The sequence below is a fragment of the Lycium ferocissimum genome, chromosome 9 (genome assembly GCF_029784015.1).
Source record: "Lycium ferocissimum isolate CSIRO_LF1 chromosome 9, AGI_CSIRO_Lferr_CH_V1, whole genome shotgun sequence".
Classification (NCBI taxonomy): domain Eukaryota; kingdom Viridiplantae; phylum Streptophyta; class Magnoliopsida; order Solanales; family Solanaceae; genus Lycium; species Lycium ferocissimum.
In genome coordinates, this window is record NC_081350.1 from 18,529,466 (window position 1) to 18,596,771 (window position 67,306).

Consider the following 67,306-nt stretch of genomic DNA (forward strand, 5'->3'; position numbering starts at 1 on the left):
TACCCCTCACACAAGTATGACTTGGCATATCTCCGACAAAGTAAAGATTTTCATATAGACAAGCATATAAACATGCTCTTTTATCACCCAAATCCTCATACTATAATTACTCTTACCTAATAGCCTCTAAATTTACCAAAGGATTTTGTCTAAGTGTTTACTTTCAAAGAAAAGTGATAATAGTTTAAAGGTGGAGGAAAATCCTGCCATTCGAAGAAGAGTGAAACATTTTCTAAATGAAATTCTTTGTAAAAGATAACCCTAACTACTTCTGCGGTTAATTAAGTGAACAATGACAATAGTTCATCTTTCCTGATGCATAAAAAGAAAACAAAAGAGGAATAAAACAAGCTAGCAAACAAAAAGACTTCAAAATTAAAGCATAAACACTGATGATCCCAATACACGTTGCAGAACGATCTAGACAGCAATTGATGTTGTACAGTTTGCTTCCTTAACACAATTTGTAGAACCCCTAGAATTCACTTCTTCCCCCCACTGCTAGTGAAAGGGATAAAGCACATACTACCCTTAAAGCAGAACTCGTGTATCAATTAACTTATTGAGGCACTAGCATCTTCATTATTTAGTACCCTCAAGCCCCTTCATCTTTTCTTCATATCCTGGTTGAAGCTCTTCGACAATGAATATCACCCCTCATCCCCTATAAGAACAAAAAATTTACGTACTGCAAAGGATGAAGCTATAAAATGGATCGACGGCTTATAACTTGTAGAAATTCCTCCAATTGAAGGATATGAAACTCCAAATTCAAGAGAAAAGACAGTATTAACCAATTTATGTAGAAAATCAGAGGAAACACTCCTCTATGGAGTGCAAATAAAAGGTTCAACTTCTACTTACCTGAAAATTCATATAGTCCTTTGGTGTGCACAGAATTTTACTGCTTTTGGCCGCTAGTATCCTGAGCGGATAAATCATTTGTGAAAGCGAATTCCGAAACCAGAGCAATATGATCACTTCCCCACTTCTGGATAGTCGGAAAACAAAGAAAGAAAGAAAAAAAAAAAAAAACTGTTCAATACATTAAGTACATGGCTAGAAGACAAGTCGCTAATGAAAAGTGCATCTAGATAAATGTAAGAGTTGTAACAGAACGAGCTAATTCAATACATTACGTCTATCTATTAATGTAAAGTTTGTATGAATATCCGGCTCAATAAAAGAGGATGGGGCATTTGCAGATGTCATTCATGTTATAACTGAAACTACTGGGAACCCATATCCTTAGAAGATGCATGTCTACCATGAACCTGCATGGTTCATAGCAAACTGAACTGAGTCCAATATTACTTTTTTCCCAACAAACAATCGAGTCATATGCCACGTGCTCATCCTTGCCAAGAGCTACATAAACAGCTTTTAGATCATGTGTTTTCATTCCCACTCTGTATCTCATATTATATCCCATAGCTACCATTGTAAACAAGGTTGGCACTTCAACCCAGAAATGTTTGGTGTGTCGACTATGCATTTTTTTCAATTGCTTTGTTGGTTGCTTGATAGCTCTTATGGTTTTCAAAAGAGCGAACAAAAGATGACCACCAACAATCATTAGAAGATCTAAAAACGACAGCTTTTGCAGGATGTGCAGAAAATACTTACCAATGCAATAAAAAAATGCTTCCTATAATACTTCAAAGGAGGTAGCTTTTACTGACTATGGGGATGAACACATCTCCAGACATTTCATCTCAGACATTATTACTGGTTGCTACGATTCTTCTTATGCTTTAAGTGACACATGCTTTAAGGCAATGTGTCATTAACAAAGGTGAAACTATCTTGACCTGGAAACTGTCACTGAACTTCTCGTAAGTATGACAGTAAGCCGATGCAGATGATTTAATGTTCAGAAGGCAGCAGGTACATAAGTGATTTAGAATTTCAGGAAGTTAAGTCGCATTTCATCCCTATTGCAAATTAAAATCTAAATGTGGTATCCGTAGCACTAAAATCTGAAGACCACTATATGAAAGGAGATCAAACAAATATTCCACCATGCATGACAAAACCAAATTTCTGCGCAGCAAGGATGAATCAGAACAGTTGTTCTGTAAAGAAACTACTCGTAGTTTCTTTTACCAACATACCTTAGTAGGGAAACCTCTCACAAATTGCATGGCGTTTTTTGGAATCGGAGCTAGCACCCTTGCAGTTTGAAGCCCTTCAGAACGCCTGAGTGTAATTTGAACAATTAGCTTTTCATGATATTCTTGAGTTCTAACTGATGGAATACCAAAACCATCAACCACAGAGATGCATATGCATCTGACATATATAAAAAAAAAACACATCACGGTCAGGTTCTTTAGGAACCCTAATATCAAGAGCATTTCAAATAAGTCGTGAATAACTATGGTAGTGTTATAAATCAATCTGGGATCGTATATTTGTTCAACAATGTTTGAATTAAACAAAAAAGGAAGCAGAAGCTAAGGGAGAATTTAAAGATGCTCACCATATATAATCAACTGTACCCATGAAAAGCCTGTGATAGTTGGTCACTTCAGGTTCTCCTGTTGAATCTCTTGTTCCAGCAAAATCCTGCAACTGCCAATATGTGAATTGCAGTGTTAAAAAATGAGCAAGTAGCCAGCCAGATTACCAGCCAAGTGAAGAATATATCGTAAATACTTACAATATGATTGGGAATTGGGAAAAGCACATAGAGACTAAAAGCCTAGTATAATAAGAGCTACCTCTACTGGCCCTGGAAACGCATATGGAAAGTTAAAATTCCATACAAAGTGGCATGTTTTGTGTGGTTAGTAGTGAAAGAAGCATGTCTAACAGAAGATAAACTAATATAGAGGCATACAATTGTGCTCTAGATGTCATCTTTGTGGCAAGACAGCAGAGACTAACAAGCATTTATTTGTGAAGTAACTAGACAAATATGGACATCCTTCTGTGTATGCGAGGTATCAGTTGGGCAATGCCAAAAAGCTCCTTAGAATTGTTGAAATGCTGGAACAGGGGTGGAGGTCTTCCCAGACAGAAGCAGATGGAAGATGATACCAGGTTGCATCTGGTGGACTGTTTGGAGGGAGAGAAATCTGAGATGCTTGGAAGGAAAGGGCAGTCCAATCCAGAATATTAAAATGAACTCTCTTTTGTTATTTCATTTTTGGTGTAAAGAAGAACCTCTTGTGAATAGTGGTCACTCAACTATGAGCTATAAGGATATTTTTCCTGAGTGAAGTTGCCATAAGGATATTTTTCGTGTAAACTCTCTTTTTGTATATATGGCTTGTGCTTAGCCTTAGTGCATTTATATATAAATATGTTACCAATTTCAACAAAATAAGAGCTACCTCTACTTCCCTATATGCACTTGTCAACTTCAGATTATGTTCCATCACTGTGCAATCTGCATTGCCTGTAGCAGTTTCTATATCCATCGGAGTCCATGCTGATGGATCATAACTAAACCTCTCCCCGTCAACAACCTCAGTTTCCAAATCAGGAGCATCATCTGCAATCTCCTCACTTAAAGGGCGCAACTCTAAGGAACCGTCATCCTTCTTTAATGACTCATCCATTTCCTCAAGAGCAGTAGTTTGAAATTGGTTAGAGTCTGATGGAAAGGAACCAGCTTCACCATGTAACTGGGACAAAAATGTGTCACGACTTTCGCCTAAAAGTTCATCTTCTTTTGTGCCTTCAGAGACCACATTAAGTGACAAGTTGTCCATCTTTTCGTCCAACAAAACGTCAAAACAAGACTCTGTGTATGAGTTTTTAAGTTCAAGTGATGCTTTAGGGGAACTCTCTTTACCAATTGACAACACACTTCCAGAGCTTTCCAGAAGAGAAACTTCATGTGCATTTGAAGAATCAGAAAATTGCCCCGTCGATGACACATCTGAACAATGGGCTATTGTAGGTCTCTGAATGCTCACCACATTTTCAGAACCAAAATCACCTACTTTAGACTGTCCATCCTTTTCTCCATATGAGTCGGTTCTTGTACGCACTTCTGCTTCAAAATTCTGGTGGGAAGAGCTTGTTGTAGCGTTAGGGCTGGCATTGTTATATCCACTCTCAGAGTCCTTATCATATTCATCTTCTTGACAAGATTCTAATGAACTGGCTTCATCACTCGTACCTTCAACTGGAGAAAATGAGCTTTCACCATTAGAACTACTTGAACTTTCTCTAAAGACACCAACAGACAGAAAGAGTTCGACTGAAACTGTCAGATACATTACCATGGATTTCTCTAGGTAAATCATTTGTACTGTCGGAGCATGAGGTAACCATACAAGAACTTCCCGGCTCATATACAACAGAACTCTGAGGCTGAGACAAGGTACATGCAGAAGATCCAGTTCCTGAATCTTTTTCTGGAGTATCGAGCTTCTGTTCATCTAATGCCATCTTGCTGTCTTTCACCCCTCTCTCACTAGCCACTGTGGAACTTTGAGAAGAGTTAACTGCATCCTGGTGTCTGTGGTATCAAAAGAGAATTCTAGTTTTAGAAACATCAAGAGTGGATCCAGAAAGCAATCAAGGGTCTGAAGTAAATGTGATTTCAGCTTCCGTCACATTTACTGAAAGAACACAAGATTCTTAATTAAAAAAATAGAAACCCAATTGCAATTTTGAATAGACTTGTGGCTCAAAATCAATATGTGATCAACAAATCCAAAGAAATGATAGATCCGTAATGATCTTGCATTTTATTATCTTTTTTACTGCAATTCCTACAAGCCAAATCAAATCCTCAGAAACAATGGGCACCACATTTAGTCAGATATTTATTAATAGACAAGATTGGAATGATAAGATCAGACAGAGAAGTAAATGTGATTTCAGCTTCCTTCAAATCCAAATTAGCAATACCAACTATTGGGATTAATGCCTAGTTGTTGTTACACTTATACCAAGTATAGTGTTTGTCAAGAGTCTTTCTAGTTTGATTAGAAACTTGTATGCCAGTGTAGCGATAAGTGTGAATTTTAAAGAACCTCTAGTTTTAGAAAGCCACAGATTTACCTTAAAAGATACATTTATATACAAGTATTGGAATGTACTGAACCCTAATAAAATGGAATGCTATACAGGATGTATTAACCCACCCCAACTAGCTTGGAATTGGGGTCTAGTTGAGCGATGATACTGAAGTAGAAAACTTAAAGGATTATACATAAGCTGTTTCAAGGAAATCAGAAGCAAAGGCCGAGGACGAACCACTGTACTACAAAGTCTCCGTGAACTTACCGTAATTTATTTTAATAAGGTAAGAATCAATACCTAGCACTAGCATTGAGGCTACTACGCTTCACTGTATTAATTGTAGCTGATTCCTGTCCTGACACTTTATCCCGAGGCACTTCTGATAAGTCCAGCTGCAAGAAAAAGTGCCCAAAATGCATCCCAAAGCACAGAATCATCATATCTCAATAATAGGCACAGAAGAAAAAGGGGTGGGGCGCAGAAGCAAGAAACAAAATATCGTTTAAAGCTTACTCTTTCCTCGGCAATATAGTTGTATAATGGACTCTGGAAAAGGAGAAAAATAATAAGGAATTATTGCATGGATTCTGGTAAAGAGTAAAAAGGTGAACATATTATTGCACTACAACATAACATTCTCACGAGAAAGTAAGAGTAAAAAATATGCACTGTTGGAAAACATGGCATAAGCGCTTCAATGGGAATTAGTGAACCCACCTTTGGTGTACTGTTAAAATCTCCACAAATCACAATAGGAGCATTGTCCCAAAGTTTTGAAACACCATAAGCCTTATCCAGAAGCACCCTAACCTGGTTGCAGAAAAATTTACTTACACTAGACAGAATAAGAGTTGAATCCAATCAAGTGGAATCTTCTTTGCATCTACAAATGCTAAACTGAAAAAGGTGCATTAATCATGAAGTGAAAAGACTAAAAGCAAACCAAATTTATGAGTAAACAAGCAAGACAGATCTGCCAAGTATGCTAATCCTAAAGGAGGGAAGTAGGGATGGAAACGGGACGGGACGGGGAGGGGGCGGGGCAGGTTAAGCCTTAACCCCCAAGTATTTTACCCACCCCGCATAAATTCTCCTTTTTACTCTTTTTCTTCTACTTTGTTATTTACATGTTTCAGTAAAATCTGTGCCTATAATCCTTCTTTGACCTCAGAAGTACCCTTGAATACTTTCAGGTTTTGCATCAGTCCTGTAAAAGTTTACAACACAGTACTCACCGTGTTCTAATGGACCTTCATTATTCAATTTATAAGTGTTGCCTTGCCAAATTAAAGAATTTGGATGTTTAAGTTATTAAGAGCCCGTTTGGATTGGCTTATAAGTTGCCTATAAGCTGTTTTCAGCTTTTTTGAGTGTTTGGCTGGCCAGCTTAAAGCCATTTTGTGCTTAAAATAAGCCCAAAAAATTAATTGGGTTTGTTTGGCTTAACTTATCTAAAGCAGCTTATAAGCTGAAAATAACTTATAAGCCAAAAAAAATAAGTTGGACTACACCAACTTATTTTTTTGGCTTATAAGCTGTTTCCAGCTTATAAGCTGCTTTTTTTAAGCCCATCCAAACAGGCTCTAAGTACCTACTAGGTTGAAGATGGAGTAACGCAATTGCTTGAGATTGGCGTCTCCAAGTTTCAGACTTAGTTGCCCAGCCAGCAATGTCAAACACCAGATTTTAAAAAAAAAAAATGGTAATTCTTGAAAAAATAACCACTAAATACTGTCACGCAACACATTTTTAAATTCAAATAGCATTCAAATGCAGCAAGTACACCCAGTAGCTCTTCATCCGCAAAGAACCCACCCCTCCACCTTCTAATTTTCAGATTGTTTTAACCCACACCCCGCATAAAATCTCCCCACCGGCCCACCCCGTTGCCATCTCTTTACGGGAACAACCAACTTTATGAGTAACAAGAAGACAGTTCTACCAAATATATCTTAGAGGATAACAATGTATGAGCATCAGCAAACAGATTTAGTGGAAAGAGAAGGAAATTTTACCAATCCCTATAGCAATTGTTTAAATGTTGTCTTTGGGATAAATATAGTTTTGTTTTTGCTGTTGGATATCTGCAGAATTTGGAGACATTTACAAAAACAACTCCTTCTGAAGCTTTGAAGTAAGGAACGGATCAAGTAAAACAGTTTAGGTGCAGTGCTAATGCTTTTCTTGACAAATGTCTGCTTCTTCCCAAGATGGAAACCCTTTTTGAGGAAAATAGGCCCTCATATCAGAATACTCAAATCCTTCCAGATTATATTTCCCATCAAGTTTGGGGGACACAGCTATTTCTATGCCTTTCTAAGCATCAACTGATTTCCCTAGATTGGAGCTGTTTTAATGTTTTATCTCTGCACGAAATATTAACTTATCCAACTTTCAGGTTAAGAAAGTTCTATATTTTTTATAGGTTAAGCTGGAAGAGTGTACGGAAGAGAGGTGGAGAAGAAGACTGATGGCAGATAATCCCAGCTTGTGTTTGGTGGACAATATGACAGGAAAGGAACGCTAGAATTTTTGAGAACACTAGAAGCTCTATCCAGGAAGTTAGGATGAATTGTCTAAATCTCTTCTATTTTTGGAGTAAGCAAAATTTGTGGGGGGAGATAGGAGACCTAGGAGATTTAATAGGAAAAGTGTAAGTGTAAGTTTTTGTTGGGTGCTCCTTATACTTTTGCTCTAAAGATTACAATTCAGCATCAATTGAAGCTGAATTTTACTGTGAATACAAGTCGTTACCAATTTCAAAAGAAAATCTATATTTTTTATTTATAAACATAAAAGATAAAGAAAAAGTCAAACATGGAAGTCCTCATGTCCTCATATAAAAGAATGACGGGGAAGCAAAATTAAGATAAAGCAGTTGAGAGACACCATAACTCAAGAATACAAAATACACTTCAGAACTTCGTGTTTAACCTTACCATGCCATTACAGAGAGAACAGCATACCAAATACAACGATAGGATGCTATAAAAAACTTCAGTGAATTAACAAGTTAACAACTTAAAATATAGCACGAGCGAAGAAAGAACAACAGCCTTGGGCATTCATTTTCTAAATTCATGTCAATTTATTCTATTTAGCACTTCCCAGTTCCCTCTGATAAACACAGAGGGTTGTATTCACTTAATCACAGAAACATGACGAATGCTAGTTTCTCTTTACTACTACCTTCTCTGTAAATGGATTTTAGTACAGAACCAACAAGCGGGGACAAGCAGTAAGGATACATACATGAGCATTGACTACAATCTAGCAGGTCACTAATGTGTGAAGTAGAGTAACGTATGACTAGATAACTGCCAAGTATAGGATATAAAAATACTGGATAGCTGATCTCCAAATAAATTCATGCACACATCGATCGGGTGAAAAGACAGTATTTATTGACAATAAGTACCTGTCCGAGCTTAATCTCTCCCCTTCTAGGATTGAAAAGCACATGAGTATTACAAATTACAACCTTATTGGAGTCACCGGGGCTGCAAGTGTAAGATACATCAACTTAGCAAATAAAGAATAATGACAACAAGTTTGGCTCATACAAGGAACTCGAGAGAAATGCTCCAAATAGCATCTGAACTTGTAAAATCATAGCAACAATGAATATCAAACACACAATCAACTGCTATCATTGGCTAATCTATGTAGAAACATCTGATTGAAAGGGCCTCGAAAAAGAATTATGAGAATACACTCTCTAAACCAGCTTCTTTTGCAGTTACAAAAAAAAAAAGAAAAAAATTGGAAAACACAGTTGTAAATGATATAACACTGGTTCCGACAAAAAATAAAATATGTACCCCATCAAAAAACGACGAGATTTAGAGTTCTTGGACAATCCACATCTTTACATTCAGAAACTACAATTGGGCACTTCTCTTTAGACAAAGTGCAATTACGTGAAGGAACATTCACATGAAAGCTATCACCTTCCATGTACGAGAGAGAGAGAGAGAGACTTCTTGAATGCTGCTGAAGAGAAAGAAGAATATGATAGACAATCCGGAATCTAATTACTTCACAAGCAGTTTAGTGATGAAGAACAGAGAAACAGAATTATAGTTTACCTATCCATAGCCAGAAGCGTAACATATCTAGGTTGCCTGGGGTGCAGTGGTTCTACCTTATGTACTCTAGCCACTGGGAATTGCAATAATTATTATTTTATTTTTTTGGATGAAGAATAATTATTATTTTTTTAGTTAAGGTGGATTATCTAGAAGAGATATTTAAAATAAATAAATATGCATTATCTAGAAGACATCTCCTCTCGTCCGATGAAACTAAGCACGCTTCTCTTCTAGCTTAGGAATTACCTTAACCTTACCTCTAATAGATATGTCATTACTATGACCACACCTGCCATCAAGTACCATCACTAGCAATTGAATAGCAGATATGTCCGCCAAAAGATATACTTTACTTCCAATTTTGTCCTACAATCTAGCTATGTCAAACTAAACAATTGCAAGTAAAGATCGACTACCTTTAGGAGATATCAAGCTGAACCAACCTTCTCCTCTTTTCTCCCTCACTACGCCACTAACTTCCACCACCCCTTATCCATTCCTCATTGTAGCCCCCCACCTGTCCCTATGCCAACCTACTGGTCCTCCTCTTCCCCAATCTTAACCAGCCACCCCTTTCCTTGTCCTAGCTGTGCCACCCCTCCCAGCACCAAATCCACCCCTCTGCTTGGTTCTTCCTTCCACACCTTCCCACTTTCCTAAATCGCAACTCCGCCAGTCCTTTCTCCTTCTCAGTCCCACCTTATGCCCACCAGTACATTATCCCAGCCACCCTCTCTCACCCATCACAGGCCCATCCCTTCTTCTCCACCCTCCAACCCCCTATCTCGGTCCCTCCCAAGAGGGAAATCACAAATAGGAAGAAAGTGAAAGAGGGCAATAATATAAATGTAAAAAATAAAGAAGAGGAGGCTTGGATGACATATCACCTTCTTTCTTGAACATAAGGAACCCATTACTAAAAAAGGAACTATGTTTTTCAAGAAATGGTAAATATTTTATCATAGTGACACTAAGGAAGTGTTGTAAAAACCGTACACGTGAGCCAAAATAGAAGTATATCCCTTTCTTGTCCTTTAGGGATTCTAGGAGGTCAAGTACTAATCATTAACCATTTACAAAATCCTCAACACCGAAAAGAAAATACAACAATATGATTAAACTCGATTTTTTAAATAGAATTGGCTGTCTTCACAACACCTCAAAAATCCTGGTTGATGTTTCTGTATGGCATTCATCTTCCCCTTGTCTATAAATCTTTGAATTTATTGGCTAGATCCTTCAAACTAGAGTTGAACGAAATCTCCGGCAGATAGCTACAGTCCTTCTTTCTCCTTGTATTGCTACAATGCTGAGATACAATGCCATAGTTGAATAGATAATTCTCAAACTAGTGGAGAAGCATGTTTGTTTCGGCGAATTATAGTGGGGTGTGTTCAACCTTGTACCAAGTGAAAAGAACCTCAATGAGCCAATATATGCATTTCTTCTCGATTTTGTCCTCTCTCACACACACAGTAAGGGGGAGAAAGCGTTAGAAAAGAAAACTATTTGTAGAGCTTAACTTTGTTTCTTAAAGGCCTTTTAATTTAATCATTATCTGATTCAGAACTTTGTTTTTCGATCTCACACTGCTCATTAGTTAATAATCCTGCTACATTGGTTTCTGTATTTAGTTTGAAAGGAAATAAGATATTCAAACAAATAATTCAAGAGCAAATGCATATCCACCTAATGTATTATCACGCAAATATGGGACAAGGAAATTCTACAAAGAGAAGGTTGTTTAATTCTGTGTTGTTTACGAATGAGTTTGAATTAAAAAACAAAATAAAAACAAGTCAATGTTTACAAAATTTTAGAATCATTATACTACGTCCGGTCTCAATGAGCATTTTAGTTCTAGACCAAGGGTATAGCCTCATAAATCACAATTGTGGTTTGTCATACTAAGTATCTAATCTGAAAGAACCTGCATTTCCACTCATACAAAAAGCTTTTGCGACTCAAGGTTCAATGTTCTGGCATGCTCTTTCCCCATTCCTATTCATATATGTTCTCAACTTGCAATACTGTGCAACTGCCCTAATAGTTGAATACTTCCTATATAATATTCTATATAATATTCTCATCTTTGTATTTATTAATCTTTCTGGTCATTTTCTGATTCCGTATCATGACAATTCTCAGTAGCAGCAGTGGAGACATTTTGAATTCTGAATCTCATATAGACAAACTGTGAGCAAAACTTTCCCCTGCTTAATTTTCCTCGTCTATCAAAATGTTTCGCAGCTGAAGCGAAGCTCTAAAAGCGCTGCCATTACTTGGGAGTAGGGAGCAGAGCAGAATCTTTCCATCCTATTAAATGATGTCTAACTAATACTGGTATTTCACAACCATCTCATTGAACTCTATCTTGCTGAAATCATCAAAATATTTTCAGCTCAAAGATCATAGTTTGCATCAAATGGATACATCTAATATCACTTGTAATTACTTCTTCCGTCTAACAGGTTTGTGGTTGAAGCATGAATTTCACGAAGATTAGTTCTCATTATCTGGGAGACATAGCAGGCTTTTGCCTTGCATAGTGTAAGTCAAACTAAGATTTGTAAGTCCTCGCTATCTCATTTGACTTTTTTAATAGTTCAAATCAGCAAAAAATACTGTGTGCTCAAAGATTACAGTTTGCAATTAAAACTAAAAAAGAGTTAACAACTGAAGATGTATAATTCCAAAGAAAAAGAAAAAACAATATCAGAAGAAAAGGAAAGATACAAAGTGGCCACTTTAAGGAAAAAAATGAGAAACAGGTATCAACACAACCAAGTGATCACAGGGATACTTTTTACCCTTGCATTCCTGGTTTGAAACTATTTCATTAAGGTTTGCGCTGTTTCACAAAACTTCCTCTTTTAAATTCAAAAATAACTATAAACACATCTAACACAGACAATGTAACCAGTGGATAGATTAAATTGATTAGGATCCTCAATTGGACAAAAAAAAAATTTTAATTTCAATAATGATATGCTGGAGGTTTCTCACTCCCCAGGGCTTCACTCTTTGATAAATTCCTTCAACCCTTTCTTATCAGCTTAATAATCTCATGCCAAATAATTGAAAGAAGTGAAAAAGAAAATATAACTTTCTTTTGATGTATACATTGACAGAAATCACCCAAGTTGCATAATATTTAGTTGGGGATAAGGAAAAAAATAAAAAAATAAATGAGAAAAAGGCTGAGGATGCAAGAATTTCCAGCAGAAATGAGGCCTCAACAGATATTTGATCTAAAAGGTACGAATCAAACTTTCAAGAGATTAGTTGTTTTACAGTGCAATTGTCAAAACAGAGAAGACCCTAGTACCCTACCTTGCTGAGGGAGCTGGTGAACTCTTACTTTGCTGACCTAGAGACTGATAGAAAGAGATAAACACAATATCAGAAAGAAAGTTTTGCACTTGAAGATTCACACTAAAGCAATGGAAATAATACTTTAGAAGAATTTACGCAGTTTTACACTTGAAGATTCACACTAAAGCAATGGAAATGATACTTTAGAAGAATTTACGCACCTCAAATACACATATCTGGGCAACATTATCCCGAAGCCCAAACTTTTTAAATTCAATAAATTCTTCATGCACCAACTTGAATCTAACATAAAAAATTTAAATAAAATTCAAACAAGATAATATCATGGACTAGTAGTTTAGATGCCATTACACGTACTGCATTTGCCAAAAATAAACACAACAAGGTTAATATTAAGATGATAAAGCAAATCATTGAATAGTACATTAATTAAGGAGCTGAGACTAGTCAAGCAAAAGTAAGACTTAATACCCCGGAACCGCGAATCTCTAAAAATACACTCAGATTATATTTGGCAACAGTCTAAAAACGACTACCAGCATGCTTAAAAGACCTCGAGCATATCTAGCAAGTTCCAAACTTAGCTGGAGTACAGCATCCTGACACATAGACATGCACATTTCCAATGATACTATAAAGTTGGCAAAGACGTGATATAAGACTGGATTCTATGACACCAATGTTATAACTAAACAGACACGTAGTTACTAATCACTGAGCTACTAAGCACATCAAATTACCTCTTTACTGTACACAACAGTACAACAAATTCTACACATCAGTGTTACAAATTCTACACATCAGTACAACAAATTCAATAGCTTATATACAAGCTTTTGGAAAAGCTGAAATCAGTGACTGTGTGTTTACTGAAAGAGATATACAGACCCAGCAGTTGCGATAACAAAACAACCATATCCGGCAATGAAGTACAATAAGAGTTTAACATTTATCAATATAATTTTAGGTTCAAAACTGCCAAAAGATACAAATCTGTGGAAATCAGGAAGCAAAAGTAGTAACAATATAAGAAACATAGGGACAAAATTTTAATATCCATGGGAGTTCAAACGAAGATGATCATACCATGCGGCAAGTAAAATCTGACTAGCTCATCAAGGAAGCAATATGCACTAAAATGTGATAGACTGATTGGTTGATTATGTTTGCCAGTGCGAAACGAATCAAGATGATCATAGCATTAGGTAGTTATATGTGACTAGCTAATCAAGGAAACAACACACACTAAAACATGATAGACTGGTTGGCTGATTATGTTTGCCAGTGCAGAAAGAAGTATTATGCTGTTAACACTTCTCCATAAAGAACACTTTTTATCAACTAATTCATTTATTATATGTGCAAACAAGTGCTATTGGATTGCCAAAGAAGAAGTAAAACAAAATTAGAGGACTAACTACTAGAAATCACAGCTGCATAGAGCCTGTAAGAACAACGTAAAATCCAGAAAGACAAGCTAAATATAAAAGCCACCTAAAAATACACATAACAGCTAAAAGTATCAAAGATCTGCAAAGGCATGAGTAGATCAAATGTACAAAAAACTGGATCTACAACAAAAAGCATTTTTTTTTTAAAAAAAAAAAATTGTTTCCTCGTGCGACAAATAAGTAACAGCATTGTCTATTTAGTCTATCCTTCTGATTTGGGGGTGCAAAGACTATAAAATCTTGCCTTGATGTATTCCAAAATATTGCACATCCATCAGCTGGATCTCCGGTACGCCTCTACATCAAATATAAATCATGTTAATCTATTCCACATGGCACAAGAAAGTATTACTACAAACTATGCATTTGTTCTTGTGGCTCAAGAGTAATAAGGTTCTCAGAGCCAGTTATGGGCACAACTATGTATATGCAAGTACCAGATATGGATGATTCAAATGGTGATCTGTGTATGTGAAGGATACTTATAAAGTAGAATTTACATTCAATGCGGTTAGAACATTAGCACTTCATGGCAGAATGAAAGGTCTAGGTGATATAGGTTCACTAAGAAGCTAGCACCAACAGATCTATCTAATAAGGAGAGTTTTTCTTTTTTGTCAGTTTTATAGCGCTATCTTCTTTCTTATCAGGCTCCACATTTCCCTTTTATTAAGCGCTGAAAAACATGACACTAGCTGCAACTTCATATAACTACAACACTCCGTGATCCATTGACCCACATAATTCAAGAAAAGATATCCAGACCACCAAGCAGCACTTAGCTTTTACTAGCTAATGAAGAAACTTGAAATACAGTTCTCCAACAAGAAAATCTTATGAAAAAGTCCAACTGGGAATTTATTATTTTTGGAACAGATCTCTCTGATATTCTACTTCTTTTAGTGCAGGAACATCCAGGTACTCCTTTCCTAATACTAGAATAGACTAGGTAAGCAAAAGAAGGAATGGCAAAGAACCAGGCAAGGTGGCAATGACAACTGCAATAAGCAACACCAGACTGATTTGGAGTGCATGACCTCCAGATTACGAAGTTATATTTAGTTATTTACTTTTCTCCTCCAGAAATCTAAGCTTACAAGTACAATGGTCATGTAGCACAGTGGAATATCTGAAAATTCAATTTATGAGGTAACATACAAACTAAATAATGAAAGGTTTCAATTCACTCGTGTGAAATGAGAAGAAATTCTTCACAGTAGTATATGTGAACTGACTGTTCAGTCAAAAAAACAGGATTAAACATATATTTCCTCTTTGTCTCGAGTTCGCGAAATGAGAACTCCAAAAAATAATTTTTAGTTAAGAAGCTCACCACCAGAGAAATCTCGTCTTGTCCAAACCACCAAAGGGGTCTAACTCCAACTTTCCTTCTTGCTTACTCTTTTAGAATGCCTTAGGAAATCTAGGGTGTACGTACAAGATGAACAGAAGGGAGAAAAATAAAAATTTCCTCCAACCAAACCTGGTGTTTCCGAACATTGCCCAACAATTCTTGGACATCTCTCTCATGCAAAGTTCCAGTGACAATTAAGACAACATTATCAATCATGTGACCATATCTGAACCATATCCATTTTGATTCTTGCAAAACAAAGTCTCGATTATTGTTAGGAGGTAGAGAGGAAGGATATTATATTATAAAGTTGGGCTCTGGGCCAAAAAAAGTGAGTCCCAGGGTTTATGGGTAAGGAGGCTTTGCGGGTATCAATGGAGGAATTGAAGAAATAAGGAAAAATGTAAATGGGAAGAAGGGGATTCTTTAGAGTGAATGGATGAAAAAATTGAGAGAATTGTCCTCTTTAAATCCAAGGACTTGGAATTTATCGAAGAAAAGATATAATGGTTTCGATTTACTGAATTAGCAAATGAAATTATATACCCCTCCTTGTTTTGAAACATATAGAGGATTATTTGGCATTCCAAAATCAAGTAAAAAAGCCTCCCTCCAAGATCTTTTGCTAAATTTATCACGGGGTCCTCATCTCGACTTTACAGATTTTATATGGCAGGGGGAGGGGGTGAAGCTTCAGATTTTCCCACATTTACACATTGCACTTCACAAGAAAATGTTGATTCGTGATGCATATTTCAATGTATGAAAATTGGGATGCTACAGATATATTCCTCTTGGGTTCGGTTGGGCGGCCCTCCCTCTGGCACTTCCTCACAACATATTAATCAACATAAGTCACCAACAAATAATTTGACATGTGATAAATAGCATGAAAGCATCAAAAACCTTCCAGATGCCACTGTATCCACGCAACTTCAATTCTGCCTCCAACTCCTGGAATCTGTCAACCTCCTGAAATGAGGAAACATCATAAGCCATACCAAGAATTGTTTCCACTAGAAATGATATAAAATATAAATAAAACAACAAAACACAGACAAAGAGGTTACGAATGATGATTAGGGTTAGAACATATGGTGACTTACATTAATTTTCAAAGGAACTTTACTTTTCCGGAAAGATGATGATTGATTATATTAAGCTTTGGAGGGAAAATAAAATATATGCACACACACATATATATATGAAAGATAGATCATATAAATAGATTAGGCTTACATACACCATATAAAAGTGTCTGTAAGTGTTTCACATAAAAAATGTAGCAATATATTTTTACGAATGTGAACATAACCTTCTGTCAATCCTTTCTCTAATGTCTCTTCTTTCACGTGGTACCAGAGCTACAGCAAGAAGTTATGGATTAACCAACTACTTAGAGAGAGAAATCTCATCGCTTTCTAGTGACTGTGAGTGCTCGCTGAGTCATTCGTAGTATCTGTGAGTGTTTTGCAGTACCACCACGACTTTGATACTTCCAACTGACAAAACCCGACAATTGGTCTACTGACCAAAGAGGATGCACGCCCACACCCACCATTCAGATCAGAGCTTGGTGAAGATCCAGGTCAAGCCCAGCTCCGGTCATATAATATTTTATGACTTCCTGGTGAATATCCCTGCAATTTCCTAGGTAAACCTCTCCAATTTGATCTCTTGATTGTGTATGTTCAATTTTCTCTAACAGCTTTGAGGTTATTAGGTCATTCTCTTTTTCTTGATAAGGAAAAAACAAGATTGACCTCATAACGTCAAAGCTGTTAGGTCAATCTCTTATATTTGTTGTTGAACTCACATGTCCTTCGAATTGACATTATTGGTTCTAAGAACATGCGGTTTGATAATTCGAATCGCCTGATCATCACAAAACCCTTGACATATAGTGCTGACCATTTATCCTAGTTTTCTTGATTCAATTATGTGCAAAGGACAAGATGTGCAAGGTCACTTTATCAAGCAACCTACAAATATTGATATGATGGGCTAGGTAGTAGGTCAATAAGAAGTTGAACAGAAGTGAAGACTGAAGCCGCTTTATCAAATACACGAGCGCTCAGAAACAAAAGTTCAGGAGCATGATAGCTCAACCAACAGTAGAGGGGTGAAGCTGTAAATGAACAGATTAACCTAAGAAGGGCATTTATCCAGAACTTGATCTGTGGCTTGACCACGACCCAGAATGATCTACTTCTAGATACCGCAATCTAGTTGGAGTAAAAAGACTATTTTATGATGATCGGGGCATGAGAAGACCGTTCAGTATACAAATGCAGATTGGGAAGGGTCACCTCTAAGTTCTAACCCACGATGTACTTTTGGATACTGCAATTTAGTTGGAGGCAATTAAGTATCTTGGAAGAAAAAGACAGAAAGTGTAGTTGCAAGATCCAGTGCAAAAACAAAACATTGGACCGTGAGAATGGTGACTAGTTGACTCATATGGGATCAAGCAACTATCAAAGAATTGAAACCTGGATAGATTGGTCATATATTTACATAGAGCCTATGAATGATGATCAAGCAGTACATATTGCGTCACTCTTCACTTTTTTTATTTTTTTTTTATTTTTTTAAATTAAATCAGGTAAACGTATTTTCATTCATTAACATGGCCAAAAAGCTAGTAGATAGTATCGCTTATCCTGTCATATTAGTAGTCGCATTATCGCGATATAAGTTCTTGTGCTTTGATTTCTGCTATTATCTGTTATTTTCTGTACTTTGATTATCTTATTTTATCTGTGATAGCTACTGCCCCTTTGCAAACTGCTTCATCATGGGTTAGTCGCTTTTGTTATTTTCATTTCCATATCGCTTTGAATTTTTTGGCCTTATCTGACCTCTTTTTACGCTTTCTATTGAGCCAAGGGTCTTTCGGAAACAGCCGTCCTACCTTGGTAGGAGTAAGTGCTGCGTGCACTCTACCCTCCCCAGACCCCACGTTGTGGGATTTCACTGGGTTGTTGTTGTTGTTGTTGTTGTAACATGGCCAAAAAGCTGGTCGTATACTGCATCACTCTTCATTTATCAAAGAGAAACTCTTAGGAAACATTGCCACAGTTTATATGATCGAATGACTAGTTTGTACAAGCAAGGAATTTGGTGAATATATAGAAGTGGCATGCACCAGATTGAAGAGAAGTGTTAGATATGTTGTGTAAATAGACTAGGATTACATGAAACTTATAAGTTTAATGTCGCCTACTGAGAAATGCAACAATATATATTGAAGAGTGTGAACACAAATGAACTCAAGCATAAGACTTGTCTTCATGCATTCTCTCAATTGACAGTTATTTGTACACACTCCCCAATTCTTTATTTTGTTTTTCTCTCTGTCTCTCTCTACACATACACATATAGATAAAGATTAAATGCAGGAAAATAAACAATCTCTTTAGTCAGCCATGCTTTTCAAATTTGCTTTGGGAGCCCATAGACATACATTTACAAACTAGAGTTACCAATTCATTGATAGTACTGAACCTTTCATACCAACCTGGAAGGAAGGCCAAGTACCTATATTAGAATTTAGAATAATTTCCATACATCCTGAATCATACCACATCAGTCTATGCCTATTCCTCAACATCACTATTAATTGGATTAAATGTTGCATATCCAATGTGAAGTTTTCTGTCTTAATCAATGGAAGTCCAGAGGGTTTTTTTCAATCCAGAAGGGGTTTGAGACAGGGGGATCCACTTTCCCCTTTCTTATTCCTATTGGCTATGGAGGGGTTAAATTACATGATCAGAAAAGCCAAAACAAATGGATGGATAAGGGGCTTTGGAGCACAAAACAATAGGGGTGAAGGTATGGAAATAACACATTTATTGTATGCTGACGACTCCTTGGTGTTTTGTGAGGCAGAGGTTAATCAGATCAGACATCTAAGGACTATTTTGACCATCTTTGAAGCCATTTCTGGTCTTCACGTCAATTGGAATAAAAGTTGTTTATATCCAGTGAATCAGGTGAATGACTTACAATTGCTAGCAGGTAATTTGGGGTGTCAAACTGATTCATTGCCCACAAATATCTGGGAATGCCTCTGGGTGCTAATCATAAGGCACAGGAGGAATGGAATGATGTGCTAGAAAGATGTGAAAAGAAATTGTCAAGATGGAAAAGTGAATATCTTTCCATTGGAGGCAGATTGATATTGATAAATTCAGTCTTGGATGCTTTGCCTACTTACATGATGTCTCTATTCCCTATCCCTAGGGGTATAGAGAAGAAGTTGAACAGAATCAGAAGGCAATTTTTGTGGCTAGGCAACAAAGAAAGCAAAGGCTACAACTTCGTGGAGTGGGAGATTGTGACCCGCAACAAGCAACATGGGGGCTTGGGGATTAAGAATCTCAGATTACACAACCAGAGTTTGCTCCAGAAGTGGTTGTGGAGGTTTTGCAAGGAAGACAGGTCTCTTTGGAAGAATTACATAGCTCATAAGTATGGGTTGATGAACCAATGGGCAACAAATGAAGTGAATACTACCTATGGATGTAGTGTTTGGAAGACTATTAGAAGAATGTGGAATGAATGCAGGGAGAATATGAGCATAAAGGTGGGGAATGGGACAAAAACTTCTTTTTGGGAAGATCATTGGATTGGTCGTTGTAATCTCAGGACTCTGTTCCAAGATTTACACATCATCAGTCTCCAAAAGAATGAAAAAATATCTCAAATGTGGACAGAACAAGGATGGAATCTTGTGTTTAGAAGGGCATTGAATGACTGGGAAATAGGGAGAGTATCAGATCTGCTTTTGTTACTGAATTCCTTCACCGGTACCACAGATACCCCAGACAACCCAGCCTGGAAATTATGCAACAAAGGGAATTTCTCTGTCAAGACACTATACTGGGAGAAAAACAAGGTTGGGAACCCATCACTGATTTGGCCATGGAAACTTATCTGGAAAGTTAAAATTCCATATAAGGTTTCTGCTTTTGTTTGGTTAGTTTTGAGGAGGGCTTGTCCTACACAAGAGGCTTTACAAAGAAGAGGTCTACAGATATGCTCAAGATGCCTATTTTGCGGGAAAAATGCAGAAACAAATGAGCATTTATTCCTTCATTGTCAGACAACGGCACATCTGTGGCACATGTTCTTTTGTACACTTGGGGTGAATTGGGTGTTACCAAGATCAACTTTAGAACTTCTATGCAACTGGGAAGCAATTGGAAGAAGAAACGCACAGGAAGACTGGTGGCAAGCCATTCCAGCTTGTATTTGGTGGACAATCTGGAAGGAGAGAAACTCAAGACAATTTGATGACAAAGCTAATTCTATACAGATAGTTAAAATGAAATGTCTTAGTCTCTTATACTTTTGGTGTAAACAAGATATAGTGGGGGAGGCAGGAGATTTGGTAGATTTTCTAGGCAATATGTAAATTGTAACTAGTTCTTTTTCCCCCAGGCCACTGCTTGTGGTTTTACTTGTAAAGTGCCTCAGCAGCAGTCCATATGCTGACATTTTTGGATGAAATACAAATGTTACCTTATTCAAAAAAAAAAAAAAAAAAAAAAAAAAAAAAAAAAGAACCACAATTCAGCGTATAGAAGGCAAACATTAATTGAGTCAAGAATCATAACCTGAAGACACAATATATCAGCTGACCACCATCCAAGCTCAGAAAGGATACTTCTTTTACGCCATTGCCAGTCCAAAATATGTTGTGGTATGTGAAAGTAAAGTTTTCTCTGATGATCAATAGCAAGGTAATCAGCTAGTATGTTGTATGATAAGACTGAAAACTGTTCTGCAAAATATAATAGCAAGTAAAACATTCATCAGTTTGGTCAAGACCTATCTTAGTAGGGCTAAGACCAAAAATTATGACCTATAGGCTATACACCCAGAAATTGACAAATTATCTCAAAGATGAACAGCATAAGTCAAAAATATTTGGCACGCAACAATCTTAAAATCCTGACCACAGTTCAGCTGACTTAGATGAATAAGTTGGTAATATATTAAGGGAATGCTCCAATAGTGGTATAAAGGGAGCAAAAAAATGATTTGAACAAGTTTTTTTTCTTTTCTAAGAAGCAACCAAAAGGGGCTTGAAAGGAAGTATTCCATACTTCCAAGCAACACGAACTTTTTAACGCAAAGCGAACGCTCCTGGTTCCCGTCCTACTCATGTGTCCACAATAGGTGGTTAGTTGTCCCCAAAGTCTTGAAAGGCAAAATGGAACTCGCAAGAGCAAGGCTCAAGGCAAGGCAGCCTCTAAACAATCCGAGGTGACCATAGAGACTAAAAACACATTGATAGGTGAAGCGTTTGCCTCATATACACTCTAAGCCTTAGACTAACGCCTTGTGCACACTTTATAGCTTAAATAGTTCGCCTTGTATTTGATACTTTTTATGCTTCTTTAAGCATTTGGTACTGTTTTATGCTTCTTCTTTTTTTGACAAGGTAACATAATGTATTAATAAATCATCAGCATAAAGTGCTGGAGTCCAAAAATTTACATCTTTAAATCTACATCCGAAAGAGTAAAAACAAGACTATCTCTGAATCCTCTTTCATCTTACAAGGATTCTAGGATGTCTACTATAGAAACAGGGTCATCTATATACTCTGAACTGCACCAATAACAAAACTTATAATGCAATTGATTTTTTTTTTTTTTAATCTTTTTGCAAGGAGCTACTATTGCCTTCGAAACACCTAGAATTTCTCTCTTTCCATACAGTCCACCAAATTACTATTAGGACAATTCTCCATCTGTCTTTGTTTGTACAGCCATCTCACTCAGTCTTCCAGCTAAATAGAGACTCTCTTGTTCTTCCAGGCATAGTCCACCTAATACCTCTGAAACTAGTGAAGAGATTCCACAGCTAACTAGCCACTTTACAGTGAAGAAACAGATGGTTAATTGTCTCTGCCTTTTGCTCACCCAAAAAAAAAAAAAAAAAAAAAAACATCTTGAACACATATGAATGCCCCTTTTCATGAGATTCTCCCAGATAAGAACAGCTTCTTTCACTACCAGCCAAGTGAAAACAGTCACTTTGTAAGAGATTTTGATTTTACAGATAAGCTTCCCAGGCAAAAAACTGATCTGAGATCCCATCTGATTCAAATCCTTATAGGCAGAACTTACTGTAAATATAACTTTTCTGTGACATTTCCATCTCAAGGTATCTTCTCCTTCCTGCAGCCCTTTACATTGATCTAAAGTGTGCTTTATGCTATTTTATGATAGCTAGACATGATGCTTGTCTCACATAACCAAATCTCCAGAGGAGAGTTGTGGCAAACTGTAGATGTTAGTATGTTACATATGCAACAGGGAGGAAAGTAGCAGCCACCTTTTCCTACACTTTCAAATTGCAAGACGGACATACTTTTTTAACCTCTTCGGAGTCTCTTTTGTTATGCCTTATACACTGACGGAGCTACTGATGATTTAGATTCTTTTTTTTTTTTTTTTTTTTTTGGACTAGTTATTTCATAATTAAGTACGTGATACTGTTTTATCGTATTCTACAATTAAGAATTTGATGATTTATAAACTTTTACAAGGGTAATCATAAAGGTGTTAGTCACAGCATCAAGCAGATGCCCTATCTAAGCAAAAGATCCAGACTCCCTATTAGAAGCCAGCAGACAAGGGAGCTCATAAAGTTCATAGTATCCTCTACATCATTCAATATATCCCATCTATACCAATGGGCTAAAAGATCTATACTAACTTTCAAAGATGTACAGGAGTAACCCTTTTCTCGAAGCATCACTGCTTCCTTTCTCTCCAAATGCTCCAACAGATGCACCACGGTAATAGTGATCCATCTTCATGGGCCTTTGAAAGACCTATATCCTGACATCTATAATCTGACTTTACTGCCTGAAGCAAATGAGTACATGTATGCAGACAGCAAACTTTAGAAGATTGTTGAATGACTGAGAAATTGAGAGAACTATTGATTTTTTTAGGAGCTTGGACGGAGCAGTTTCAAGGCATCAGAGATAGTGAAGATTCACTGTTATGGAAAGGAAACAGCAAAGAGACCTTTACAGTCAAATCTGCCTATCATCTTTCTTTTTGATATTATAACATAGAAGTGAAATCATCTTTTCATAAAACAATGGTAAGATCAACATTATGATGTGAGAAAAAATGTTGTGCCTTCATTTGTGAGATCACAATTTTATATCAAAGAGAATGTTGGACCACTAAGGCCTCCACAGGATGAATGTCGCCGAAATTATGTGTTAAGATGGATATATGGCCATACAAGATTAGTAATGAACTAATGATCACATCAAACAGGTGATATAAATAGCTCGCATAGAGGAAAAAATGATAGATGGTCACCTGAGATGATTTTTGCCGATATTTAGTTTGGAGATGTTCAAAGTTCCTAACTATTTCAATTAAGATTTTTATCCTCATCCTCTCCATTTTCGAACTTGATGCCCCTAGGGCTTAGGCTACACCATGCAAGCTAAGCCTGGTCTTGAAGTAGAGAAGGGTAGAGGGGCGGGGCACATTATCATATCACCGTGTTCCAAAGGCTACGGTTGGTCCTAAGGGTTGGCCTCAAACAGAGTTCTTGATCATAAAAAAAGTCCACTTCCCCTAAGCTAGAGTTTTCAAGATTTCATTCAGCTTCCAAAATCACTACCCAAACTAAAAGTTTTACTATTACCATCAACCTCCCTGACTCACAACACGTTAGACTTAACTAAGGTGGTTGTTGCAAAGTTAGACCTCCTTTTTATCTCTATCAATGGCAGTATTTAGTTTCTCCTTATTATTCAGATCATTAAATTCCTTAACTAAATGAACTATCATTAACCATGAAGTTTGGATACCTAATCCATGCGAGTACATCAGAGTCAGGTAATTTAAAATAATGCACATATTTTTTTGGACGAACCAACTGGGCGTGCTACTTCCTCTTCTTTTCTTTCCTTTTTTTTTTTTTTTACCTCCCCTTCTCTCTGGGCTCTTCTACAAGAGTATGCTCAAGTTCAGCAAGTCTTTAATGTGTTTAGAGCATCCAAATTAAATAATCAGACGTATGTTAGACCTTTCAACATGACAACATTTAGATTTTAGATTAGAACAGCATTATACTGTTGTGTCGCAATTTTCCTATAGTCAAAATGGAAGTTTCATATTGGTTAGCATCACTGGAACTCTTCTCCACACCATCTGCATATCAACACTTCATATGAAACAAGTCCTATTTTGTTGCATTTTTCAAAGAATAATCAACCTAGTCTACATAGAGATATCCTCTTATATTCTGCTTTGCATTTCTCAAAACATACCGTTGTCCCATAAGTCGAAGGAACATTTCTACATTGACCATATTTTATGACTACAAACTCATATTACAAACATAATACACCATTCATATAACGATTTGGATACATGAATTCTTAACTTTACGTATATCCTTCCATCTAAGCAACAAAAATCCACAACTACAACAATGCCTCAATCTCAAGCACGATGATTCATCATCAAATTGACTAACTTTAAGCTGGTTGTCAAACTACCACATACACCTTCCTTTTATCTTAGCTTGGGATTGTACCAACAGTTGAATGTACCCATATTGGAGTAAATGCAACATCGAAACAACAACAACATATCCAGTGTAATCCCACAGGTAGAGTGTTCGCAGACCTTACCCCTACCTCGTGAAGGTAGAGAGGCTGTTTCTGAAAGACCCTCGGCTCATGTAACACATATCAAAGCAACTTTTCTTTTTTTTTCTTTTTTTTTTGCTGCATATCAAAGCAATTAGAAAAGGAAAACACAGAATTAAAGTGGACATAGCAAATAAGAGGGAGAGCATTACATAGCATAAGAGAGCAGTAACAACAGCCGCATAATGCGATAACCAAAGCCCAAGAAACAACTAAATGCAACATAGAAAAAAGATGCAAATTTACCGCAATGAGGTGGAGGTCCGGGTCTAGCATACTCCCAATTCCGAAAATTCAAAGCCTTGGGAGGCAATGGCCGCGGCCTGAACTGCTGATTCCCATGAAAATTCGGTCTATTAAACTGCCGATTCTCATAAACATTCGGTCTATTAAACTGCTGATTATCATAAAAGTTCGGTCGATTAAACTGCTGATTCCCATGAAAATTCGGTCTATTAAACTGCTGATTCTCATAAAAATTCGGTCGACTAAACTGCTGATTTCCATAATTCGGTCTATTGAACTGCTGATTCTCATAATAATTGGGTCGATTAAACTGGTGATTCCTCAAATATTGTGGTGCTCTATTGAACTGTTGATTCTGACAGAGACCTGGTGGTGGTGCCACTGCTCTATAGGATTGTTGATTGTGATTAAAAGGTTGAGGAGGCGGCAATTGTCCATATATTTGTTGATTAGGACGGATATTCGGCATTGGTGCCCTAGGACGGAAATTTCGATTGGTTTGACGAACAGAATTGAAGTGAGAGTCTCCAGTTACAATGTCTTGTTCATTTCCTTCGCCGGAAGGATGGTCGGAAAAGTTTCTCCGGCCACGGCCACGGCCACGGCTACGGCCGCCTCGGAACTGTAAGGAAATAAGGATTGTATCGTTAACAGTTAACTGTGAAATAAGGAAAAGGAAGTTAATGTGAATTTCGTATTTCTTACCGGTTGAGAAGATGACATGGCGGCGGTGGTGTTGGTGAAAGTAGTGGCGGCTAGGAGGTGGATGGAAGGAGCAGAGTGCTTCTTCATCAATGTCTGACTAATAACATTTCAATTGTTGACTACTGAATAACTGTAAACTCCAATGTTTCTGCAATACGGCACCGTTTTGACTCTCCTCGTAACTGATGACGGCTTTGGAGTCCGGAACCTATATGACCCAAAAAATTGGAAATCAACCAAAAAAAAAAAAAAATGTGATATTGCATTGTTGCTTTATTCTGTAACACACTTTTTTTATGCGCTTGCAAAACTAAACTCCCACTGTTCCCCACGCCTTCTCTGACACTCTCCTTACCACCACCCCGCCCCCAGGCCTTTTCCCCTTTCGCTTAACTAATTTTCTAAAGGCTTGGGCTTTTAATTATAGGTGACTCTAAGTTTTTTTTTTTTTTTTTTTAAATGGAGGTGACTCTAAGTTTTAATTATTGAGTGGGGTGATGATTTTTTTTAGTGATTAAGGGATTTTGAACTTGCTTAAAATTTTTTATTTTGACACTTTAATCCTCAATTTTATTTTTAACACTTTGACCCACTCTCGCTCCCACCCCTTGACCCCCCGACCCCGACCCCCTACGCCCCCACCCCCTCCCCAGCAAAAAAAATTAAAAAAATTTGATTTTCTTTATTTGTTTTTTCACCCCACCTCTTCCTCCTCCCCCAACCCCCCCTCCCTCACCCTAACCCCGCCCTTCCCCCCCTCGAAAAATTAATTTTTTTTATTTTCTTTGTTTGTTTTTTCACCACTCTCCTCCTCGTAGCCCTCCCCCCCCGACCACCACCCCCCCCTCGCCCCAAAAAAAAAAAAAAAAAATTCTTACCGGCTCTCCCTCCCTCCCACCCCTCCCCGCCAAAAAAAATTTTTAAAAAGTTTTGATTTTTTTTTTTTGTTTTTTCACCAGCCCGCTCCTCCTCCCACCCCTCACTTCCCCCCTCCCCCCACAAAAAAAAATTGTTTTTTTAAAAAAGTTTTGAAAAGTTTTTCTTTTTATTTTTTTGCACCTACCTAACCCCACCCTTCCAAAAAAAATGTTTGAAAAAAAGTCTTGAAAAGTTTTTGTTTTTGTATTTTTGCTCCCCCCCCCCCAACCAACACACACATACACTCCAAAAAAAATCTTGAAAAGAAGTTGGGGGTTTAGGAAAAGTTTGGATAAAATTCATGTTGTTGTTGTTGTGTGTTTGTGTAGGGGTGGGCGTTCGCCTTTTTCGGTTCGATTTTTTCAAAGTTCAGTTTAGTTTTTCGGTTTTTTGAAAGTGGACACCGAACACCGCACCGAATTAGTTCGGTTCGGTTTGATTTTTTGAAGTTCAGTTCAGTTCGGTTCGGTTTCGATTTTTCTAATTCGGTTTTTTTCAACACTGAATACCGCACCGAATTAGTAGACCATATTCTTGTATGCTTTATTTTATCTTCCTCTTAAAGGGATTATTTGTCTGGTAATCATTTATATACATTCAGCTAATTATTTTGATCAAGATGGTATAAAAACCAATCCCAGATTGAAAAAAATAATTTAATATAGGCCACGAGTATTATTGAAGGCAAATTTATTTATCCAATTTAAACCTATAGATGTTCTAAATAGTACATCTCACGTCCAAATTTTAATATGATGAACCAAACATCCGACAATAAATAAAATCTTTTTGTGATTATTATCAATTGTCTTCTATTTTGCATTATAATCTACGAATAATTTGTTCCATTCTTGTAGGCCCTTTTGATTTTTGAATGGAAAATTTTCCAGTTGAATCTTTGATGGCTTCTGGAGTTTAGCAGCTTCTTTATTAATCATATACATTAATTTGGGCTCGAGAGAATGGACTGAGCGTTGTAAAAAAAAATTATATTCATGTAGTAAATCTTCAAAAAAAAAAAAAAAAAAACTTTCGGTTAAACCGAATACCGAAGAACCGTTGACCCGAAATCGAACACCGAACCGAAACATCGAATTTGTCATAAAAAAAATCGAAACCGAACCGAAATATCAAAAAATCGAATTAATTCGGTTCGGTCCTGTTTTTTGGTTTTCGGTTTTTATGCCCACCTCGAGTTTGTAGTGAAATAGATGGTTCTTCTGTTATTTTCCAAGTATGGTTCAGGGTTTAGAAAAAGATATCCAACTGATGTTTTTTTTTGTCCTTGTCCTCGTATTTATCTGATTTTGTGTCACACCCTAATTTTCGATAGGGCATGTGGGCACCCGACCCCTACCTAGGGCCGAGCGAACCCGCTGACTTTCATAATACTCATAATCATACTGGGCCCGCAAAACATGACATAAGTACATAATGAAAATTTTTCGGAAAACAAACATGCTTTTCATTTTTTCCAAATCAAATAAAGTCTGCAATCGTATGAAATCTGTAATATAATGCACAACAATACATCGGCTTATATAGCCGCTTGCAAAACAAATCTGACATATCATACACTCGACACTGTCTGCAAAGTCTCTAGCACAAAACATGATACCGCAACATAAATACTCTGACTCGGCAGCACTCCGGAGGAAATGGAGCTCGCCAATCTAGCTGGAATATCTGCAGCTAACGTCCTCTACTCATCTGTAGGTACCTGCGCGGCATGAAACGCAGCCCCCGAAGAAAGGGGGTCAGTACGGAATATGTACTGAGCATGTAAAGCATAGCATACAGAAAACGGAGTCATAACCGAAGTAAGGAGTACAGAAAGTGAGCATAATAGCCAGAATACCAAAGTGCTTGCATCTGAAACACAAATCGCACATCAGAGGTGCAGAAGACAAATAATATAATCAGAATGCCAAAATGCTTACTCCTGAAATACGAATCATGCATATCAATGTCCTGTATCATATCCGGCCCATAATGGGACTGAGTGACATAAGCGAATAATCATCATATACATACCGTAACACATCATAACTTATCATATGAGGTGACATTAACCGATGTGGGATTTGCCTAAACCAATGTGGGATTCGCCTAAACCAATGTGGATTTGCCTAAACCAGTGTGGGATTTGCCTAAACCAATGTGGAATTTGCCTCATCATTGGGTTTGCCCCACCACTGGGTTTGCCCCACCATTGGGTTTGCCCCACCACCGGCTCCGATACCAACTGATCATACTCCAGAATACATACATATAACATATAACGTGTCCCGGCCCTCCAGTGAGGGACTCGGTAAACAGAATCATCATATCATCATATCATCAAATACCATATCATACATCATCATGTCATCATATTTCATATCATATATCGCATGCGGTCCGTAATAGGACCCGACGGACAGAACGTGGTCGCCACTCCATCTGGGCGCCATAACACATCATACTTCGGAATATTATATACCTCCGAACACATCATACTCCATATCACATCATACTTCGTATCACATCATACTTCGAAAAACACGTCATACTTCGGAATATAGCATGGTGCGCATGATAACATACCGGCCCGGGACTCGGCGAAAGAGGTAATAACAGAATGCACGAGCAGAATCGTGAGTAACCATATGCATATCAGACATCATCACAGACTCAACAGAATGATCAAAATGAACTTTCATTTAAAAGCCAAAACAGTAGTCAAATCAAGTTTTCTTCCGAATATCACTCGGGAACATATCAAACCGAACTTCAGAAACCATAGTTACGTATCGGAATCATAAGTATACGAATCATCATTTCAGACTCAACAGATAAATATATAATCATACTCGGGGGTCGGAAAGGTAGTCATATTAAGCTCTTTTAAAAAAATAGGTCGTCAAAACTATACAAAGGAAAGTCGCGGGACCCACGGACGAGCGTCAACCCCACCCGGGCCCGCCTATGAAAATTAAAGTCATCACACGTTAGAGAATCATTTACGAGCATATCAAAGCAATCCGGTTCCCCGTACTATGAAAGTTACGAACGTTCGTAGTTACGAGATCTTTTACAACAAAATCTCTTTATGCAGCTTTTGAAATCCAATCATACGGAAGACATAAGGATCATAATCCGACCATATTAAAACGCGAACATCAAGAAATGAATAAGACTCATATGTATGCTCGAATCACAGGAATGGAATTGCCCCAAGACTCATAACGTATCATAGCTTAGCCATATCTAAGACATGCCAAAAGAAGGAAAGGTAAGCTTTACATACCTCGTCCGCTTCCTAAGCTATTCCGATCTTAAGTCTCGGCTTCTCAAAATCTACAACAACATCATTAGACACCAAACATTAGCCATAGGCACCTCGGAATCCAATTCTAAGCTCGCACTTTATTTATAGAAACTTGGGCAGCATTTCCCCTATAAACTCAACAACCCCGAGAATTCAACTCGGCCAATATCATCAACAACAATACCAAAAATCATTCTAGCAACACCAACAATCAATTCGGAGCGCATTCGAACATTAATAATTCTTCTCCACATATTCCAACAACATTCCAATTGTTCATTACAATTACATACATACAAACCAACATACAATCAAACTAACACTAATGCTCACATATTTGATTACTAATCCGAAACCATTCAAACAATATTCAAGACACTTCTAACAATCCGCACAACATTCAAACGACTCAACCAACATACCCAAAATCCGAAACCTTCCAATTTCCATAGGAACATCGACAACACATTTCTTTCTTCCAAATTCATGAACTACACCAATAATCCGCATGTTAACAACATCATTCTAATAAATTCAAGAAACTATGTTAAAATCACATTAGCTTCCAAATCAGCCCGCAACAATTACAACATCAACTTGAATCATTAAACTCTCATTTTAATCATAAAATCCATAACGACGACAACCAAAATACTAAACCGAATTAATTCATTCTTAACCACACAAGGGTGGCCATATTCGGCCACCACCCCAACCTACCAACTTCATAATTTTCATTCATCTTAACACACTACAACAATCAAACATGCTAAATAAAATTAATCTATTACTCCTACATAGCATAACATACACACGGCCACAACACAACACACGGCCACAACATCAACACCACACTTTCATGAATTTCATTCACTTTCACACTCCACAACATACACAAACCATGCATAACATATGAAAAGAGGATTAAAACTTACCCTTTTCCACTTTGTTCTTCAACTTGGCTAGGGTTGAGAATTACATGAACAAGGGATTTGTTTGCTCCAACAACCACTTCATGTTGTTTAGGACCTTCCAATTAGTAGAAAACATAGAAGAAAATAATTTTTGGGGATCAATTTTCCATGGCCATGTTCGGCCAGCCCCCCTAGCCGAACCTCCCCCTCTTTTTTTTTCTTCATATTTTCTTCAAGCTTCTTGAACTTTCTTAAGGGGTGGAAAAGATGAATTATTCATGCTTTGTCATGACTTATGCATATATATATATATGCCCCCTACAAATATAGGATGAACACATGTCCCCCTTTTTGGCTTGAATTAATTGGCTAGCCATGTGTGGGTGCCCACATGGCCCCACGGCCACTTGGCCATTTATGGCTATTTCATGAAATATTTCTTCCAACTTATGGCCCTTAATTTTTCTTATTCCAAATTTACCCTTAATACTCCATACCAATAAAATGATGAATATGCAACTTATGCATTAAAACAAAATCAACAAAACCGGAAATAGCCTTATCCTTAACTTGTCACAACCGACCTAAAATATTCCAACGCACAAAATACGGGATATAACATTTTGTTTGTACAAGATAACCAACAGATTTATAGTTGTTGCAACAAATTCTACACTTTTTCCAACAAGTAGACAATTTGTTGCAACGACTCATTCATATGTTGGACATAGCTTCAATTATTTGGTTCTATTTGTAGAAGATATCTAACAGATTTGTAGTTGTTGTCCAAGCCGAAATGCTCCGTAGTCGTTAATTGCACCGTGTTGTAATAATAGTTATCTGTTAGAACTTTATGACATTTTAATGTTGTTCTTTTTTAGAATGGTAATTTATGTTCTTGGTGCTTGTGAACTTGGTTTATATGATATGTTGATCGTGTCCAATCATAAATGTGTGTATTGTTGTTAATAAATTGCTGAACAATTTCCAACAAGTAGTGAATCTGTTGCAACAGCTCTGTAACTTGTTGGGTTTTATCCAACAAGTAACAGGACTTGTTGCAACAACTAGTAACTTGTGTTTTATCCAACTTCTAAAAGATTTCCAACAAGTAAGCAATCTGTTGCAACAACTGACAGGCCTTGTTGCAAAGAACTAAGTTACATGTTGGGGTTTTTCCCAAGTGGAGTGACTTGTTGAAATCGGGAAACTTGTTGTATTTTATCCAACAAGAGTAAGGACTTGTTCAACAACTATGTCATTTGCTGCAACAGATACTACTGTTGTTGCAACAGATACTACTGTTGTTGCAACAGATAGTACACTTGTTGCAACAGATAGTACACTTGTTGCAGCAGATACTACTTGATCCACCCACATTTAGTGATCAACAAAAGGAATCAATGATATTTAGTGATAAACAAAGGAAATCAACGATAAGTAGTGATCAATATATAATACTTAATCAATTTAATGGTATTTTATGTCAGGAAAGATGATCGACTAAGTCAGTATATACTAAATCCAATGATCATTAGAGTGAATTGATGTGAACTACTTTATTCACCTATATTTGTGATAAACAAATGAAATCAACGATATTTAGTGATAAACAAATGAAATCAACTATATTTAGTAATCCATATATAATACTTAATCAATTTGATAGTAGTTTGAGTCAGGAAAGATGATCTACTAAGTCAGTAGGCACTAAATCGAGTGATCATTAGAATGATTTGATGCGAACTACTTGATTCACCCGTATTTAGTGATAAACAAAGGAAATCAACGATATTTAGTGATCAATGTATAATACTTAATAAATTTGATATATTTTGAGTCAGGAAAGATGATTTACTACTCAATATGGACTAAATTGAGTGATCATTAGAGTGATTTGATGCGAACTACTTGATTCACCCAAATTTAGTGTTAAACAAATAAAATCAACGATTTTTAGTGATGAATATATATATCTACTAACATCCTTAATGGATTAGATAGTAATTTCATGTAATTTCATGGATTAGATGGGCAATTCTAAGTGTATTCTTCCTAAATCGAATGATCATTAGAGTGATTTGATGTGAAGTACTTAATTCAACCATATTTAGTGATAAACAATGAAATCGAATGTTATTCAGTATAAACAAAGGAGTTCAATGTGATCAATATCGTGAATATGTTGCAACAATGGAGGAGTTGTTGCAACATATGAGATACCTGCTGCAACATATGAGTAAGTTGTTGCAATAATTCAAACAAAGTGATTAATCATTTAACAACAACTAAGCAACTTGCTTAAACATCCGATCCATCTGTTGAAACATATTAGTAACTTGTTTCAATCTCTTCAACAAGTGTATGATTTGTTGCAACAATTAACTCATCTGTTGCGACATATTTTTTAATTTTTGCAATAATTTAAGCAATTATTTGATTTTTTTTTCCAACAGGGTGAGTAATTTGTTGCAACAACTAAGCAACTTGTTTAAAAAGATAAGTAACTTGTTAAAACAAATTAGTAACTAGTTGAAACAAATTAGTAACTTGTTGCAACTTCTTCAACAGTGTAGGCATCTGTTGCATACAGCCACCTTAGCTCCAAATACCACAACTATAAATAAGTTCATAAACATCATTCACAAATAACATAAAGTACAAACAAACAAACAAAAAAAAAAATTGTTCAACAACAACCTTGGCTCCAAATACTACAACTTAAGTAATAATTTATTCAGCAACTGCCTTCTGGGGTGCAGCAGATTTCCTTGATCTACTCCATCTCCATCATCAATTTCTTCATCTTCTAGTTCTTCTTCACTTTCTTCATTTGTATCTACCGCTTCTCGGCTCTGTTCTTCATCTCTTTCTGAGGATTGATTGTCAGTTTGGCTGTCAATTTAGCTATATCTTTCCTCAACATTTGCTGATTCATAAATAGATTGTCTACTTGTTGCAACAAGTGTAGAATTTTTTGCAACAAGTGTATCTGTTGGATATCTTCTACAAATAGAACCAAATAATTGAAGCTATGTCCAACAGATTTGTAGTTGTTGCAACAGATTGTCTACTTGTTGCAACAAATGTAGAACTTGTTGCAACAACTACAAATCATTTGATATCTTCTACAAACGTAACCAAATAATCTGAAGCTATGTACAAATGATTGTAGTTGTTGTAGCAGTATTGTCTACTTGTTGCAACAAGTGTAGAACTTATTGCAACAACTACAAATCATTGGATATTTTCTACAAATGTAACCAAATAATCAAGCTATGTCCAACATTTATAATTGTTGCAGAATAGATTGTCTACTTGTTGCAACAAGTGTAGAACTTGTTGCAACAATTACAAATCAGAGGATACCTTCTACAAACAAAACCAAATAACTGAAGCTATGTCCAACAGATTTGTAGTTGTTGCAATAGATTGTCTACTTGTTACAACAAGTTTAGAACTTGTTGCAACAACTACAAATCTATTAGATATCTTCTACAAACAGAAGCAAATAACTTAAGTTATGTCCAACAAATTAGTGAGTCGTTGCAATAAATTATCTACTTGTTGCAAAAAGTGTAGAACTTGTTGCAATAACTACAAATCTGTTGGTTATCTTCTAGAACCAGATAAATACCAGAACAAGAACAAAAAAGCTATCTGTTGGATATATTTTTATAAACCTTGAACCATACTAGGGCGGCAGCAGAAAAACCATCTATTTCACTACAAACACACAACAACAACAACAACTTGGATTTTATCCAAACTTTTTCTAAACCCAAAAAAAAAAAAAAATCAAAACTTCCCTTCAAGATTTTTTTTTTTGGTGTGTGTGGGGGGGTGGTGGTTTTTTTTGGGGTGGGTGGGGGAAGCAAGGAATCAAAAAAAATAATTCAAAACTTCTTTTCAAGAAAATCTTTTTTTGGGGGGGGGGGGGGGGGGGGGTCGTGGGCAAAAACTTTTCAAAACTTCTTTTTTTAAAACAAATTTTTTTTTTGGAAGGGTGGGGGGTGCAAAAAAAACAAAAAGAAAAACTTTTTTAAATTTTTTTTTTTTTTGGGGGGGGGGGGATGGATGGGGTGGGAGGAGGAGGAGTGGGAAGATCGATAAAAAAAATTAAAATTTTTTTTGGGGGGTGGGGGGAGGGGTGAGGGGTGGGAGGTGGAGGAGTGGGAAGCTGGTTAAAAAAATCATTTTTTAAATTCTTTTTGGGGGGTGGGGGGGGGGGGGTTGTAAAAATAAATAAAAGAAATCAAAAAATTTTAAAAAAAAAATTGGGGGAGGGGTGGGAGGAGGGGGGCTGGCTGATGAAAAAGCAAATAAAAAATAAATTTTTTTTAAAACTAAAATTTGGGGGGGGGGGGGGGGGGCGATGGGGAGGAGGAGGAGGGGGCTGGTGAAAAAGCAAATAAAAAAATATCAAAACTTTTTTTTAAAAAAAAATTTGGGGGGGGTGGGGGTGTGTGGGCGAGGGGGTAAGGGTGGGAGGAGGAGAGGGGGCCGGTGAAAAAGCAAATAAAAAATATCAAAACTTTTTCTTAAAAAAAAAAAAATTTTTTTTGGGGGGGGGGGGGGGGGAGGGCGTGGGGCGGGGGGACGGGGGTGGGAGGAGGAGAGGGAGGGCGGTGAAAAAGCAAATAAAAAATATCAAAAAAAATGGTGGGGGTGGCGCGGGGGGGAGGGGTGGGGGAGGAGAGGGGGCCGGTGAAAAAGCAAATAAAAAATATCAAAATTTAAAAAAAAAAAATTTTGGGGGCGGCGGGGGGGTGGGGGGAGGGGCGGGGGTGTGGGGCGGTGGGGAGGGGGAGGAGGAGAAAGGGGCTGGTGGGTTTTTTAGATTAAATTGGGATCTTTTTGTATTTTGTAAAATATTAAGAAGTTTGAAAAAATACATTTTGGACATCAATCTTCTTAATCCCAAATTTAATTGGGTTTTACTTTTAAGTAGTCCCATGAGTCACCTATGGTAATTTCAAAACTAAAATGTCACCAATAGCTAATTCTTCCTTGAAATCATGAAATAAAATTAGCGTTTGGACATATATTTCATCTCATAATTCCAAACCAAGGTTTTAAAAATTATAAATAAAAAATTTGACCCGTAAGTTTATATTTTGTAAAAAAAGACTCATAAATTGGTAGATATCTTTAACAATTACTCCCACCAACCATTTACCAACCTCATTAACTTCCACCAACCTTTATTTATGTCTACCAACCTCAATACTATTCCTGTTAAATTTTCATTTTTATTGAACTAAAGTTTGATCAATTGATGTTGTATTTTTTAGAAAGGCATTCTAGTAGAGTATTAATTTTGTTATGAATTATGACTTGCTCATTTGGTAAGATTGTATAAGAATTGAGAATGTTTTGATAGTTTTCACAACTTGTGATGTTTTTATATCTATAATAGAAAATACAACTTAAGATACATAAATTGCATGTCCAAACATGATTTCAAACCATGTCCAAACGTCTCCTTATATTATGCTTTTCTTTTTCTTTTTCTTTTTTTCTTTTAATTTTTACATGTCACTTTTTAAGCATAAAAATCAAAATAAGCACGTACAACAATTTTTCATAGAAGAAAAAGTAACAGCGTGCTTAAAACTTTCATTTAAATATTAGTTTTCATCTCTGTACTTTCTCCATACAACATAAAGATGAAATTTTAAGTAAAATTTACACATTAAAAATTACATGAAAATGCAATCATAATTTTTCAAAATTGTTGGGAAAGTAAGTAATTCGAATAGTAAAAATATTATTCCATATATTTAAAACTTTTGTGGTAATATTTGATTAAGTCATTTATCTTGTGTACAACTTAAAAAATAAATTAAATAATATAAACTATTAGAGTTTTAGATTTAGTCATGTATCTTTATATTCTTTAACATCAATAATTTCAATACATTACACAAATTTAAAATATAATAATATTTTAATGTTAGTTTATAATACAGAGACCTAATTTTTCAAAAGTACCCATCTGATAAATTAATCTGGGCTGGATTTTAGGGATAGTCCACTTATTAAGCAGATCTAATTGCTGAGACATATCATTTTCCTCTTTTTTTACTATTTTTAATAGTACTTTTACTTCTAATGATATTCATTAGGAGATGTGTGTTGAACGTATATCACTTATTACTACTCCTGTACCATGGCTCTGATACCATCAATCGGCACGGATCGCACAGTGAGATGATACTGCTAGAGGAACTTTTCCTAGATTAATAACCCTGCAGAGGAACTTTACTTTTCAATAGTTTGTTTTTAGCAATTATTAGACTTTACTTTTTCAACTTTTATGTCTTAAGTTGAGATTTCAAAAAGGAATCTCTTTTGCTTTTTATCATGTTGTCCATTTGTCGGCCATCTTTATCTTTTTAATTTTGTCGTCTTTTGTATTGATCCATTATATAAGGATCATTTAATCACAATAGAAGGCAGGTTTTCACAAACCCCCTTCTCTCTCTACTTGTAAAATACTCTCTTTAAAATAAAAAGTTTGTTGTTTATTATCTCCATATTTGTTGAGCACCAACTTTCATTTCTAGGTAATTTTTACTTTGTTTTATTTTGCTTTACATTTAAATTACTTGTTTATACTTAGCCTAAATGACAGGCTAAAAATCTCGTGTTAGACTATATCACACTAGACTACGAGGTATTATTGTAACACCCCGTACCTTTAACCTAAGCTTTGACCATGATCCTAGACTTAGAAAACCAGATAAAGAATGTGGGAATTTGGAATTTCCCTGTTCAGTTGTAAGATGGGGGTTTACGCCCATGAACAGTGACCGTATTTCAGTATACGGGCCGTATTTCAAGTCGTAAACTGGTACCAAAAATTTCTGAGCATTCTGAAATTTGATACTTAGAGGTTACATCGTTAAATACGGACCGTATTTCAAAATATAGCCCGTATTTCAAAACGTATTTGGAATTTGGGAAAACTTTCTTGATTAAAGTTGTAGAGCTTTGAAATACCTTTCCAACGGTATATTATGGGGGTCAAACAGACATCTGTGCAAAGAGTTATGGCCATTTTACTGAAGAGACGCAGTGCAATCCATACGGAATACGAATCGTATTTCAAAATACGGCCCGTCTTTCAAAATACGGCCAGTATTTAACTGGGCGTAAAATTCAATTTTCCAGAACAGTATATATTCGTCCATATCAGTTCAAATCATTATTTTTCATTCCTTCAAGCCCTAGAACGGCCTCCTACCCTCTCCCATCATTAAGAACACCAAGGTAAACCTACTCTAATTATTCCAACTCAATTCTAACATATACTCTAATAATCTAAACAAGAAATCATCATTCCTAAAGTAGGGTTTTCAAGAAAACCATCTCAAGGTTCAAGAATTCAAGATTTTGGAAATCTTCTTCAAAGCTCAAGTCTTTAATTCAAGTTTTGGAGCGACTAAGTTATGTAGAGTTACTATCTACGTGTGGGAATATTATTGTTCTTCCCCACACCTCATAATCCATAAATTATGAATCTCTATTAAAACTAGAGTTTCTATACCATGCTCATGATAACCCTAGGTCCGAGCCATGATTATATTATGTATGAATTGTTATAATTCCATCATTGAGTTCTTAATATTTCTTTATGATTATTGAGAATCCGTCCGTAATCCATGAAAACCCATATCTTGTATTCCATGGGTTATTGCATGCATGTTTTTAAATAAAAATGCTTATTTCATGAATATCCTACATGTCTACAAGTTTTCATGCAATTGTATTAGATAACTATCTTCATGCCATGACTCAAGATACATACATGCTAAATACAAGTTATTTCATGAAACCATGTTTACAAGTTATTTCACGAAAATCATGGGCTTCTTAGCCAACTATATTATGTTCATGTTTTTGGGAGTTGCACGAATTACCGAGAAGGCTCGTATGCTTCCGAAACTACGTAGCCATCGTAGGACAAGGATCGCTCCGCCCGTATAGGACGATACCTTAATTTTACACCGAATGGATCCATCGTGCACGTTACCACCTTATACCCCGGCAAGGTATGGGGGCTCGCCGGGTCCGGCGAGGTACCGTACTCCACGTACCCACGTGGTGATATTATATTGTCTGTTATGAAATGCTCTCCTACCTACTATGTTTTACTCATGCTTTATATTATATATGTATTCATGTTCATGCTCATAACCAGGTTTCGCTTCACGTTCGTTCTTATCTTTGTTACTTTATGTCCCATGTTATTTCATTAGTTGCTTTACATACCAAAGCACATTCAATATGCCGACGTCCCCTTTTTCTCGGGGCCTCGCATTTCACGACGCAGTACCGATATACGTGACGACACATCCGCTCGCAGGACAACATTCATATCACCTTATTGGCGAGCCCCATCTCATTCGGGGTTTAGTCAATCGTTGTTTTATGATTAGTTATGCATCTAAGGTATCGGGGGCCTTATCCCGCAGTAAGTATATTTTCCATGCCGACTCATGATAGATGTTTCATAGACTAGACAAGTCGGCTTATGTTATGTTAGACATTCGTGAGTCGTATAGCCATTTTGGCTCATTCATGTTATTTCCGCACTCATGTTTAAACAAGTATTTTTATTAAGTATTATGACTTATTGCATTTTATAAAGGCTTATCATGCATTCACGTTATATTCCGCTCGTCATGTTATGCCTCATAATGATTCAAAGAAGCCACGTGGTTCGCTCGGTCACATGCAGTATGGCACCGAGTGCTGTGTTTCGCCCAGGCCATGGTTCGGGGCGTGACAATTATGGTGAAAATGCTTTAGTTAGCTAGGATTCACCAAAGATGCACCGAGGTCGGTTGAAAAGAATAACCTGTGCGTACTATTCGCACTCGTGCGTGGTCCTGTTGTTTTGCCCGCTTAGCCGAGGTGGCGTCTAGGGCTGTGTTTGGACTTGTTCTGAGTTGGACAACCCCATCGCCAGGGTTATTAACCTAGTAAAGGTTCCTCTGCAGTATCATCTCACTGTGCCATATGTGCCGATTAATTGTATCAGAGACATGGTACAGGAGTAGTAATAAGTGATATACGTTCAACACATCTCCTAATGAATATCATTAGAAGTAAAAGTACTATTAAAAATAGTAAAAGAAAAAAAAAAAAAAGAGGAATATGATATGCCTCAGCAATTAGATCTGCTTAATAAGTATACTATCCCTAAAATCCAGAAATATTCGATTAATTTATCAAATGGGTACTTTTGAAAAATTAGGTCTCAAGCAAGTGGTAAAAACCATTGAAGAAATCATTACAGTTGATAGTGACCATGCCACTTTTAGATTATTATCTGAAAGTGATTTAGCCTCTTATAGGGAAACCCATAGATTTATGCATATTGGGTTAGTACAAGTTTCATTCAAGCCATTTACATTAAGAGGTTTGTCGGAAAGCTTTATACCAGCTTTAAGAGATGGCAGGAACCAAAATTGGAAAAAATCCCTCATAGGGACAGTTCAAACCAGTTTGGCTTATGGCCCTGTATATTTTAATGCTTATCCTAATTTGCAGGTATCTTTGCAGGATGATAATTCTTTAAACGCTTTAATATTAAGTGTTAAATTACATGGCTATGATTATATGTCTGGTACGGAGGTAATATGTATTTGTTATAGAATATATTTTAAACCATTATATATTATGAATCCTATGTGTAAAATCATGGATTCCAAAAATGAAACTATTTTGATAGAAACTAATTTTGGTAAATTCAAAGTTGTTACTTGTAGACCTATTAAATGGGATGAAATTGATTTTCCAAAAGAATGGGTCATAGAGGGGGCAGTTCCTCCTAAAAATAATATTAATACTGATATTTCAGAAATTGAGTAAACCCCTGAGGGGACTATTAAATTAAAATTTTATGAACCTTCATCTTTATTAGATAAAGCTGAAAGTCATAGTATCAGCACTAGATCTAGACTAACTAGATCAAATTCTTCATGTCATTCTTATATTTCACCAGTCAATTATATTGTCAAATCTCCATCTAAAGCTTCTACTTCTCAAATTAGAGAAACTGATGATAATAGAATCAGTAGTCTTAAAATTGATCAAGATAATATTGTTACTGGTATTCAGGACATGGAATTAACCGCGTCTGATATGGATTTTGATGGTATTTAATGGATCAAGTCAATAAAATTTATTTTAGTCGGGGATCACCCACAAGACAAAAAATTAGTAATGAGTTTTATATGCCCAGACGGGAACCATTTAGAAAGTGGTTTTTTGAAAATTTTAATAATGATGAAAAAACATTTTTCCAAGAAGACTTTTATAAGGATCTCTCTAACTTCAACAAAATATCTTTTGTCCCTTGGTTTATGGCCAAATACGTAGGAAATTATATATCTGTTTTAGAACGTGAATATAGATTGACTAATGGAGAGATTATTAATACTATATTTCCTCCGCAACAATCTTTTCAAATTGGAAAGGATGACAAAGTTTTTCATTTTGCAGCTTTTTCAAAATTATTTGAAAATGATACTTTATAAGTTACTGCTAGGCATATTAATAATATGTTGAAACAACAAAATTATGCCAGTATTTACATGAATATTCTGGGTGAACGAATTCTTTCACTTCATGATAGAATTGACAAACTATTTTCTCAAATAGAAAAATTACATGATTCTACCCTTAATAAGGGAAAAAAGCAGGAAGTTGTTGCTACTCCAAGTATACAGCCTCCACCCGAAATCAAAGATTTTAAATTAAAACCTTTTTCAGAATTAGAGCAAATGCTTGATGACAAATTCAAAGGTTTACACATCCGTCCTTTAATAGCAGAGGATGATGATAATTTTCCTAATATAGACTACAAGGTCAAAGTTGCAGCAGATATTAATAAGATAGATGAATATTATGCTGATAAACCTATGCAGAGGATGTACTACTATCCTAGACCTACTCCTCAAGATGTTTTATTAGAAGAACATGAGCATATTATTACCAATAGTTATAGTGGTCAAGAGATCTATGAATGGAACATAGATGGTTATAGTGAAAAACAGATTTATTGTACCATACATAGAATGTTGATGTATAGTACGATAAGTAAGGTTAATAAAAATAACGAGCGAACTATCGCAGATATGATAATTGCTGGTTTTACTGGCCAATTAAAAGGTTGGTGGGATAATTATTTAATCCAAGAATAGCGTGGTAATATATTGAATGTTGTAAAAAGGGAGCAACGAGCTTCAGGTCAAGAGCCAACTTTGGTTCAGAATGCTGTTTATTCATTAGTTATTAATATTATAGAGCATTTTTCAGGAAGATGGTCGGATAATAATGAAACCATTAGGACCATGCTTTAGAATTTAAGATGCAAAACCCTTACTTCATTTAGGTGGTATAAGGATGTATTCCTTTGTTGGGTTATGGAATTACCTGAGTGCAATGACAATCATTGGAAATCCAAATTTATAGATGGATTACCCACTCTTTTTGCAGAAAGAGTTAGAAAAGCTCTTAGGAAAGGGGAAGCTAGTATCAATTATGATAATTATACTTATGGAAAGTTAATAGGAACATGTATGCAGGAAGGTTTAGCTTTATGCAATGAAATTAAGCTGAATCAGCAAATTAAGAGACATGGTCTAAATGAGAGACAACAATTAGGAGAATTCTGTGGACAATTTGATATGGATATTCCACAAACCAAAGCACCTCATAGGCGCAAGAAAAAGAAAAAAGATTTCCAAGTATGGAAAGAAAAATGCTTGCAAAAGAAAGCAAGGCGGAAAAAAGAATTCAAGAAAAGAAAGGATTATGTTAAATCTAAAAATCCAAAAGCCTGTTATAAGTGCGGTAGAGTTGGTCATTTTTACAAGAATTGTAAAGTCAAGGAGAAAATTAAGAACCTTGATATTGATGATGACCTAAAAGAATCGTCATACAAGATTTTATTGAATTCAGAACCGGAAGATTCTGGTTTTGAGTCGGTTAGTTCGGAGGACTCTTCATCAAATGAAGATCTTAGAGTTCTTGAAACCGAGAGTTATACCTCTACTAGTTTAGATGAAGAGTGTGCACCATGTCAAATGGGACAGCCATGTACTAGCAAGGGTAATAAAGAAGAGAATGAATTTTATAATCTCTTTTCCCAACTCCAAGATACCAATATCAATGTTTTAGAAGGTAATAACCTTGTGGATTTGTTAAAGATTATTAAAGAACCAGAGCTTAGGTCTCAAATTATTGATAAGGTGAATGAAGCACCCAAGAAGCCAGAAATCCAGACTGGTATTCAGATACAGAAATCACCAGGTCCGTACACTATGTCAGAAGTTAAAAAACTTCTTCAACAAAGGAGAAATATCATAACTACTCCATCCACAACCCAAGATTTAAAAAAAGAGATTGATAATCTCAAACAGGAGATTTCTACCCTTAAAAAACATAATATGATTCTAGATGACAGAATTTCTAGAATCGAGGACGAGGGGAAACAAGTTATGAAAATTCCTGCAGATAATATTATAGAAGATACATCTGTGGAAGGAAGTACCAGTAAAGAAGGAGAATTTCTAAAGACTCTGGAATTTATTACTTCCCAAAAGTTTTTTTTTTTATAAAAGTTACTCTTTTAATTGATTATAATTTCAAAAAAGAATTTACTGCTCTCGTTGATAGCGGAGCTGATTTAAATCGTATTCAAGAAGGATTAATTTCATCAAAATATTTTCATAAAACTACTCATAGTCTTAGGTCTGCTAATGGGCAGAAAATGGGAGTTACTTTTAAATTACCCAAAGCTTATATTTGCCAAGACAAAGTCGTATACCGTAAAGTTTTGTCTTGGTAAAAGATATTTCCAATCAAATAATTTTAGGAACCCCATTTTTTCAAAAAATATTTCCTATCCGTAAAATGGGACACTAAAGGTATTATAGGTGTTGACACCCAATTTTGTCCCGCTTTTCTTCCGAAATATTTATTTGTGCTTCTAATATTTTTGATGATTTAAGAACAATTATTTATATTTTATTACAATTTAGCTTTTATTAATATCGTCGTTTTATAGTCATTGGCTATTATCATTTTTATTACCGTGACAATTATTATTATTATTATTATTATTATTATTATTATTATTATTATTGTCATTATCATTATTATTTTCGTCATATTGCCATCACTTAATATTATGATCGTCATGATCACTTTTAACATTCCTATTTATCATCTTACGCGAAAATGCATCGCATTTATTTTACTATTTATTTTCAGACCTTATAAATGTTATCGCGCAACTATTACGATATCATATAATTTTATTTTTTATTTGAGTACTAATAAATATATTTTTATATTAAGCAACTGTCACGACCCGCCTAGAGGGCCGTGACGGGTACCCGGAGCTAGATACCGAGCACCATACATCTTACTACTATTGTCTTAACCTGTACACATATATGCTTCCTAAAACATGTACACATATCCACATATATAAGCCGTCACGGCCGCAAAAGAATAATATGCACAGTACACATCAAGAATGACATAACCTTCGTTACCCACATACAAGTATCTACGAGCCTCTAACTGAAACTCTGAGGTCATAAAGATGGGACAGGACCCCATCACATCCAAATATGTACACAAAAGAATGTATCAGAGATGGCACCTCCGGGCCTACGGAAGTGCTCGGTACAAGCCGGTCCGACTCCTGTGAAGCCGGGTCGTCTCCCCGTCTCACTCGCGGGTACGAGCACAAAGATCCAAAAAGAAGGACACGCCGCACGAACAAAGATCGAGTATGTAAGGCATGCATCATGAAGTGATAGAAGAACCGTAAAAATAAAATAAAGATGAGAAGGTAACTGGTAACTGCTTGCTTCTTAAGGCGGAGCCATGCATGCATACGCGTAAATATCATATCATGTATTGCTGCGAAACGTGCGTGCCCCGATCCATATATCGCCGTGGAACGTACGGCCCGATCCATTACCCATATAGCTCGCGTCCGGGATAATATCATAATATGCCAGCTGATCAGGTGACTATGCGTCTACAGCGCCTCTCCTTTCCCCATATCCTCTATATACATATCATATATATATATACATATCATATACGTAGCATGCATGAGAGCACAAATAAAAGTGCGCTTTCTCGGAGTGACATAAGGTCGTATACCTCCGAGTACATTATGTCGTCATCATCATCATTAGTTCGTGTCTGGTAATCCATGACGTAACCTACGGCTATATGTAATATAGCTCAGACATAAGCTGAAGCCATATGATTTATAGCCTGGGGCCATATGTAATATAGCTCACTGAGACACGAGCAGTGGCCATATGCTTTATAGCCCACTCAGTCGCGTCACGAAGTCATTTGGAATGTTAAGCTCGAAAATTCTATTAATTGAAGTCATTGTAAGATTCTTCAGGAACTATAAACTTTTGGCATTTTTGGGAGTAGAAATATAGAGAATGACATAGATAGGATCAACATATAGGGGTCATGCCTTTGAAAGGAAGAGGGGATAGCCTAACATACCTTTGTGTCTCCTTAACGTCGTTGACTAAAAGCTCTCCTTCCGACCTACGATTCTACATATAAGAGGGTTCGTACAAAGGTTAGATTATTGAAGGCATACTTAAGTTTAACCTAAAGCGGATAAGGCTAATGAAAATTGGGCAGCATTTCGTTTGTTACGACAACTTTTCCTCATACAACAAAACAGCTCCCAAGCAACACAACAACATCCATAATATCATAATACGCAAATTTCCCTCAAGTTAAACATTATTTAACCTCTAAACTCATCTCCGGAATTCCCCATACCATTACTAGAATACAACTTCATACTTGCTTATAGTTCGAGTCCTTCAACTACTCAACACCCTTACTAACATGAAACAATTATAATACTCACCTTGATTACGTAAAGATGATCTTTGGATAGAAATACTCCACTTGAGAGGAACTCCACTTGACTACCAAGGAGATTTCCAACATCTATCAACCTTTAGGAAGCATTTACACCCTTGATTCTACCAACTTTTGATGTTTGCTCCTTTAATTTTCCCTACTTGGATATGTATTAAGGTGTTGGGAAGAGAGTTCTAGAGGTTTTTGGAAGTTTGGAGAGGTGAAGAATGAGAAAAAGAAGAGGAAACCGTGTATATATAAAAACATAATTCGGACCCGACCCGGAATATACGGTCCGTACAATTTATACGGTCCGTATTTTGGACCGTATGTTCCTTCCAGAATCTCTAAAAATTTCACCCTTCACTGGAAGGGTTCTACGGCCAGATCTACGGGCCGTATAAAATACGGTCCGTACATTGGACCGTATAATCCCCAGTTTTTCCGATTTCGTTCCCGTCGCTTCGTTTGATCTCGAATCCTTATGGAACCTTCTTGGTACTTGTGCAACACCTCCTTAATGACCTAACAAACATTATAACTCGTCCTCAAATCCTTACTAAGCATTCGTTAGTTCAACACCCATGAAATCCTTCCCAAACATAACTTATACTTCACTTTTGTGGCGAGCCTAGTTTCGCCAAGTCCGATGACTTAAGAATCTTATCGTATATACATTAAGGTTATCAATCACCCTCTTGTAGTCGTGGAGGTCTCGTGTCCACCTTAACTAACGTTAGTCCATTCACGACGCAACGTCACGAAATGACCGAGGTGTAACATTCTCCCCCCTTTAAGAACATTCGTCCTCGAATGTTAAATTCTCGGGAATCCTACGAAAATTTCGCCAGAGTTTCCCCTGTAATTTGGCGCTACCATCCTATCACAGCAACCCAAAATAACATCGCCACACAGGGCTACATCATCAACAATAAGAAGTATGGCCACACACGGCCCAGAAGTAATAAAGTAAGGCATTTCATACCCGGGGGCATTGATATTTCACCTTGGGTCTCCGTTGGGGATGGAAATAGATGCGGATATTTGATCTTCATAGCTTCTTCTGCCTCCCACGTCATCTCCTCTTTATTATCATTCCTCCATAAGACCTTGACCGAAGCGACCTCTTTATTTCTAAGCTTCCGCACTTGTCTATCTAGTATAACAACCGGAACTTCTTCATAGGTCAGATTTTCAGTGACTTGAATGTCGCTTGCAGGTACTATTTTGGTCGGATCCCCAACGCATTTACGGAGCATCGACACATGGAAGACTGACGAACCGAATTCCCGAGGGTAAGTCCGGGCCGTAAGCTACTTGGCCCACTCGCGTACAATCTTGTGGCCCAATGTATCGAGGACCGAGCTTACCTTTTTTACCAAATCTCATTATTCCCTTCATTGGCGATACCTTCAAAAATACCTTACTCATTAACCCGAAATTCCAAATTCCTACGGCGATTGTCCGCATAAGACTTTTGGCGGCTCCGAGCCGTCACCAACCTGGCTTCTCTGATAAGCTTAATCTTTTCAACCGCTCGTTGACCGCCCGGGCCATTAGTTGTGTCTCTCCCACTTCAAACCATCCAATAGGTGACCTACACTTCCTCCCATATAAAGCTTCATAAGGAGCCATCTGAATGCTGGTATGGTAACTATTGTTATAAGCGAACTCAATAAGTGACAAATGATCGTCCCAATTCCCGCCAAAGTCTAACGCACAAGCTCGCAACATGTCTTCTAAGGTCTGAATAGTGCGTTCAGCTTGCCCATCGGTCTGTGGATGGAATGCAGTGCTGAATTTTACTTGAGTTCCCAATCCTTCTTGAAAGGATCTCCGTAATCCAGGCCATAAAATTGTGCTCCCTCGTCGCAATAATAGATATAGGAATGCTACATGAAGCCGCACTATCTCTTTAAGATACAATCTCGCATAATCTTCTCGCCGAATACGTAGATCCGACCGGTAGAAAATCGTGTCGATTCGGGTGAGCTTGTCAACAATCACCCAAATGGAATCGTACTTATGCCGTGAATGAGGTAATCCAACAACAAAATCCATATTGATCGCCTCCCATTTCCGCATTAAAAATTTCCATTTCTTGCAAATGTACCTTTGCCGGTTTCGGTGCTCAATTTTCACCGTTGACAGCTTTGGACATCGAGCCACAAACTCGGCTATATCTCTCTTCATTCCTTCCCACCAATACACGCTCGAGGTCATGGTACATTTTCGTCGCTCCAGGATGGACGGAATAACGGGAATAATGGCTTTCTTCCAGAATCCGACGACGAAGTCCCGCAATATCCGGAACACATAACCTATTCTGGTACCTGAGAACCCTATCTGCTGAAACTTCAAATGATGACCTTTCCTTTGGGAATTGCACACCTTTATAATACTTCAATTTGGGATCCTCGTATTGACGCTCTTTTTTCCCCCCCGTGTCCGCGACGAAACAAATTTCGGGTTAAGCACATTAACTCCCCGTATCGCCCGATTCTATTAAACGAATTCAAGCAGCCAGCTGCCGGTGGAGTTCACGAGCTAATTCCTTCTTTTTCCGGAGGAACATCACTTCCTGGGCTACTCCACGGATTTACATTTTTTCGCTAAGGGCATCGGCCACCACATTTGCTTTACCCGGATGGTATAGAATATTTACGTCATAATCCTTCAGCCTTAACCATCGCTTTTACGTGTTTAATTCCTTTTGCTTAAAAATATATCGGAGACTTTTGCGTATCCGTGTAGATGTCCACGAACGCCGTACTAATAGTGCCTCCATATTTTTGTAGCGCGAATGACCGCACCAACTCAAGGTCGCGGGTCGGATAACCCTTCTCATGCTTTCAGCGCCTCGGAAGTATAGGCAATGACCTTTGCCGTTGCATTAATACACAAATGCCACTAACCCGACACCCGAGGCATCACAATACACCACATAACCTTCGGTCCTTCCGGGGAGCGCGCGCACGGGCCGAGGTCAACCTATCTTCAAATTTTGAAAAGCTCCGCTTACAAGCACCGTCCACCGGAATTTAGCCTTTCGTGTCGGGCCGTCCCACGTGCCGAAATAGAGGAAAATGCTTCCACAAACCTCCCGTAATACCCCCCGCGTCCCGTAAAGCTACGGACTTCGTAGGTGTCGAGCCCTCATGGCCAATTCTTCATGCCCTCAATCTTTTGGGTGTCAACCCGAATACCATCACCGAGATGACGTGGCCCGTAAAATTTACGTAGTTCAACCGTAATTCACATTTAGAAAATTTAGCATATAATTTGTGAGCTCGGAGAATTCCAAGAACGGTACGCAAATGTTCTGCATGTTCTCCCTCTGATTTAGAGTATACCAAGATATCATCGATGAATACAATTATAAATAAATTCAGGAATGGCCTAAACACATCATTCATCAGCTTCATGAACACCGCTGGAGCGTTAGTCAAACCAAACGACATCACCCGAAATTCATAATGACCATATCCGGTCCTAAAGCCGTCTTCGAATATCTTCTTTTGACTCTCACTCGATGGTATCCCGACCTCGCATCTATCTTGGAAAACCATTTAGCTCCTTGTAGTTGATCGAATAGATCATCGATCCTCGGAAGTGAATATTTATTCTTTATTGTCACCCTATTCAACTGCTTATAATAGATACACATCCGTAGGGATCCATCTTTCTTTCTTACAAATAAGATAGGTGCTCCCCATGGCGATGAACTGGGCCTAATAAACCCTTTCTCAAGTAAATCTTTCAACTGTGCTTTTAGTTCTTTCAGCTTCGCAGTGGCCATTCGTAGGAGGAATGATATTGGCCTGGCCCGGCAATACATCGATAGTGAATTCAATCTCCCTCCCGGTGGAAGGCCCGAGAGCTCGTCCGGAATACATCCGGAAACTCGTTCACTACCGGAACGGATCAAGAGTCCTGAGGCTTTGCTTCCGTATCATGGACGCGTACTAGATGATAAATATGGCCCTTGGCAATCATCTTCCTTGCCTTGAGGTAGAGATAAATCTCGCCTCGGAGACGCAGTTACGTTCTTCCACCTAGAACCGGTTCTCCTGAAATGGAACCGACATACCTTTAGCCCTACAATCTACATTTGCATAACAAGAAGCTAACCAGTCCATACCCATAATAACATCGAAATCCAGCATTTCCAACTCAATCAAATCAGTTACGGTATGTCGGCCACACACTACAACTATGCAGCTCCTATAAATTTGCCTGGCTATTACCGGGTCGCCAACTGGAGTGGACACTTCGAAAGGTTTGATTGGCTCGGGTGTTATCCCGATACGACCGGCAATGTACGGAGTAATATATGACAAGGTAGGCCCGCATCAATTAACGCATAAACATCATTATAAGACATCGTCAATATACCCGTCACTTTACACTCCGGGAGAGGTCTCCAAATCTTCGCCGTCCTGGCCGCGTACAAATACGGCTCGGGGACCGCCCAAACAGAGGTTCTCCTCCTCTCCCTCGCTACCGCCCGCTGGAACCTGGGAAACTTGCCCTACGGGGCGCACAGACGACGAAGAACCTGCTGCTGAACCTAGGGCTGGGCGTTCGGTATTCGGTTCGGTATTTTTAAAGTTCGGGTTCGGTAATTTGGTAATCGGTAATTGAAAATATATACCAAATACCGAACTTTCAAACTTCGGTTCGATAACCCAAATCAAACTTCTGGTTTCATATTTCGTATTCTAATACCATTTTTTTTGCTAAAGAACTCGCATTCATTCATCATATGCAAGAGATATTTTCAATATACAAGCTTACCGCTAAACCAAGCTAATTAGATGCAATCTCAAGTTATAGTTAGTGAGGCAAGAAAGCAGGCAACGAGCCATCACCACCTAACTGTCAAGTTAGCATCATTATCCAGTTAGTTTTCTCATCATCATCCAATCAGCAGTGCCACGCTATCAACTAGTTGTACAAATTCTTTTTTACAAACTCAAAGTTAAATTTATCGCTTGAAATTTGAAGTCAAGAGAACTAATACAGTTGTGCTTTGTGTATATTCATGACTTTCTACATCCCAATAATGTTTGGTTGCAAATCCTACATTTTAGAAGACACACTTATGAAACATCTCTTGGTAAGATGCTGCTTCACGAAAATGTGCCTTGTTTGGAAAAAATTAGAATAGTCCTGATAGTGTATTAGAATAATAATGATCCTTATAGTCCTGATAGTGTATTAGAATAACAATGGCCTATGTGTTTTTGCAGGCGTGCTGCATCGCATAATAAGGAAACGTACAAGAAAACTTATTCTACATTCTATATATACCGCAATACCGCATGGTGAATGAATTGAAAAAAAAAAAAATTGAACCGAAATATTACATTATCGTAGAAAGTGTGGCGGACATGCAACCAAAATAGAAAGGTAGGTTAGTGATCGGTGACTTCCGTAGATATGAATACATCACAATGAAATTAAGTCTATTTTCCCCTTTACTCCTTTAGGTTTTATCGGTATGTATTTCGGTATTCGGTATTTACCGAATTGCCGAACGGTATAATGGTAAATACCGAATACCGAAACCGAAATATTAAATTTTATATATCAGTCCCGAGTACCGAACCGAAAACCGAAAACCGAACCCGAAATAGTCGGGCCTGTCTGAATTCGATTTTCGAGATTTTGGCGCCCGCCCCCTCTACCGAACCTCGTAGGGCCGGACCCTCATCTCGCCGCTCCTCACCGGACAATCGCGCATAACGCTGCCAACCCGACCACAAAAAAAAGTGGCCAACAAGCATCCGAGCCCCCGCGACACCGACCCGATGTAACTTACCACATTGATCGCACCGTGGTACGGCGGTCTCCTCTCGCCAGAATCACCACGATATCGGGACCCCGAAGCCCCGAGCCCCGACTCGGCCCTGCAATGTGGGACGATCAAACCTTCGCCCACAAACCGCGAGGCGCACCTGTGCTGCGTACCGGCCCGACCGGCTCCCGGGAATATCATTTCTCCCCCGGCCCTCTCGTACTCGCTGCTAGCACCCGCTGATCTAGTCATTTTACCATGTCCCATGTCCATAACTCGATCTCCTCTTGGCGGCTGCTGTTGTTCTTCCAGGTTCTGAGCATGTGCTTGTATGCGCGAAATATCCATTCCTTCCAATAGCGAGGCTGTCAAACAATCTTTAAATAGGTGTGGCCCTAAGCCTCTCACAAACCGGTGTACCCGGTCTCCCATATCTGCTACCATGGCCGGAGCATATCTAGCCAATGAATTGAATCAGAGACTATATTCCCGGCACTTATATTTTTTTCGCTCGAGATTCGGTGAATCTATCTCGCTCGAGCCCGACGAACCTCGTGTGGCAAATAATGTCGTATAAAAGCATCCACAAACTCTTGCCATTTTTGGGGGAGGTGCATTTTCCCTTCAAAATCCAATTATTATACCATAACACGCCTACGTCCCGAGTCTATACGAAGCCAACTCCACTCGACTCGCATCGAAGTACGGATAATCCTCAACGTCCTCGCAGACTCATCAATGTTCGGCGGGTCTTTATCCGGGTTTCGACCCAAAGAATTCGGGAGGATTTAAGCCGCGAAATCACGGCTCGGCACCGGTCGCCCTATCACTTCAACCCGCACTCGCCCGCCGATTCGCGCGGCAACTAATTAGAGCCAAGAATCGAACAAAGATCCCGTAAGTCCCGATCCGGAGTAAAAAGCAGTGAGCACCCTCTCATACTTCTCCCCGCCGCTGTGGCGGACAGAGTGGAAGCAGTATGCGAGGGAGTAGCACACTGAGCCTCACCATGTCCCGACTCCGCTGGAGGCTCTCTCGGTGCCTTCCCCATAAAGATCTAATACGCGCGGGATTTTCTTCCTTCTCGTCGGCATTGCTGAAATCATAACGCACCATTAGAATAGAGGAAACCTTACATTATAGCTCTATTGCATGATCTATGGAAAGAAAGACGGTCATTATTCCTAAATGCCTCTCCTCCTCTCGTTTATGCCGCGGCGCGCTCTCACACCCATAAACAAGCACTCTACCGACACGGCTCGACACATCCAAGGACGAACCGCTCGATACACACTCGTCACGACCCGCCTAAAGTGGCCGTGACGGTACCCGAGCTAGATACCGAGCACCATACATCGTATCGCTATTGTCTTAACCCGTACACATATATGCTTCCTAAAACATGTACACATATCCACATATATAAGCCCCCCTCACCGCCGCAAAAGCACACACGTACGTACACATCAAGAATGACATAACCTTCGTCACCCACATACAAGTATCTACGAGCCTCTAACTGAAACTCTGAGGTCATAAAGATGGGACAGGACCCCATCATATCCAAATATGTACACAAAAGAATGTATGTGTGGTACAAGCTGGTCCGACTCCTAGGAAGCTGGGTCGTCTCTCGTTCACTCTCGCGGGTACGAGCACAACATCTAAAAGAAAGGATGTCAAGCACGAACAAAGTACCGAGTATGTAAGGCATGCATCATGCGACGAAGGAACAACGTAAAAATAAAATAAAGATGAGAAGGTAACTGGTAACTGCTTTCTTCTTAAGGCGGAGCCATGTATGCATACGCGTAAATATCATATCATGTATTGCTGCGGAACGTGCAGCCCGATCCATATATCGCCGTGGAACGTACGGCCCGATCCATTACCTATATAGCCCGCGTCCGGGATAATATCATAATATGGGCACCGATCGGTGACTATGCCTACGCGCTCTCCTTTATCCCGCGTCCGGATAATATCATAATATGCCACCGATCGGTGTGACTACGCGTCTTCCGCGCGCCTCCTTTCCCCCATATCCCCTATATACATATACATATCATATATATATATATATACATATCATATACGTAGTACGATGAGAGCCCAAATAAAAGTGCGCTTTCTGAGCGAAGGTCGTATACCTCCGAGTACATTATGTCGTCATCATCATCATTAGTTCGTGTCTGGTAATCCATGACGTAACCTACGGCTATATGTAATATAGCTCAGACATAAGCTGAAGCCATATGCTTTATAGCCTGAGGCCATATGTAATATAGCTCACTGAGACACGAGCAGTGACCATATGCTTTATAGCCCACTCAGTCGCGTCACGAAGTCATTTGGAATGTTAAGCTCGAAAATTCTTCGAATTGAAGTCATTGTAAGATTCTTCAGAACTATAAACTTTTGGTACTTGGGAGTAGAAATATGAGAATGACATATAGGATCAACACATGGGGTCATGCCTCGCGAGAGTGGATAGCCTCACATACCTTTGTGTCTCCTTAACGTCGTCGACTAAAGGCTCTCCTTCCGACTTACGATTCTACATATAAGAGGGTTCGTACAAAGGTTAGATTATCAATGCATACTTAAGTTTAACCTAAAGCGATAAGGCTAACGAAAATTGCGCATTTCGTTTGTTACGACAACTTTTCCTCATACAACAAAACTTCCCAAGCAACACAACAACATCCATAATATCATAATACGCAAATTTCCCTCAAGTTAAACATTATTTAACCTCTAAACTCATCTCCGGAATTCCCCATACCATTACTAGAATACAACTTCATACTTGCTTATAATTCGAGTCCTTCAACTACTCAACACCCTTACTAACATGAAACAATTATAATACTCACCTTGATTACGTAAAGATGATCTTTGGATAGAAATACTCCACTTGAGAAGAACTCCACTTGACTACTAAGGAGATTTCCAACTTCTATCAACCTTTAGGAAGCATTTACACCCTTGATTCTACCAACTTTTGATGTTTGCTCCTTTAATTTTCCCTACTCGGGATATGTATTAAGGTGTCAAAGAGAGTTCTAGAGGTTTCGAAGTTTCGAGAGGTGAAGAATGAGAAAAAGAGGAAACCGTGTATATATAAAAACATAATTCGGACCCGACCCGAATATACGTCCGTACAATTTATACGTCCGTATTTTGGACCGTATGTTCCTTCCAATCTCTAAAAATTTCACCTTCATCGGAAGTGTTCTACGGCCGCATCTACGGGCCGTATAAAATATACGGTCCGTACATTGGACCATATAATCCCCAGTTTTTTTGATTTCGTTCCCGTCGCTTCGTTTGATCTCGAATCCTTATAGAACCTTCTTGATACTTGTGCAACACCTCCTTAACGACCTAACGGACATTATAACTCATCCTCAAATCCTTACTAAGCATTCGTTAGTTCAACACCCATGAAATCCTTCCCAAACATAACTTATACTTCACTTTCGTGGCGAGCCTAGTTTCGTCAAGTCCGATGACTTAAGAATCTTATCGTATATACATTAAGGTTGCCAATCACCCTCTTATAGTCGTGGAGGTCTCGTGTCCGCCTTAACTAACGTTAGTCCATTCGCGACGCAACGTCACGAAATGACCGAGGTGTAACAGCAACATTGTGGCGCGCGTTAATATATAATTAAATAAAGAGTGTCCTTCATTTAAATTTAGAAGCCCAAATAAATATTAGGAAGAAAGCATATTAAGTCCAAGATAATTAGGCTTCATGCTAGCCCAATTTACATAAAATCTGATCATTATTTTGGCTAAGATTAGCCCAAAAGAGAGCCCAATCCAAACAGCCCATTTCCATACACTCTTTTCCACATGGACGCCACGCGAGTGCCCCGTCAGCGCCACATAAGGTGCCAAACGTTCACAGCATAGGGCTGGCACACGCCCCTCCCACATGCTCCACACACTGCTCACACACCTCCTAGGACCACCACACGCCCGTCCACGTGCCTCTCTCTGGTTGGCTGGTGAGTTTAAATTTTAAAACCCTAGGTTCCTAATTTATGGGATGGTCTATTTTACCCTCACTTAGCCCAAGCGAAATACCCATTATACCCCTTGATGCCCTAATACTCTAGGTTTTCATTCTTTGAGCAGCAGAACCGCGCCTCCTTCTCTCTACCATGGAAGGAAATAATTTTGTTTCCTTCTCCATTTTTAACAAATTTTGACCTTCAAAATAAGAAAGTATGTGATTGTATGGCAATTCCGAGTAAACCATCAGAAGTTAATCACGTGAAAATGATTCAGAAAGGACTGACCAAAAGATTTTGAATCTCTTTCCTTTTTTCCGCAACAAAGCCAAGCAAAGCGGAAGCTATACCCGGGATTTCTCTTATTTTTCGCCATTTTCGGCATCAGGAGGTCTGTCCCCTTTTGTTCTTTTCCTTCGACGTTGCTGCAGGCTTACGCCAATGAGTCCGTTTGAAACCCAAAGTCGTGGTTAAAATCCCGCCCAAGAAATGTAGAAGAGGAACCCGAATCCTATTCTATAAATATCAACATTTTCGAGACCATTGAGAAAAAAAGAAGGGGAAGAGACGGCCTTACTCTCCAAAAAAAAAAAAGCGAAAATTAGCCAACATATCATTCTAAATCGCTACATTTCACTTTTCGGTTTGAAACTTTTGATTAAGCTAAGAAGGTTCGGGTTCGTCGTGTTTTAAGCGTGGATCCGGGACCTAAAAGTCCCAGTTCGCTGCACCCGAAAAAGCAAATGGAGTCTTAATTCGGGATTTTCCCATAACAGAGTCTTAAGATGAGACTCGACGCTGTCTCCATATCCTTGCATGGAGTCGACACACTCCACATTCTTTAACCACACCAAATTTTGCCAAGAAAACAAGCAAAATCGCTAGTGGCCGCCTATGGCGTCCTTCCCCGCTCTTTTCTTTCTCGCCATTTTGTCGAAATCCTTTTTTAATTTGTTTATGCGTTTCAGATTTCTCTTAAGTTTTGGGGGTTTTTATTTTGGGATTAGTGTTTAACATGAGATTAAAATAAAGTTTTGGCCAGTCATTCATGAACCCTACTCTAATTTTTAGTAAGGTATTTTTTATTTTTATTTTTTTATTTAGAGTTCAATATCCCTTTTCATCAAGGCTTTTGAAACAAGTTAGCTATTTCTACCAAAATCTATTTTTTTTATAACGTTCAAGTGTAATTCACTGGTCCAAATTCGCAATCCATTTCCTTAATACAAAATGGCTTTCCTTTTAATGAGTAAGATTGCATTTTCACTATTCTGAAACAAAGTCAACAAACCTTTAAAAATGATGAAATGTTTAAACATGAGTTCACGTTTTCAAGCCTTGAAACACCTTTTCAAATCATATCCTACTTTGCCTTTAAATATTTTGGAACTTGAGACTTTTAAATTCAAATATGAAATTACTTTTCAACTTGAACCAATTCCTAAATTTGTTGGTTACAGTTATTTCTTACTCCTTTTAAAATTTGAAGTGATCAATAATAAGTCCATTTCGTTGCAAGAAGTAAACCTTTTTTTTAATATAATCATCTAAATATTTAGCTATGAATACCTTTTTCTCTAATAATATATAAAATAGTAAAATATTATTTTTATTCCTTATATTAACCTAAGTTTGGGGTCAGAATCGCATTTAGCTTTAACCCTAATGGATGCCTAAGACCTTCCGTTGTGATATTTAAAACCCTTACCTAGAACTCCTATTAGGTTCGTAAGACCTTAAAAAGTAGAGTTTATTTTAGGCATTTACTTAGTTAAAATAGGTGTCCTAATTCACCATTAAAATAATTAGGCAATACTTTGCTCAAATAATTGTGAATCACCAATACGTTGACTTCATTTCACTGCGTTAAATGCAAGGTATAACAATGTGAACCTTTAAAGGAAAAGCTGTTGAATTTTAGTTTATAACTGAACCATTTTCAAGGATTATAAATGAAATCAAAGATAGGTTGATGAATAAACATCAAGAAGTCAATTTTTTGAAACAAGAAATTTATACTCTTAAAATTGAAGAAACTTCGCAAAATCCTAAATTGCAGCAAAAAATAGATTTTCTAAAAAATTAGTTTTCATTACAAATTTGTAGTGATCATCCTAGTGCTTTTTGGGATAGAAAAAAATTATTGTTTCTCTTCCATATGAAGAATCTTTTTCTGAAAATAATATTCCTACAAAAGCAAGACCATGTCAAATGAATTCTGAATATTTAGAATTATGTAAAAATGAGATTTCTTCTCTTTTACAAAAGGGTCTTATAAGATCTTCAAAATCTCCATGGTCATGCACAACTTTTTATGTTAATAAACATGCTGAACAGGAACGCGGAGTTCCTAGATTAATTATTAATTATAAACCTCTTAATAAGGTTTTAAAATGGATTCGATATCCGATTCCCAATAAAAAGGATTTATTGGATCGTCTCCATAATGCTATTGTATTTTCTAAATTTGATTTAAAATCGGGATATTGACAAATTCAAATTGCCGAAGTAGATAAATATAAAACTGCTTTTAATATCCATATTGGGCAATTCAAATGGAATGTTATGCCATTTGGATTAAAAAATGCCCCTTCAGAGTTTCAAAAAATTATGAATGATATTTTTATGCCTTATAGCAATTTTATTATTGTTTATATAGATGATATTTTAGTATTTTCAAATACTATAAAAATGCATTTTAAACATCTTGATATATTCAAGAAAATCATTATTCAAAATGGTTTGGTCATATCTAAACCAAACAAAAGTCAGATTTTTAGGTCATAACATTGACAAGGGAAGAATTATTCCCATTAATAGAAGTATTGAATTTGCTTCTAAATTTCCTGATATTATTACTGATAAAACTCAGCTTCAAAGATGTCTTGGAAGCTTAAATTATATTTCACCATTTTATAAAGATGGCAAAAGATACGTCTATTAAAGTTGAGTGAAGCGACAAAGGCTTGTCTAAATTTGCATCAAACTCCTGTATGTTTAACCAACATTACTAAAGAATGACTAAGCTGCAAAGAATCAACCTCTATGTAGTGGTCTCACTTGATGTCATGTTCAAATGCTAATAACTGTATATTTTTAAAGGAAGAGGAAGATAGGCTGCCCAACTTCTTGATCAAAGCTGGTCAGCAAGGCACTGTTTAGGCTTAAAACAATTGAAGATGATCGAAATATGACCGTGAACAATTAATTACAAAATTAAAATGCAAAGCCCAACAACATTACCATATTCGAATTCCAATTAAATTCGGCTTGCTACACGATTTTCCCTAATTTATACTTTAAACCGTGCTCATCTAATCAACCTCTGCACCTTTTGTTTTCCTTTTTCACCTTTGACACAAGTTTCACTGTTTCAGTGTCAGTATCTTTTCCTTATCAGGTTCTAATGTGAAGCAATTGTGTCATGAGCTATTGATACAATTTGAAACCAATTGATACACAGAAGTAAATATAATAGGGAAATGAGTGGTTCTCCAACAGTAAGCTACTGAATTACCAAACCAACTCAGTCCAAATAGCATATATAAGAAGTCAATTCGTACTTCATCTATCCCCCATAAAATGACTTCTGTATACCACACTCGTTTTTTTTTTTTTTTTTTTAAAATGAAAGGGCAACAATCAGTAGGGTTATGTGCATAGATAGAAGAGATTCTCAATGCAAGTGGTAAAGGCTGAAAGGAAAGTAAGAAAAATATAACGAGAAAAGGCAGAGCATATGTGACCTAATTACATTGTGCAATATTGTTTGTTTTGACATAACAATCACACTTCCTTACTGATACACTAATAATAAATATTCACTTCAGAATATTCAAGTACTTAGGCCGGTCTGACACAGCCAAAAGGTCTAACATGTAGAAACATTTCCTGTAACGGAAAATGGGGAATAGATGATAATGGAATCATTTTCTTGAACAGATGGAGTTAAATACTTTCATTTCTTAAATATACCTTCTATGACCTATGACCTTCTATGACCTATGTAATCTCTTCATGGATGTACTACCACAACTGATAATATAGAAGAACCTACATAACTATATATATGTTTTTCTCTTCGGGAGCTATACGCATATGTTCAACAAACATAAGTTCAGGTGTATGTTATATAATTCCTGTGAAAAAAAGAAAGAAAAGAAATAAGAAAAATTTCTACTTACTTCAAGCATATCATAAAACAACCTGGCTTAGAGTGCACATAAAATTTTAACAGATGCTCACATCCTCAAAAATTTTAAAAAGGTTCATAGGTAAAAAATTCACTTAGTAAGGAAGCATCGAGAGTAGCGAGTACTTTCATAAATTTGAACATACCTCATCTAAGTATTTAGAGAGTTTGCTTGAATCTATTGTCTGGCTAGTGAGACCACGGGGTTTTATCCTTCAATAATCATCTTAGCGACATTAATTGATGTTGTGCGAAGATCATGTAAAGCTAGTTCAACCACACTGCCTTCTTCTTTTCTTCGCGTACACAACTGCTCCATCTCTTATTAGAAGTGAAGTTACCTGCCAACAAAAAGTCAAATGTTAAGGCCTTATGTCCTCTCGAAAATGTTGCATAACTTATGGTACAATCTTTTAGGGGGTTTAAATTCTGACACAGGTATTTGGACTCCCTAAGCATGTCTGAGAACAGAAGGTATGAAATGCAGATAAAGTAAACTTCTTTGGAACAAATATGAACCAGCTAACTAAGCAGATGGTTTGACCATACATCTTTAATGATACGATATAATAAATGTTATCCAGAGATCAAGGAAGAACATGTTATACATCAATTTAAAAGCACTAAGATAACTTGGAACTGAAATCAACTTGATAACTACAGAGTAGAGAACATTGACTCTTTAACAAAGAGAAGACAGGAATGTTGTTTGAGTTTCTATTTTAATTTCACTTGGATAAGTTGATTCCCTAACCGTTGGAGCTCAGCATCTGTTACAAAGGAACTTTACTATCCCACATAGAGGTATGCACTCGTGTTTTGAGTACATGTATTTTATCAATGTGTTGTATACAATCGTGCACACTCGTGTTTGATCACGAATTAGACCTCCACCAACATGTTCAATCTCAATCACGACGTTTTAATTTTTTGGTCCAATTCTGAGGTGAAAATTTGATTGAATGCTCAAAACCCTAATTTCAAGTCGTAGGTCAAATTACCAAATTCATTAATGAAATATAAGGTAAAACAAAGTAGGTATAACTACTGGCATACATGAAGAATTTCTTGCTAGAAATTTCATTCAAAAGAACCGAAACTATCATATACCCACAAATCTTAATTATCAACAAAGAAACTGCAAGAACATAGCAAGATCACCTAAACAGAAAGGTCAGACCAGATATTAAATATAACAAAGATGGAAAACCTTTGAAAGAATAAAAATTCTAACCGCTGACAAAAAAGAGCAAGACAACAAAGAGAAATTGCAGAAGAAAACTCACCAAAGCTTCCCTGAAAGAGTGATAACCAGAGAAAGGAGGAGAAGAAATGTGAGGAAAAATAGAAGTGAGAGATAGGGCTTCTACATGGATGAAGAGGATGGCGTACACGTGCAGAAGCAGAGAAGGAGAAGTGAGAGAAAATAGATATCTTTGACCGGGTAGATTCTAGAATCAGGAAGAAGAATGTATATATAGAGTGAGTTTAGTTTTAAATTTGCCTAAAATAAACATTAAAATTACATTCTTTTAACATTACATTCTTACCCCTGTTCGATCTTGTTTGTCCTTCCAACTGCCATTATTATTATTATTATTATTATTATTATTATTATTATTATTATTATTATTAAAGTAAAGTAATAGTAAAATTTGATTGAGTGATTTTTTTTTTATAAGACAAAAGAGTTGAGAGCTATTGATACAAAACAAAGTTATAGTCATCGCGATATTTACTCCACCGATAAGGATCATAGGATTTCCTGACAATATCAAATCAACGGTTCAAAATTAAATTTTCCCATAAAAAGTCTTTGTTTTAAGATGCAATCGTTGCTTTCCCAATTTCCAAAATAGCACACAACTGAAGCTCTTCCTACAATCGAGATCATCTTGCGTGGAGAAGCATGCATACGATGTCGTTTTGCTCCTCTGTATCATCTCCCCAGTCTCTGTCTATGTTCGCCAAACCTTTTGGATATTCTAAGCCTTACAGTCCTCGTATCTCTGCTTCTTCTTCTTCAGATGTCCCTGACTTCCTCTCTTCTGATTGGTACACATCTTTCTTGAATATTTTGTCTTAACTTGGTTCTTCCATATGTGCAAATGATTGTAGTTATACTCGTTTGTTTTGCCATTGGGTGAGTGGAAATCACAAGTTTATTCAATATTTTGCTTCTTTCCGAGGGATTGAACTTGGGGTTTGACTTATTTATCTGATACAATAACAATTACGCTTCAATCTCAAACAAGTTGGGGTGGGCGACTTATTGAACTGATGCTAGTGCTATTTGTTATACAACTTTCACAAAAAAATGTATATTTGTGAACCAAAGTTGCCACTTACCTCGGATAGTTGATCTTGGTTACAGTTAAGTTACCACGTCGTTGAGTCAGCTATAATGATGTCTTGTGCTGCTTTCAAGAACTTGAATTCATTAAACAGTTCAGTTTTAAGTGCGATTCTTCCACCATCAGGCTAACTTGTCGACAACCAAAAACAAGAACGAAGTCTCAATTTGACAATCTCAAACTAGTTGGGTCGGTTATATTGAATTCTCTATGTCCATTCTGCTCTATCTGGGCTAATTTAACTCCAATCCTCAATAATTTATCTTTCAAAACAAACCGGGAGGTTTTGTAGAATTAAAGGTTCTTTAACTCTTACATTTTATACTGACATACAAATCTCTAACCAGACTAAAAAAAGAGACTTCTGGTAGACACCGGACCTTATGTAAGTGTACCAACAATGGCTAAGCCTTAAATCTTAGTTCCAAAGTTAATATCGCCTGTATGGATCCTGGATCCTTCACTTCCATAGTGCTTGTTTAGCTAAGTTCTCATATATTCCCAGAATTTGGGCCAAGCGTGTGAAAAATAATTTTGATAAACCGTTATTGAAGTCACGCATGCTTTTGTACCATGTTAGAATTGTATGACCACCTCATATGAAAGGTTATGTCTTCAACAATCCTTGATTGGGGGAAGTTCTGTTGATTCTTTTCAATTGTGCCTTATCTGTTGCAGGCTTGAAGCTCGTAGGGAAAAGCCATTTGGTCCAAGATTAAGTGTAAGTTTTTGTAGCACTTAAAGGTGGAACCTGGGAGGTTTCTGCGCTTACTTATGTATCAATTTTCTTTATGGTTTTGCAATAGTTTAGTGCAGAAGATGCAGTTCGACACCAGCTTGATGCATTGAAGTACAATGACCAACCTCATCACGATTATGGAGTTGAAGTCATGTACAGAGTAATTTCTAAAAATCCTTTTATCTAGAGTCTGATGGTTTATCACAAGCTGAAGCTGGCGGTTTTGTAATCTTTTAACCTCTTGTCATAGTTTGCTGGATTCGATCCTTTTCAAAGGTCTACCTACTTCGGGCGCTTTTTTGACTTGGGTCAGGTCAGTAATCATTACCAAAATATTTATTTGAAGGGGAGCCTTGGAGCAACGGTAAAGTTGTCTCCGTGTGACCTATAGGTCATGGGTTCGAGTCGTGGAAGCAGCCACTAATGCTTGCATTAGGGTAGGCTGTCTACATCACACCCCTTTGGGTGCGGCCCTTTCCGAGACCCTGCTAATGTGGGATGCTTTTTGCACCGGGCTATACCCTTTTTTGGTCCGTTTTAGTATTTTATTTTATTTTTATTTTTTTGCTTTCCTCCTTAACTGTTAATTATGGCCATATATTGGCTCAATCATTATGAATGCTCAAAGAGTAAGCTGCCTGCCAACCCACTTAAGGCACTTAAACAAAATACCTGCACCATAGACAACAATTAAAAAAGGCTGTAGTTGTTATTCTATGAATTAAAAAAAGGTGATATTCACTAATACCTATCTTTACTTGGTTGGTCTACTGTCATACAGTTTGAAAGATTCAGGCGAATTTTTCATCATTCGACTTATAGGGTATTGCTTGGCCATCAGGAGAGGGAGATTTTGAGCAGTTTGCATGTAAATGAGGTTTGTCAGGTTTTAAATGTTGCTAACAAATGCTCAGGAAAGTACATGGATAAGCCTGAGAATTGTCTAATTTCCACTATGCTTGTGTAGAATCTGTATAAGCAGCGTGTCTGGGTCAGAGGCACTCGACCTGAGGAAGAAGAAATCTTCCAATTTACCTTGGTTCAGGTTTGTTCTTTATTGCCCTCCCCCCTGTTGAGACTTTATTTGAATTGATATTTCTTTAACTGCTTTTCCCTTAGATTTTTCATTTAAAATATTACCATGAAAATGTGCATATGGTGGAAGCTGGACTAATGAGAGAAAAATATCAAGTATGTTATGTAGTTTTATTCTCCATGTATATCCATTATTAATTTCAACGCGTTCAAGATAGTAAACCCTTATGCCGTTTATCTATATTTATATTGGGCCAAACAAAATTAAGAGAGACTGCAACGCTGCAAAATATGTTTTCTAACAAAAGAATCAATTTATTTGCACTGAAAGGCTACATTATCCAAGCTCCTTCTTTGCCTTGACATATGCATGTAAAATGGGTATGACATGTATAACACTTAATGTTGAGTTCTCTAAAATACACAAGACCTGCTTAAAACTGAACATGGATATTTACCCCATATAAGCACTTATACCAGTGTTCACATACATGGAAACGTTGTGTTAAACTGTACCATTAATTCCATAAAGACACTGAGCATAACATACACAAATTAGGACTAGCTTTTTGGGACTTTTTTTGAGTTTTGCTAAGCTGTTAGATACTATAAGTTTACTGATTTCATGATCTGTTTTCTGAGTAGCTTTCAAGCAATTCATCATGTTCTATTTGTATGAATGAAGATCTCTTTTCCAGCTTATATTTCTGAGAGAAGTCAAAACAGAGATTGATCCCCCCCACACAGAAAAAAAAAAAAAAAAAAAAAAACCCTGACTATCTATGCAAAGTCTCTATACACTGTAATAGGGTTTCAGGGTCACTTACAAAATCCATTCTACGCCAACTGGAGAACAGAAAGATACAATTAGATTAAATCTTCATTCTTCGAAACCCCCTGCCTACAACAGCAGGGGATTTGCCTTCTGGGTCGAGCTCGTCGCACGGGACTTGTCTAGTGCGGGTTATCTCTCTTGTGTGGTTTGCGAGCTATTGCACAGGAGCTGGGTTTACCCTGTGCGCACCCAAAGGGTAGCGGCTGCGGGTTCTCATGTCATCAAAAAAAAAAAAAAAATCTTCATTCTTTAAAGTAGTGCTGGCTGGTCCTTCAAATGACTTTCTATTTCTTTCCTTCCAGAGACACCCACCAGATATACATGCTGGTATTGTATTCCATGTGGTATTCATTGCATTTTGTAGCCCTTTTCTTCTCCAGTACTTTAGGAAATTAGAGGTAGATCTTGTGACCAATTCAGTCCCAAAATACTTTAAAATATCTGTCATACCTGTGTAGCAACAGAACAATGCAAAAACAAGTGGTTGACTGTGTCTGCTTTCTTCACACATGTAACATCTACTGCTCGGTTGACATGAAACTAGTTTTGTATTCTTAGGTTATGTAACTATTCTTAGTTTAATTTCACAATTGTTGTACATGGATTTCGAAAGTAGCAATACTCTATTATGGAAATATTGTGGCACAGCGCGTTATCTCCACTTAAATACTTAATATTTCCAATTAAATTTTCTGCTTACATTGGGATTTTCATTCTCTTTCTCTCGTTTTCATTTTGTTTGAATAAGATAATAGACATATGACTTGTAATTTACAGCGTGTTGGTGGGTCTTGGGATGGCTACTGGCTGACAGAATCTGTGCTTCACGACGGGGATACTTTCTCTGGTGGTGTGGCTTACTGAACTAGTATCCGCAGTAGCTTGGAAGTCGATGCGGTTTCAGTATAGCTTCATTTCTGTGAATACGAGTAATATACAGTATAATGTATAGTGCAGTTGCTTTCCATCGTTGCTGGATCAAGACTGACCAGTCACGTAAATATAAACTTTTACATTTTATAGAATAAAACAAATAGATATTGCATCTGATGAGGCGTCAAACATCACCATTTCACCAGCTATTGCGCTTTTATTAGTCATTGACAACAGGAATAGTCATGTCACATACAACATTCCTTTTTTCCCCTCCACCACGACGACTGAAACAACATGAAATGTTCATACCCGTAAAGGAGAAGGGCCGTTCAAGGCACTTGGGAGTCTTTATATAAGAAATTAATTCCCTAACAGGCAGGTAAATCATTTAATAAAACTTGGCTTCTTCCGTCTTTCTCCTGTTATGGTATGGGACATACAACTGAATGCACAAGACTGCGTAATTTTTTTTTTCTTTTTTTGAAAGACTAATTTAATCTGAGACACAATCATTAGCCAATTTTAAAAGGTACATGTGTAGCTTTAATCACTCCCAGTACGAAACAACCATCCAAACGCACATGTGCATTTTCTTTTCATATTTAGATTAATCGGAAAAGGGCCTAAAATACCCTTCAACTATCGGAAAAGGGCTTAAAATATCCTCCATTCATCTTTCAGCTCAAAAATACCCTTCACGTTAATGTTTGGGCTCTAAAATACCCTTACACTTCACAGACCCATTTCATTAAACACGTGGCAGCCTCTCATTGGTCAACAATATAATTAACTTAAATTAATTAATTTCCCACTCCACCACCCATTTAGCCCGCTCCAACAAAAAATACCCGACCCACCCCAATTTATTCCCTCTCCACCGTACACAGACGAACCCATTTTACTGTTTTTTATGCTTAAATGGATAATCTTGATTTAATAGCTTAATGGGTTTTTATTTATAAACTTGATTGAGCTAAAAAAGAAAATATTTTGAAAACAACTTTCTAAGCTGGCCCTTTTAAACTGGCAGTGAGTTCTTGATTTTGTGAAATGAAATTTATATTGAAGAGCTGAATTGATTGGATGTTTTATTTCTCTGTTAGGCAAGCTATGTACAGAAGTACTCAATGTATGTTAGGAAGTTTGCAGCCATCCAGGCTCTTAACAATCTTGAAAACTGAACTTGATTTGATTCTTGGTGTTCTAATTAACTTGATTTTATTACCTATTTTTGTTACCCATTGTAGCAACACCATATCTTGGATTATACTGCACTATATATCACCATAGCCAAAGCCAACAGTTTGCTTGAGCCTGGTGTTTTCCAGATAACATAGCAGCAGCTTATGAAATGGGTGGGTCGGGTATTTTTTGTTGGAGCGGGCTAAATGGGTGGTGGAGTGGGAATGTTATAGCCCGCACTTTGTGCGTTCGGAGATTTCGATATAGTTGTCGAATGTCAAAGGCAAAGTCATTTTCCAAATTACTCTTAAGGAACA

General features: G+C 37.3%; 2 protein-coding genes across 9 annotated transcripts; one reads left to right on the top strand and one right to left on the bottom strand.

Moving 5' to 3' along the window:
- Positions 1-215: 215 nt before the first annotated feature.
- On the bottom strand, positions 216-26,013 carry LOC132029784 (carbon catabolite repressor protein 4 homolog 6). Of its 7 annotated transcripts, none has more exons than XM_059419139.1 (17): positions 25,873-26,013; positions 25,168-25,789; positions 20,840-21,006; positions 16,122-16,187; positions 14,106-14,158; positions 12,611-12,692; positions 12,408-12,451; positions 8,402-8,483; positions 5,701-5,793; positions 5,497-5,529; positions 5,281-5,375; positions 4,236-4,474; positions 3,339-4,138; positions 2,483-2,574; positions 2,115-2,199; positions 865-991; positions 216-664 (listed from the first exon to the last, which is right to left on the bottom strand). In XM_059419139.1, the coding sequence occupies exons 1-16, from the start codon at positions 25,957-25,959 to the stop codon at positions 902-904; spliced, it is 2,730 nt and encodes a 909-aa protein (XP_059275122.1). In that variant the 5' UTR covers positions 25,960-26,013; the 3' UTR covers positions 216-664; positions 865-901. The 7 variants fall into 7 exon arrangements, with proteins under 7 accessions (XP_059275122.1, XP_059275123.1, XP_059275121.1 ...); XM_059419140.1 differs by having other exon boundaries at positions 2,483-2,568; positions 8,402-8,489; XM_059419138.1 differs by having other exon boundaries at positions 8,402-8,489.
- A 35,724-nt stretch (positions 26,014-61,737) lies between these two features.
- Positions 61,738-65,979, top strand: LOC132029785 (uncharacterized). Of its 2 annotated transcripts, XM_059419145.1 has the most exons (7): positions 61,738-62,023; positions 63,001-63,043; positions 63,129-63,221; positions 63,312-63,374; positions 63,843-63,938; positions 64,029-64,106; positions 65,709-65,979. In XM_059419145.1, the coding sequence occupies exons 1-7, from the start codon at positions 61,878-61,880 to the stop codon at positions 65,793-65,795; spliced, it is 606 nt and encodes a 201-aa protein (XP_059275128.1). In that variant the 5' UTR covers positions 61,738-61,877; the 3' UTR covers positions 65,796-65,979. The 2 variants fall into 2 exon arrangements, with proteins under 2 accessions (XP_059275128.1, XP_059275129.1); XM_059419146.1 differs by lacking the exon at positions 63,312-63,374.
- Positions 65,980-67,306: the final 1,327 nt, after the last annotated feature.

Coding starts and splice junctions, on each gene's coding strand:
- LOC132029785 (XM_059419145.1), top strand. CDS start 61,878: ATGCATACGATGTCGTTTTGCTCCTCTGTATCATCTCCCCAGTCTCTG. Junction 62,024..63,000: donor GACTTCCTCTCTTCTGATTG/GTACACATCTTT, acceptor TATCTGTTGCAG/GCTTGAAGCTCGTAGGGAAA. Junction 64,107..65,708: donor TCCAATTTACCTTGGTTCAG/GTTTGTTCTTTA, acceptor TGTAATTTACAG/CGTGTTGGTGGGTCTTGGGA.
- LOC132029784 (XM_059419138.1), bottom strand. CDS start 25,959: ATGAAGAAGCACTCTGCTCCTTCCATCCACCTCCTAGCCGCCACTACT. Junction 21,007..25,167: donor CGGACCTCCACCTCATTGCG/GTAAATTTGCAT, acceptor TATATTTTGCAG/AACAGTTTTCAGTCTTATCA. Junction 4,139..4,235: donor TTTACCTAGAGAAATCCATG/GTAATGTATCTG, acceptor CATTTTCTCCAG/TTGAAGGTACGAGTGATGAA.